The sequence below is a fragment of the Arachis duranensis genome, chromosome 8, assembly GCF_000817695.3.
Source record: "Arachis duranensis cultivar V14167 chromosome 8, aradu.V14167.gnm2.J7QH, whole genome shotgun sequence".
Lineage (NCBI taxonomy): Eukaryota > Viridiplantae > Streptophyta > Magnoliopsida > Fabales > Fabaceae > Arachis > Arachis duranensis.
Window position 1 is genome coordinate 33,266,284 of NC_029779.3, and position 72,089 is coordinate 33,338,372.

A 72,089-nucleotide genomic window follows, 5' to 3' on the forward strand; every position below is an offset into this window, starting at 1 on the left:
TTCGCGGTCAGTGTAAATAAGTCAATTAGTTAAATATAAATAAGATGGAGTTATGTCATAATGGATGCAATAAAAAATTGTTTACGTTCATTTTCGATGTTACAATATTTGTTTTTTAAGTATGTTTTGTATGGCTGTCGTTGTGGCAGAAATTCCTTTTATCGCAGATGGTGAATTTGCCGTTGGGATGGAATTCAGTTCAAGGGAAGGTGTTATTAAGGCGATAAAAGAGTATACCATACGAAGAAGCGTAGACTACCGGGTGTATGAGTCTGAGCCGTTGACATTTTATGCTAAGTGTACACAATATGGGTCAGGGTGTGATTGGCTTATCCGGGTTAGCATAATTAGCCAGAAGTACTGTTGGGTTATAAGGAGGTATAATGGCAGTCACACATGTACCAGAGCAACAATTTATCAGGATCATTCAAAGTTGGATTTGAGTACAATTGCAGAGGCAATAAAGCCGTTGGTTGAGGCTGACCCCGCCTTAAACGTGAAATCAGTTATAGCAGAGGTGCAATCGAAGTTCAACTACACCGTTAGTTATCGGAAAGCATGGTTGGCTAAACAAAAGGCAGTGAAAAAAATATTTGGAGGCTGAGAAGCATCGTACGAAGCCTTGTCTATATGGTTTGAGGCCATGTGTCATAAGGAGCCATCAGCTATTGTTCATTTTGAGACTATGCCTGCATATCAAGGTGATGACTTGGTGACTGATATTCGGGTATTGCATCGGGTCTTTTGGAGTTATTACCCCTGCATTAGGGCATTCAGACATTGTAAGCCCGTTGTCCAGGTGGATGGGACACACTTGTACGGAAAGTACAAAGGTTGTCTACTAGTGGCCGTTTCACAAGATGGCAATAACAATATCGTCCCAATTGCGTTTGCTATTGTGGAGGGAGAGACTTCAGATGCATGGTACTTTTTCCTTAGTAACCTTTGTCAGCATGTTGTAATTCGAGATGGTGTGGGACTGATATCCGACCGTCATGAATCCATAAATGCCACTGTGGAAAGAAGTAATGGAGCTTGGTCACCTCCAAGAACTTTCCATATGTTTTGCATAAGGCATATGTAAAAAAATGAGGTAATATGTATGTGAATATTAATATAGGAAGAATATATACTTACAACTTTAAAATCTTCAAAAATATTCGATTATATTATCCTTCAAGCCAAAAAATTCATCCTTTATTTTCATTAAACATTTTTATTATTTCAATTAGAACATTTTTATTATTTCAATTAGAAGAGTGTTTTAATAAAAGAAAAGATTATTATTATTATTATTATTATTATTATTATTATTATTATTGAATAATAACGATAATTATCGTTATTAATATTAAATTGGTTATTAATATGTATATATTGTTGCTTCTACAATCGTCCAATAATATTTTCTTTCATTTGTTAATTAATTAAACTTGGTTATTTATATTAAATATATTTAATGATTACTAAAAATTAATCATATAATTATCATTATTAATAACCAATTATTAATAATTATATCAATATAATTAAAATAGTTAAAAATATTTTTGATTGATAATTAGATTAATAATGTATTAATTATTAATTTTATATAATTATAATAGAGATATTGTTCTAAATTAGTATAATTATGAATTATTCATTAAATGCTAAGTATAATATTGTTATATAATTATAATTAAGATAATTTTTTGAAATAAATTTAAAAGAGATCAGTATAATTATAATAAAGAGATTATCTTAAATTAGTATAATTATGTATCATTCATTACATACTAATTATAATATAATTATACCAATTAAAGATAATTTTTAAAAATAAATTTAAAAGAAAGAAATAGTGCAATCATTTTGAAAGAAAAATGGGTTCACGAGAAAGTGACACCTTACTTTCATTAGTTGAGGAAAAATCCAGTTTTAGTATATTAAATAGAAGTATATTGGTATAAATTATAATAAATTATATAACATTTAAAAAGAAAATAAAATGAATAAGAAGAAAATAAAAATAAATAGAATAGACAGAAGACTAAAATAAAATAAATTGAATGTGAGAATTTTTTTTGTACATTTCATATCACATCCGTTTCAATAATAATAATAATAAATAAAAATACGTCAACTTGATATCTAAGAAAAAATGATGAGATAAAATCATAATACAGTTCTAAAGTAAAAGCTTAAATTAGAACATAATATCATTATACAACACATATTGAAAGTAATTTCACACTACAATATATCACAAACAGGTAAATGACTTAAATTTAAATACAAAATATTTTTTTATTTATGCATACATGATAACACCATGGTCTATAAATACTTCATAGATAACATATCTTATAGAGCTCCGAATGATGAGCACGAAAGTTGGAGAGTGTGGTAGTTTGTGTCCACGATAGTTGTCTTCTTGCAATGACGCCTCATAGGAAGAAAAAGAATTGTTGTAAAAGCTATCAAATGAAAGAGTAATTGGTAAACGAATGATATTTTCTTCTAGCATACATGGTCTTTTATAATGATAAATTAAAAATGGAAGGAATTAAGTTTTATATTTTTATATTAAGAATAGAATTTGATATTTATCCTAATAAAATTATTATTATTATCAATATAAATGGGTTAACAACTTGCCACTAATAAAATCATTGGATAATGAATAAGAATTAGAAAGATATGAATATAATTAAAATGAATATATAATTAAAATAGTTAAAAATATTTTCGATTGATAATTAGTTTAATGATGCATTAAATATTGATTTTATATAATTATAATAAAGATATTTTCCTAAATTAGTATAATTATGCATTATTCATTAAAATAATTAAAAATATTTTTTATTAATAATTGATAAATAATTTAATAATACATTAAATATTGATTTTATATAATTAAAATAAAGATATTTTCCTAAATTAGTATAATTATGTATCATTCATTAAATGCATTCCTTTTGGAGGAAAAATGGATTCACGAAAAAGTGACACCTCACTTTTATTAATTGGGGAAAACTCAATTTTAATATATTAAGTAGATACAGTGGATGCTACATCTGAAAGAAAAGATTTCACACTTGGAATATATTAAATAATTAAATATCCAATAGCAGAGTTTGAAAATTTTTTTTGAGAGGACAACAAATTTTAACATAAAAAATACATAAAAGTATTATATAAAAACAAAATTTATAAATATCACAATTTTTCAATATTTTGTCATTACCATGACAATAAACGAATTTTTTTAAAGATAAATATTATAAAATATCTTAAAGTGGCATTTTTCAAATTTTAAGTGATTTAAAATTTTTAATAATTAAATTAGAACAAATTTTTTAAATATTTTTTGTAATATAAATAATTAAATTATCCTTGAACAAGTATTTTTTTCATCTTATTCTTTAAAAAGCTAATAAAACATAAAATAATATTAAAAAATAAAGGTTTAATTATTCTCTGTTAGTCGTTATAGTTTCACGAAATTTTTAAATAGGTTTTTATACTTTTTTTCTTTTAATTGAGTCCTTGTACGAAAATTTATTTTTAATTGGGTCTCTATACTTTTTTTTTATTTGGGTTCTTGCATCAATTTTTTTTAATTAGATCCCTATATAATAAAATCAATTACTGTTAAGAGTGACCTAATTGAAAAAAAAATTTAATACAGAGATTCAATTAAAAAAAATATAGAAACCTAATTAAAAATTTCGTAAAACTATAAAAATTAATAGAGTAATTAAACCAAATATAAATCATTTATTGTAATGATTATGATGATGAACCTTTTTATAGTTAGCCCAATAGTCTTTCATGTTGAATTTGAAAAATTATTAAGTAAATGGATGAAGAGTTGAACGTAGATACGTTTAAATTATTACCTAATATTTTTGCCAAATGAGCTTGTTATATTATCTATTGTATTACTACTAAATATTTTTCAAAATATTTTAGGAGATCATGGCCTCCATTGTCCGCAAAAAGCTTTGCCAATGAAAATATCAAACCTAAAATATATTATATAATTGTTCAATTAAAAAATTTAATAACAAATTTTTGTTCAATTAAAAAAATATATACAACTAATATTTTGAAACAGAGTCTATTTATGGGATAAATAAATTTTCTTTTATCCAAACTCAAGGAAATGGCTTGTTTTCTATCAAAGATTACTAGCGATATCCAAACTCAAGGAAATGCCAAGTAATCTTTAATGGGAAAACAAATTACCTACCGATTTTACTGTTAGAAGAGATTATCAGTAAGTAATTATTTCGCATGACGAATTTTACAATAAAATTGTTGTTAAATTTGTGGGTAAAGTCGACACACATGGATGATGCTAAATCTGACTGTAAATCCGACGGTATTTAATGGTTTTTTGTAGTATCCAACAATAAATTCAATGGTAATAGATCGTAAATTTATATTGCGAATCTTCTTCCTACTCATTCGAGATCCACCCTCTCTCACTCAACCATCGATTTCCTCTCCGATCTCCAAAACCACCCTATCTGTCGCTGTCAACCCATCCACCGCTGACACCCCTCCCTTCTTCTTCTTATCCCTCTTCTCTCCTTTCCACTTCACCATTTACATTTTCCGTTCTCAGAACCGCCGTGCTACACCACAGACTCACCACCGCTGCTGTTGGCCTTCACCTCTCTCCCTCCTTACATGTCGTCGTGCCTCCCTCTGCCTCTCATCTGTCTTTGTGGGTGGTTGTTACTGCTCGTCCCTCGTCGTCCGTGCATCCGTGGTTCTGCTGCCTGCACGTTGCCGTGTCATCCACCTTCTAGAAGCTTGTCTGACCCCAGTACTTGAAGACTTAGGGTCAAGTAAAGGTTCTTCATCGTCATCCTCAGGGGTCAGAACGATCTTCCCATCAACCATTATATTGTCCTGGTTGAACAAGGAGAGATCGACCCCACGACAAGACTTGGACTTGAGCCTTCAAGTTGTTAAACATTTCATCCGTCCTCTCGATAACAGACTCTTCTAGTGTGGCATATTTCTTTTTGGGCTTCTCCAACTCTTCTTGAAGGTCAAGTTTCTCCCCATATACTTAGGTGTAGCTCTCCTCCACTCTCTTCTTCACCCTCTCCGCCATAGTCGCGACCGCCTCCGCATTCTTTACCCGAGACCAAGCTTTCTCTAAGTCGGACATCAGTCTGACTTTCTCCTCCTCCAACTCCCTCCTTATTTTTTTAAGTCTCTCCACCTCAGCTTGGGAAGCCACAAGAGAGCTGTAAGTGACACTAAAGGGAGTCTTTTGTAATTCCTTAGTCAAAGACGTACACACTTCCGCTATTCGAATTCTATTCTGGGCAATGAGTTGGAGATGGCTCTGAATAGCCACATCATCCATAATGATACGACTACGAGGGAGAATATTTCTCTCTCTCCAAACAATTCCGTCAAATCTTTTATCGTAAATACTCTTCTCTTTGGCAGTTTTTTGCTTTTTAGGAAGAGGCTCTGAAAATAAAGGAGAAGGGAGCACAACTGCACTCTTTAGAAGAGAGTCAGGAGAAATCACCTAAACTGAAAAAATGGAATAAACTTCTTCTAAGATGAAAGACCCAAATTCGACTTCTTCGGTGAAGATCGGACAGAAGCAACCCTGACTTCTTTTTCCTGAGTACCTCGGGCAATGACAGTCTTCTTGGTTTGGCGTAGTTGTTTCATCACTACGGATTTAGGAGCCATTTTTCTACAAAATAGAACTAAAAGAGCACGTTAAACAATAAATTACAACCGAGAGACATAAAGCTAAAGGTCGGAAAGCTACCTAACTTGAACCGAAACTGACTGGGTCCCCTAAGAATCTTTTATTGTCCAAGTAAGGAGCCTAGCCTCAGCACTCTTTTAACACGTCCACCACACACTTTTCAACATCATCTAAGGTATCTACATTATACTTAGCTATTATAGGTTTTTCCTCCCAGTACAGTAGAAAAGAAGGCTCATCATTTTCATGTGGATAGAAAGGCCAAACACCCTCTACAGCTCGGACATTAAAGAAATAGTTTTTTAAAGTCGTGGAAGGATTTATCAAAAATGAAAAAAACCTTTCTACACTGAACAGCGCAAAAGAAAAATCAAGAAGACTTTTCTTTCGAAGACCCAAGTTTTGTCAAGACAAAAAGGTGAAAGAAAACCTTGAGAGAAGGTCGGATCTCGAGCTCTTAACATAAAAGCTGGTAAATTTTCAATAAAGCCCAAGAATTTGGGTAAAGCTGGAAAGGAGCAACATTACAAGTCTAGAGAATGTTCATTTCAAAATTGGAAAAAGAAGCTTAATTTCTAACTTTGTAAAGAAGCAATCATATGCATAGAAAAATGGGCATTTTGAGTCGTCTAAAGGAGGAAAATACACTCTCTCTCTTCGGGGTCGGGTTCCACTATCTCGTAATTCCTCTCATCCTCTCGATTCTTACATAACCTATGGTGTCTTCAGAATACCTCTGTGTACTCTTTATCGACTATGGGGACAAAGAAAATGACAGGAGTATCTACCCACGTCAAAAGATTAGGAAGGATTTTTGTCGACATATTGAGAATGATAGACCGAGACATAAAAGCTACACCTACAAATACAAATAATCAATTCCTCACTAAAGAGAATAGATATCGGTAAACAAAATCAGGCAAAGAAAAAAAACAAATGCAAAACACAATTTCAAAAACATCTTTTTCAAAATCAGAAAATACAAAAATAGTGTCTCTCCTGCACTAACAACAGCGACACCATTAGGGGCTACACAAACACATTCAATAAGTCACAAAAGGCTACAGTCCCTCAAAACTTTAAAAGCATAATTTAAACACACCACAAATGACAAAAAGCAATTTCAACAAGGAGTTCTTTATTAGTAGACAAAGCGGCAACATCAAACAATTTTTCAAAAAAAATATTTTAAAGACACAAACAAAACGAACAATACGAAGAACCTCTATTACTACCCAAAAGGTCACCTCAATACAAATAGATTCGAAAAGACCAAAAACTAGTTACGAAAAAGGAGCTAAGAGTCGAGGATACCAATCTTGTTGAAGAATTCGAAGAAGGAAAGGGGCACGTCAAGCAGCAAAGACACGGACGATCCTTTTCACTAAATGCTCTTTCGAACGAATCAAGATAAAGAAAATCTTGAAAAAACAAAAAATGGTTGCGAAACAAACAAAGAAAGGAAGTGAGAAAGTTTTTTCAATGGAGGGAGCAAGGAAAGCCTTTTTCAGAAATGGGAAAAGAAAAAGAAGAAGAGCTGAAGCATTTTTATAAGAGAGAAGGGGCAAAATAGTCCTTTCATGCCCTTTTTTAAAGACGTGCGTGGATCTCAAGGAAAATGTCACAAAATGTTCGCCCCTCATTCAAAGAGGCAGCATTCAATTTTTCAAAAACATGTCGAGTACTCGACCTCTTGAAGGTGGCGTACTCGACGTCGAAACTGAAGCCACAAAATGCTTGAAACCGACCTCATGTAAAGCTCAGATTCACACAGGGACACTGTTCATACTTTGGCCCAAATTCATAAAAGTCGGGTCCAATAAGGGTAAAAGGCCTAACCCAAAGAGCTGGCCTCTACCGTATACCCAACCTCTTTGAAGAGGTCGAACACAACAAAGGGAACTCAGCTCTGCTTGTCCATGCAAGTAACTGCCTCTGCAAATCTTTCCAACTATATCTATCTTCCCTGAAAAATAGATTCTAACAAACTTCTAAAATAAAGAAAACAGTTATCCATCAATAAAGGTGGAATTTCTCTAACAAATGTGGTTATTAACTTTACTATAAATGCCCTGACACCCCTCAAGTATATTCATGTTCTAATATATTAAAAACCTGCCTAAAATACTCGCTAATTTAAGCATCGGAGTTTCTTGCAAGTACCACCCCCACCTTCTCACGAGGAACTCGGACAGCAACACCTCAGCACAAGAACAAATCGATTGCTGCCTCATAAAAAGTTTAGACCTTACGTTCAAGTCCAAATCATCGTTTCAAGGTAACTCTCGTAACAATAACTTTAAAGCTTATATTCCCCCTAATACTCTTGTTAATGGGAAATAATGTTTACATATTTTTAAAATATTTTTTATACATTTTTTTAATATAAAAGATACTTTTTTTTTATTTTTATAAATTATTTTTAATATCAAAAGTAAAAAGTGTACAAGAAAATATACATGTAGATTAATGCATAATAATATAGCGTTCCTCCTTGCATTGCTTAATTATTAGGTTATGCACTCTAACAAAATAAAAAAAAAAGGTAAGAATATAATTCTTCTGTTTATTGTCTTGTATAAATAGTAGCCAGGAGAGTGAGCATGATTCTATAGCATGCACTCTCAGACCCTAAATTGAGTGTTTCCCATTTCAAATTCGTATATAACCTCTTGATCACATAACAATATACATATTATCATCATTGTTGCATGCATGGCAAATACGAATAGAGGACGAGTTTTTGAATTATGTGTAATTCTTATGTTGATGATCTCAACCATGTTGATGAGTCTGGAGGCTAGGAATCTGGAAGGGCAGCGCCTCTTGCATAATCTAGGGTTTGATCGAGCAAAGCATATGAAAACTCGGATTTCTTTTGGTGATAGGGTCTCGCCCGGAGGACCAAACCCTAAGCATAATGAGTAGTGATGACCATATGACCATTATCCATACTTGTTTTTGCAGAGTAAATGTCTCCCTTTACTCTTTTTTTTTTCTTTATTTCTTACTCATATTTTCTAATAAAATTGTATGTTCATCAAGAGGATGCATATATTAATGAGGGTGAAGACTTAGATGCAATTATTTATATATGAAGTTGATAATTGAAAATTGTTAAATAATTTGATATATTTAACTAAGTTATTATCTAACCATTTTTAACTATTAATTTCATATAAAAATAATTGTACTAATAAGTGAGTTTTTACTATTAGTTAGGTTTTTAATTTGCTCATTTATAGCTTTTTGCATTGTTTGTGTCTTTTGATATCTTCTGCAGTGAGATATATAATATAAATGTTTTCCGTATCTAATTTAGCCGTTATGCAATTTATTGTATTGTTCATCTGCTTTTATTTAGGTAGTGTTTATTTTTAAATATTAAAATTAAGATATGGGAGAATTGAAATTTAATATTATGTTTGAAAGTCAGAAATTAAAACTAAAATTTAATTTTGAGAGGCAAAATATTATCTTCTCAGTCTTAGTCTTTCTTTCAAACGTTACCTAATATATGTTCGTTGAGATATATAATTGTAACCACATTACCATATTTTCTGATTTTTATAGTTCTTCAATTGTAATACAATAATAAATAAATAATAGAAATTTTACCCTAGATAGATATAAAGATTGCTAGTTTAATTTGTTGTGGTTTTTAATATTATTCGAGTTGCACTCTTTCACATTTATGTATTTTAACACTTTTGTGATAAGTGAAATGGTTTCAATTTTTTATTGTAGGCTAATTAATTATTTTTAAAAAAATTTTACTTCTCCATGGTTTCCATATATATACAAGGGATTGAAGATGCTAAGAAAATAGTAATAGGACATGCGGAGGCTATAATTCTTGAGACTCTATGGGATTGATAAGATGGTATTTTGATCATTTAATCAGAAATTATTTGTGTTTGAGAGACTCCTACTCGCTTAATGAAACATCAATAATCTAATTGAGTTGACCGAGTTAATTCACACACACTTAAAAAAAAAAAAAAAGAAAGAAATACACTTGTATTATTACTCATCTTCTAACCGGCCAGTTCACTTGCTTTCCACCTCAAATAATAAAATGCGACATTTTTTTTTTGATAATTTTGCAAAGATTTCGACACTAAAAAGGAGAATGACGAAGTCTGATAAGTACAACTATAAACAAAACATCACTATACTTACTAATTATCAAATAAACTATTTAATTAATCATCCTAATATTCAAAGCAATATCAAATTTAGAACATCCATTATCTCTTTAACATTGCCATTAAGATAAGCATCGTTCCAATTGATGTACAGCCAAAAGAAAACACCTTAATTAAGTTACACTTACACAGTTAAATCCCTAATAATTACACCAAAAAATAATTAAATGCGACCATTTTTAGACATGTTTCTAATACTCAACTTGCATTCGTGTTGAGTAAATGATAATCTAATTAACATACACAACTAAGCAATTCTAATTAAATGACCGAATCTAAAGTGAGATCTACTTAATTTTCATCGATAGACTTAGTTGGTAGCTAGTGATGACTCAGTTTGATGAAAATTACTTATATTGAATACATTTTCTATAAAAGGGCGGCATTCAAATTTGGTCCGTTGTGCATTTGAGGATCTTGAAATTTTAACTTGATATATTTTTAGGCTTTAGTCGGAAACATATATTTAGGCTTAAATGTTTTTTTAAAGAATTAAAGATAAATTATAGAAGTTTAATATTTAAATTAATCTAATTATATAACTTAAAAGTATTTTATCAATATAATTTGTTTTAAAAATATGGATTACAAATATATTTTGAAATTAAATTGATATACTTCTAAAATTTCAAAATTTTATATATATGCATGCATATACTTTAAAGTAAATATATATTAAATTTTATACACACACACACCCAAATATTAAATTTAACCTAATTAAGTCCTTGTCAAGTTAAGTTTAAATTAAAAGATAAGAGGCAAACACATAATTTTAATTTGAAGTCCTATTGATGATGTCAAAGGCATATAGAGGCAATAGTAGTGATTGTGTTTTTAAATTTAAACCATTTGCGGCGATTTAGTTATGATACCCTTTAATGCAAGCCAAAGTACAAAGTCAAAATGGCGAAGAGATTTAAGGAATGGGCATCAAAGGCCATGTCTTAGCACTAAGATCTTCTTTAAATTAATTAAAGAAAGTTATATATGGTGTTTGTGTGTAGTACAGTGCTTAATAAAGTTTGAAACTGTGAAGCCACATGCATGCATGCTAGTCTCTAGTAATTTTTCATTTCATCACTAATCTAATATAATAGATTCTCGTAATTCTATATATGGTTTATATATATGTTCCCTGTATATACATGTGTCTCGATCTCACAACTTTGTAAAGCAACCTCGTAAATTTTAAATGAACATTATTCGAGGATGGTGGATGTAACAATGTCAATATACTTTGTAATAATAATGCTAAGAAACTATACTATATGTTGTTACTGTTTGATTTGATTGTTTATTAGTATAATAATAATCAATTGTTCAATCTCTGATTCTCTCACTTTCTTAAAACTATGGTAATAAACAAGTGAAAAAGAAATAAAAAAAAAACTGAAATAATAATAAGTTAGGTGATGGGAGAATTCATCATCTGAAAGTCTCCTGTTGCATTGTTATGATTGGAAATCAAAATAAAATTCAACAGTTTGAAAAATTCTGACGACTTATAATCACAAGTTATCACTGTTAAAGTGTAGGTATTAAGAAATTAATTATTAGCATCTACTCAAATGAAGATGCTAAAAACATCTTATAAAGATTTTTATGTTAAAAGTGTATTTTGTTTGTTTAGCCATACTTCAAAAAAAGTATTATTTTTATAACATATCAAAATCAAACTTTACTATTCATCATCTAATAGTAAAAAGAAAGCATTTTCGTATGAATATAATTGTAAAATTTTTATAATAGTATCCACTTTAATTATTAACATCCATTTACAACAATGATCATCCTTTACACTTTGTTTGGTTTAGAAGAATTTGAAAGAAAAAAAAAATAAAAGAGAAAAAAATGGATAAAAAAATTAGTTTTTCATTGTTTGGATGAAGAAAAAAAATAAATAGAAAATATAAAAGTACATGTGGAGTTCATATTAAATTTTTTTTTCTAAAATTAAGAAGAAAACTTAAATTGTAGTGGAAAAATGAGTTAAATTATAAATTTGTCATTATAACATTGGTATATTATAATTTATAAAGGGTATTAATATAATTTCATTTAGATATAATTTTTTCTCTTCTTATTTTTCCTTCCATCCAAATAAAAGAAAATTTTTTTCTACTTTTTTTTCTTTTATTTTCTCTTCATCCAAATAATAAAAATTTTTTTTTTCTCTTTTTTTTTTCACCTATTTTTTTTTATCTATTTTCTATTTTACATCCAAACAAAGCGTTAATGGTAAAAAATGTCTTGCAAGATCCAAAACCACTAAGTGAATTGGGGACAAAGTATTAATGATCATCTTGCTTTTTATTAATAATGTAGATCAATAATCAACTGTGTAAGTGCATATACCACTTGCTAGCTAGAAGCACAGGTACAAGTGTGTGTGTTTACATAGCCTTTTAATTCAGGTCATGAAACTGTTTATACACAATTTTAAACCATTAGACTACAATTGATTTTATATTTTTGTATATTTATATATAAAAATGTGATTCAATGAGTACGGAATGCCAAATAAAATGTTAGTACTGTTTAATTAATACGATGCAAATTGTTATCCAAAATGCTAATAATCATTATATTATTTTACAACAGATAGCATTTTAGTGCTAAAAATATTGATTTAATACATTTTAGTATTAGTATACATAACTCTTTCTTTTTAGTTTATTTTTAAAAAAATATCATTTTTATAATTATATTAAAATAGATATTTAATGCATGATTTATTAATATCAAATAATAATAATAATAATAATAATAATAATAATAATAATAATAATAATAGAAAAAGTCTAAACGACACATATTATATTTTAAAATAGCAAAATATATTTTAAAAAAGATTAAAATATCAATAATAAAAACTAAAAATTAAACATAAATTTTTAATTTTAATTGCTATAAATATAATACTCACGTTGATAGTGGTAAATTGATATTAATATTAATAATTAATTTTTATAATTATTTTTGTATTAATAAAGACTATATATAAATTTTTTTTGGTTGATGAGTTTAGATCTAAGAGGCAAAGTATTTTTTTAATTTGTTATTCTTCATTATTAATTACTTTATAGAATAAGAATGTATTTTTCATTTTTCATTGAAGTTTATCCTTCTAAAGTACAAGTTATAATTTTTTATGGTATTTTTTATACATTCATTCTAGTATATTATTCTTTTGGTAAATTGATGATTATTCTTACTCAAACTTATTCTTTTCGTCTAAAGTTCCAGTGTGATTATCTTTTGTCGCAATCGTTTACAATGCATCACATCCATTAAATATCATCTCGAGTTGTATTCACTTATTCCAGTTTTAATTACATGGATGTAAGCGTTCAACATAGGGGCAGTGACCTCTATTTTACTGAATGATAATTTGATCTACTCATAAATTATGACAAACCTAATTGAATGTGGGTAACATTAGTTTTCTTGGGAGGGGCTCAATTTTTAATTGAACAATTGCTTCCAAGGAGCTTTGTAGGCCAAGTTCAAGTTTCATCTCCTTTATGCTTTCTACGTCTATCCAAAAATTTTCGAAGTGGAGTATATAATGAGATTGAATTTCTTCAATTTAGGTTCAATTTTGGTAAATTCGTGTCAAGTTTGGAGATGTATGCCATTTCAAAGATTGGTATTGTTTTTAAATTTTCTTCTTTTAAACTTTTCATAATAAAAATAATTTTATAACATATTGTGATTTATTTTCAGAAACTACCGGCCTTTTTAGTGCATCAGTGCAATGCCATTAAAGGAAATAAAGGTCAAGTTAGTTTCTCGATGCGGCAATTCTATACCTTGCCGCATTGCATAGATAGTGGATGATGAAGCTTATTTAACAAGAGGATGACTGAATTTGCACGGATTCTAAATGTTCAAGCTTATGATGTTTCGGTTATTAGTTGTCGTTATAAGAATGCCTTTAATCTATATGTGTCTAAGGTCTATAATAACTTAAACATTATTTAAATAATTTATTTATAATATTAGTATTTGATTAAATTAGTTTTTTTAAAAAAATAAAATAATGGAGTTAAAAAATCTAACAATTATTATTATTATTATTATTATTATTCTATAACGGGTAGTATTATAGTGCTAAAAATACTGACATGGCGCGTTCTAATATCAGTATGCATAATTCTCTCTCCTCAACTTATTTTAAGAAAGCATCTTCTTTATAATTATATGAAAATTAGCTTTAATGAATAATTATACTAATTGTCAATCATTTTTATTCTTAATTATACATAATTAACATTTATATGATATTTATATCAATAGCACATTTTTCTTAATTTACTTAGGAAAGTATCTTTTTATAATTATATAAAAATTAACATTTAATAAAAATTGTACTAAGAGTAAATAGTCATTTTTGACCATGAAAATTTCAGACGCTAACAAAACTGACCATGAATAATTTAAATAAGCGTTTTGCCTATGAATGATTATATCCATTTGACCGTTCTAACCAAATGTTAATTTGGGAGTAGCTCCATTAATTTTTAATCCTACGTGATTGTTGGTTAGTAATGTCATCCAAACATTTCTTTCTCTTCAAAGACTGTCATTCTTCCTCTCATCAAAATCTTAAGCCCCAATTTATAAAGGTGAAACTAGATAAATTTGGAGAGAGACCATAAATAGCTTTGAAGAAATAATGTCAAGCATCCAATTATGAATTTACCAGTATCGAATGCGAGTTTCAATGTCGTCGGAAACTCACTTGCGAAGAGAAAAAAGGAGAAGAAGGTCGATAGGAGGTGTTTTTTGCGGGTTGAATGTGGTGTTGCTGGAATATGACACATTGACAAATCCTGAAAGAAGCTTCATTCATTGTCCATTATAGGCAGTAAGTGAAAAAATTATTTGCTAAATATTTGTTAGGAACTGTAATTTTTATTTTTAAAAATTACCCAACAATGATGCATATTATTTGGTTTGTTTACTACAGAATCAGGATTGTAAATATTTTGCTTAGGTAGATGAGATTGATGGTGGATGGAAAGATTTGCTAGAGTTTTAATTGGATTGAAACAATGATTGCACGTTTTCTACTCATGATGCAGTGTAAAATGTAACTAGAATAGAAGATGACTATGTAGCCAAATTGAAATTGATTATAAAGATGGAGAAACTTAAAGGAGAAATTAAAAGTATGAGGGTGTGAAATATGTGTATTGTTGTTTGTCTGTTGTTGTGTTTTATTTGCACTATGTACCCATTCTTAAAGAGTTGAAGTATGTAAAATTGAGTTGAATTGAGTAACAATAATGGTATGATGTTTAAGGGTCATTAATTTAAAACTGAAGATTAAATCTCTTATAACTGTATCTGTATTTGTGTTGGATGTAATGAAATGAAGCTCTTGTTATCTCAATTCTTGTTTTATTGAGTATGAAGTGTTAATTTTACTGCCATGAGAAGGTTTATTTTTTGGTTAAAAATTCTCAAAAAATATAAGAAAGTTTTGGTTCAAGCTTCTCATTTTTATGTCAATGAATGAACTTGAAGATTGATAAGAATATGACACTGGTTGTATATAGTAGACAAAACACAAGTAGAATACTCTTAAATAAAGTTTTAACATTAAGTTAATATTAATACCAAAAAGCCAATGGCCATACATCAGTTTGATAGTTACAACTAAGTTGACTATAACCACACATAAGTATGAATATTAGCATCATGATAGTGGTTCATACATCAAGATCCTAATACTGAAAGATCAAAATAAGTACCAAAATGGTATAACAATATATGGTCTATATATCTATAGTAATTATGAAAATCATAAAAAATCTTAATCTTGTTGCTCTAATCTATGTTCAAAATAGGAGACAATTCTAATTCCAGTATGAGCTAGTCCTAATTAGGGGTGGAATTGCTACTGCCACTTGATGTTTCATTTGTTGGTGTCCTTAATCCTAAGGTTGACATAAATTACATGAACCTTGTAGTAGTTTCAGCACTAACACCCACCATGGTTTTTTGGTTCACACTAGGTCTTATTGATGGGTTGTTCATTGAAGGAGGCCTGATGTTGTTTAGGAGAATTGGTGGCGGCCTCTTTGTAATCTTTTGGGGGCTTCTTGCTGTTATGTGGCCTAATATATGTTGGAGGTCTAATTGGAGCTGGCTTTATTGCTATTGATTGTTTTGGAGGTGGAATAATTGGTGCCATCTGTTCACAAAGAATCTAAATTCAGGCAATAAGAATTGTGTAATTTAAATCACAATAATCCAACCAAGATGCTAAATTGTGTAACTTTGTATTGGGGTGTATTGAAAATACAATACCTGCTTTGCGGGCTACTGTGCCGGTGCTGGGATCTGTTCTGGCTCTGTTGTAGGTGTGTTCTGTCCTGGTGCGGTAGCTGGTGCTGCTTTTTCTGTAGTATAATATGAGTAGTTGCCGTCTACACACAAATTAAACTACATAGTTATTCAAAACAGAAAAAAATAAATAAAAGAATTTTTATATTAAATTCACAAATAGAACAATTAGTAAAAGTCATAAATTTTAAATTTCTTCCATGTACATCATCATCTTATAAAACAAAATAATGTAATCTAAATGTTGACTAATTTTCTAGATTTTCTAACCAATGAGCCAAAGCGAATAAACAATGTTTATAACTTTTTTTTTTTCATGAATACTACTTAATACTAACTACCTAGAACTTAGAATTAACTCAGAATTTCTAATCAACGAGCTAAAGCCAAATCATGAATTTTTTTTCTACTACATTCCCTCCATTTTTCTTGGTTCCCTTCAAACCCTTGTCCACCAATTTAAGAATACAGTTTTTATTTTTGGATATGGCTTAATCCACATTCAACACAAATAGAAAAAAAAAAGAAATAAGAAAATATAAAACAGAATCTCAAAGGAAATTATCAAAAGAAAAAATTAAAAGACAATCACAATATAAAAAAAAATTGGTTTAAGAACCATAAAAAAAAAATTGTAAACAGTGACAATACAAACTCTAATCCTATAATCCCAAAGCAACAATGCACCACTACATTGAAATGCATGAATCATACCATAATATTCAAGCATCCAAGTATTGTAAAAGTGCTTATTTTTCAGAATCGAATCACTAACGTCTATAACTTGGTCTTCCTCCTCTGCGAAGATGCTGCCACAGATCAAGATGAACTTGCGACCGCGAGCGACGTCCAAACGCGTACACGATGAACAATCTTATGACACTGATCAGCGACTGCAAATCGCCACTGTCTTCATCACTTTTTCTTCGCGCAAAACTTACACCGACTCTCACTCTTCTAACTTGTTTTTTGGTGACTTCAGTTTTTTTTGTGACTACTCTTCTAACATTTTGAAAGAAAGAAAGGAGGGTTGGGGATAACTACACGTTATTTGATGGGTATTTTACTTATTAATATTTTAATTTTTAAAATAAAAATAATTATTGCCACGTATTAGAGTAATAACTACATAAGATTAAAAATTAATGGAGTTACTCATAGATAAATATTTGGTTAGAATTGTCAAATAGATATAATCATTTATGGTCACAACACTTATTTAAATTATTCATTGTCAGTTTTGTCATCGCTTAAATCTTTCATGGTTAGAAATGACTATTTATTTTTAAACTAATTGTCAAAATCAGCAGTAAAAAAACTAGAATTTTTTTCAAAGAATGTGGGACATCAAATGAAACATGATATTAGCAATTACTTAAACTTTTCTAGAACTGACGACCTGAAAAAATATTTGGGTATTCCAATCATTCACTCTAGAATGACAAAAGACACATACAAGAAGATTGAAGTTAAGATCAAGAGAAGACTTAACAACTGAAAAACCTCCTCCATCTCCCTAGCAGGTAGAACTACTTTAATTAGAACTGTCCTCTTTGTTACGATTTTTTATACTATGCAAAATGTTCTATTATCTACTGCTACTTGTAATTTTATTGGTTGTAATTGTAGGAACTTTATTTAGGGAGAAACAGAGCAATCTAAAAAAATCCATCTCTTAAACTGATAGGCAGTTACTAAAACAAAGCCGGTTAATGGTCTTGACGTTAGACATGCCAAAGATCAAAACTAAGCCTTAATGATGAAATTGGGCTGGGGTTTGATCGAGAAAAGAGACTCTCTCTAGTCAAAAGTTCTGAGGACAAAGTACAAATGCAGCAATGATATTGTTCCTCCCATTAGGAGGAAGAAAAATGAATCTAATTTGTGGAAGGGTATCTACTCTTCTTGGAAGAATGTCCAGGCCAATTCAATTTGGTGCATAGGCATTGGATCTCAAATAAGGTTTTGGGAGCATAACTGGGTGCCAAATATAGGAAGCTTAAATAAGTTTCACCCTCAGGTAAGTGATATCTCTGATTCAGGAAGCTTACTTACAAATTTCTTCACTGTTTCAGGGGCTGGGATGTGGACAAACCGAAGAGCTTGCTTCCGGAGATGGCGGTTTAGAAAATAGTGGCCGTGTCTCTACCTTCGTTTTGGAAGGAAGGTGACAATATTGCGTAAGAGAACTCCTCTCATGGAACTTTTTTCTTGAAATTTGCTTATAATTCGTTACAAGAGAACTCGAGACTCTATAATCATAACTTCAAGCTCATCTGGAGATGGAAAGGTTCAGAAAGAATCTGCTATTTTTTATGGTTAGTTGCCCATGATGTTATTCTCACCAATGCTGAAAGGTACAAAAGACATTTATCCCATGGTGCTACCTGCCTCCGGTGCCCTCATAGTAATGGAACAGCTTTGTACATGTTTTGGGATTGCCATTTTGCTAAAGATACTTGGCGTTTACTTCAGCTCCAAATTTTCATAAAAAAATTTTCAACTTTATAACCAGATGAAGTGGTTAATTGGCAACCTATTGACTCATGGTGATTGGCCTATTCGGTTTGGAGTCTTTATCATCTTTGTGATATTCTAAAAACAAACATGTGTTCGAAGGAAATAGTTCTTATCCTAGTGGGGTGGCTGGCTCTATTATCAGCAGGTGCTATGATTTTGCTCTAATGATGAAGGCCAACATTACTTCAAAGAAGATCAACACCAATCCGGAGCTAATTCGGTGGTGCCCCCGAACAATCCATTCATGAAGATTAACATGGATGGTTCTTTCTTCAATCAAACAAGTAATGCAAGCTGTGGAAGTATTGTCCGTAATCACTTGGGTAAATTTATCACAGGTTTCTCTTACAATTTAGGGGATGTTCGATCATGCAAGCTGAACTATGAAAAATAATTAAAGGATTACAAATTATTACTGCTAATGAGTTCCATCATGTGATTATTGAGTCAGATTCTGCTATGGCCATTAATTACGTTAAGTATGGATGCCCTGCCCAGCATCCGTGTGTGCAATCCTTCTTGAAGACATTGCAATTCTCATGAAAAGAATCTCCCAGGTGCGTTGGAATAACATTCTTCGGTAAACAAATTCAACGGCAGCCAAAAAAGGACAAGATCTTTTTTGTAGTCTCTATATTTTTATGCTCCCCTTCAAATACTATTCATGCACTCTCCTTTGACGCCATGAGTACCCTCGGATCGAGAGGTTGCAAGTAATGCTTCTTTAGTATTTTGTTTTAGTTTGTGCTTTTCTTGCTGTTGTTGGAGTTTATGACCCCTTCTCTACAAAAAAAAAGTCAATCATACATGATTAGTATTTATATAATATTTATGTTAATGACACCTCTCTTTTTTCAATTTATTTTTAAAAAAAATATCTTTTTTATAATTATATAAAAATCAACAAATACATAATTATACTAATTCTCAATCATTTTAATTATTAATAAATAAAATATAATTAGCAATCATGCATAATTATTATTTATATGATATTTATGTTAATAGTATCTCTCTTCTCAGATTATTTTTTTGAAAATACATTTTTTATAATTATATGAAAATAATATTTAATAAATAATTATACTAATTGTCAATTATTCTAATTATCAATTATTCTAGTTGACAATAATTATAATATAATTATTAATCATACATAATTAATATTTACCTAATATATATACTTAATAGCTTTGTTATGCACGTGTGTATTAATAAAAAATAAATTAATATTGATATCAATTTCAATAATTAATTTTTTGCGACTAAAGGTATATATAATACCACACATAAGGTTTATGAGTCTAAGTTTTGAAGGTAAAATATTTTATTTAATTTTTTAATTTATTATTTTTTGACTACTTTATAAAATAAGAATGCATCCTTCATTTTTCATTGAAATGTTCTTTTTAAGGTACAAGTTATTATTTTTTAATAATATTTTATTGATGTACCTATTCTACTATTCTTTTGATAATTTGATTATTGTTTTTATTCAAGCTTTTTTTTTTTCATCTAACCTTACACCGCAATTTTCTTTTGCCACATCATTTACAATGCTCTGCATCCATCAAATACTAGCTCGAGTTGTATTCACTGATTCGAGTTCTAATTACATGAATGTAAGAGTTTAACGAAAGGGTAATGAATTCTATTTTACTGAAAGATAGTTGGAACTACTTGTATATTATGACCAACCCAATAAAATGTGGTAAAGTTAGTTTTTTTAGGAGAAGCTCGATTTTTTATTGAGCCATTGCTATCAAGAAATTTTATAGGCTAAGTTCAAATTCTATCATCTTCATGCTTTCTATATCTACAAGAAAATCTTTGAAGCGGAGCATATAATGAGATTGAGTTTCTTCAATTTAGGTTCAATTTTTAAAGAATTATGTCAACCTTGAAAATGCAATTTCAAAGATTAGTTTTTGTGTTTAAATATTCTTCTTTTAAATTTTTTGTAATCTAAATATTTTTATAATATATTGTGATTTTTTAGTTTTTTGGTACGTCAATTCAATGTCATTGATGGAAATAAAGGTTAATTTAACTTTTGGACGTGGCTATTTTATATCTTGCCATATTAGATAAATAACAAATGATGAAGTCTATTTAACAAGAGGATGATTTAAATTTGTATAAATTCTAAATATTTAAGGTATAACATTATTTCAATTGATTGTCATTTTGAGATTGATTAATTAAAATCTATTTATTTATGAAAAACACTACTGTAAAAATTTATTTTATACAGATTATGTTTTTGTGGTTGAAAACAACTACACGTATATATCAACAATGTTACTAATATTATTAATAAATAATAATTTGTATGGTTTAAAATGAATATCTGTATTTTCTGTATGAATTTACATCTTTACACTATAATTGACCTTTATTTATTTGTGTCTATAAGGTTTAGGATAGCTAATATATTATTTAAATAGTTTAGATCTAATATTAGCATTTGATTATATTAGTTTTAGAAAATTTTAAATTATTACTTCAATTTATATATTATAATTATTATTTTTGGATATATTATTTTTTTATTTTGTTAATATAAATTTGTTTTCCATTTATAAATTTATTTTTATTGGCTCCCAGTATAACTAAGAAAAAAATTCAATAGTTAAATTAAAAACTATATATTGCTAACAGTAAATTATATTTTTAAATGATTAATATAACAAAAATTAACTCCTAAAAAATACTATTAATTGTACTAAAAAATTTTATTGACGTAATCAAATATCTATACAAAATAATTTAAAATATGACAAATATTTTAATCAATTATGTGAAATTGTAAACAAATAATAAATAATGACTTCATTTATGTATCATATTAAATTATTAATACACAAAAACAATTCTATAAATATTAATAGTTGCACTAAAAATTTTATTACCGTATAAGAAAATATCCATCAAGTTAAAATTTAGTTGTCCACCGAAATATATTTATATATATAAAACAATAATCATAGGTATAAAATATATTAAGTTAATAGCTACCATTAATGATTATAATAAATATATAATTATATTAATTATCAGTCATTTTAAATGTTAATTTAGTATTAATTAATTTTTTTATATTTTAAAACAGATCAAACCTATCATTATTACTATTAAATAAATTTATAATTATAATTGTCAATATTTTACGCAATCATAATACGCACCATAATTATTATTCTTACTATATTATTAGTATAAATGCATTAATATTTAAAAGAAATTAAAATTATTATTATATATTAATTAAATTATTCACAAATCATGCATAATCAAAATTATTCATTTTATTATACATTTCTAAAGTGACAATTAATTTAATTTGTCTTATTTTTTTATTAAACACAATCAATTAACGTACAAGTCCATACGTTTAATAATAATTTATAAAGATTATTGGGATTCAATCATAACTTTTTTTACAGAGTGAAAGATTTTTTAATATTAATAAAAAAATGTATAATAATACAAATATATAGATGTTGTGTTTAATCAATTGGTATTTTTTTATTGTTAATAATAGTATTTTTTATTTTTTTGTAATTGAATAAAAATTTTAATATAAATAATATTTCAATTATATTTGATATAAAATTAAAGATACAATCTATGAATATTGCAGATATAAATTAAAATTTTGAATATTTACAAAAAAAAAATATGTACACGCATTTATCATAAAAATTAAGATATTAATCTATTGTATACTATGCCTTTTTCTTTAATTAATTCAATTATTTTGTGAATTTATTTGTTTTATATTTTTATTTAGTGTTTGCATAAATTAAAAAAATATAAGCTTAAATATATCAAATAATAATAATTTTTTATTAAATAAACTTTAGATATAATTAAAAAATCAATATTTTTCATGCATTGCACACGGATACATACATTAGTTAATAATTAATCATTAAAGTAATTTTAAGAAGTAAATACTAGAAGACCAGTAATAGTTCTTATTTTTGTTTATTAGTTAGCCATTAACGTTTAAAAAGGTGGCCTAAAAATATGTTGTTGAATTAATAAACTAAAAAAATTAGATTGATAATTAAAAATAATAGTAAAAAAATATTAAATTCAACTAAGTTGGGTTAGTCTAATAGTTAACTTACTAATCTATTTTAGCAAGTGTCGGGAATTTGAATTCCATTTTGTAATTCATTGGCAAGCAAACAAACCCTTAAATAGAGTTTCGATCTGCGACGAATTGATTCTTTTCTTATTTTAAGAATTTGGTTCTTGGACACGTTCCAAACATTAAATTAAAAGTCGATTTATAATTACATTTTATACGGTATAACCAGATATCCTTTAAATATTATCCTTTATTTAGTCGTAAAAAAAAAGAGAGAATAAAAATAAATAACTTTCCTGATTTTTTGAACTGATATATAAAAATAGATTTTTAAATTAATTAAATAATAATAAATCTTTAAAAAAGCTGAATAAATGTTAAAAATTAAAGGAGAAGTAGCATTTCTCCATTTTATAAACTAGATTGAACTAATTTAAATGTTCTTTTTCTTTTTTTTTTTGTTTTAGTGGTGAGGGCACCGTATAATAAAATAACAAAAAAGGTACGGACCTGAAACGAAAGAAAAAGAAAAGAACACATTGGGCTTTGATTGAAGATCATTTAGTGGCCCAAAAGAAACCGTCCAATAGGAGTGATAGTAGTTGGTTATGACAGTTTGAGAGGAAAGGAAGTTGGTTAATGTGATGAATGATGCGTCTGAGAATCCTCCAAGGGATGCAGGTCTCAGCCCCACACTATTGTCACTGTTTCCTTCTCTCTCATTTCCAACGCACTTCCTTTTCTTCGTGCAAGGTTACACCTTGGACTGGTCTCCAAGCATGGAGGGAAAGCCCTCTCAATCACCACCGTGCCTGGGGCCCACGCGGCCCGATACCCGACCCCGACCCCGACCGCGACCCTCTCTTCCACACCGCATTTCGGGAAGCGACTACCTTGGCTGAGCTTGGTTCCATTGTTCTCTCAACCACCGATCCTGTGGCCAAGTCTCAACTCTCTCACTTGGCTTACTCCACGTGGCGCCTCCACAACCTCCCCCTTGGCCGTTCCCAACCACCACCTAAACCCGCCAGACCCCGAAATCCTAAATTGGTTCGCTTCCCATCTTTCTCTCTATATTGCATGCTACCTGTTTGTTTTAATTCCCCTGTTAGCTTTCTCGGTGCAAATTTACTTTCATTATTAGGCCATGTTAAGTGTTAGCTGCTTTCATTATTGTTCAACAGTATAGCGAATTACTACAAGCATTTGTGCTCCTTTGTGACGATGTGTGGATTATGAAGTTCTTCTTCCTTTGATTTAAGGTTTCCCCTAAGGAAATTCCTGCTCCCAAGGATTCAGGCTTGCCTCTGAATGCTTACATGCTTCATAATCTTGCCCATGTGGAGCTCAATGCTATTGATTTGGCTTGGGATACTGTAGTTCGGTTTTCTCCCTATAGTGATATTCTAGGGGAGGGGTTCTTTGCTGACTTTGCTCATGTTGCTGATGATGAGAGTCGTCATTTCGCATGGTGTTCACAGAGGCTTGCCGAGCTGGGTTTTAAGTAAGGGCTTGTGGTTGTTTGTTGTTACTTCATTTTGTTGTCTAGGACTCTATTCTCATTGATTATGCTGATTTTCTGCTCTCATTTTTTACATTTAAACTAGATATGGAGATATGCCAGCTCACAATTTGCTTTGGAGAGAATGTGAGAAATCATCTGACAATGTCGCTGCACGTTTGGCAGTGATCCCACTAGTCCAGGTACCTTTTTTGCCACCTCAATCTTCCTCTAACGTGAAATATTTCTGGCTTTTTGTTGGTACTATTTGATGAAAAACTACTTAATAAATTTCATAATGCAGCCTTTTTCACAAATCTATCCTCTTTGTTAATGTGTATCATGCCTCTATTATAAAATATGTGACGAGAAGTCTGCCACGAGCCGGTTTAAAATTAAATTCCATGGTACACTGCATTTTTTTTACTGGCCACTACTTTCATGTGCAAGTTGCTTAAACATCATTAATACAAACATTTGTTTTTGGCTCATATATTGATTCAAATTGTAGAAGCGCAAATGACTTATGAAGTTATGAGCTTCATAAATATTTGTCTTAGTCTAGAGGATTTGTGCTATTCAAACTATGATAGTAACCACAGATTACATAGACAATATAAATCAAGATATACGTGTATTGATAGCACTCAGAAGACTGATATCAATGCAATATCAGTTTAAGAAGGAGAAAGCAGTATGAGTATGATGATTGACATGAGTTGACCATCATTCTTTTGCACTAGTGGTTTGCATTTTGCTTATTGAATTTTATAAGTAACTTTTCACTAGCGTTTCTTAGAAAGGCTTCAGGTTTCATAAGTTGCCTTGAAGTGATCTCTCTGTGTCACATAATACAGGGATAGAAGAAAAGCTATGCATTATGATTCTGATTTTATAAATCATAAATCTATGTTTATTGAATCGTAGGAGGCCAGAGGACTTGATGCCGGGCCACGCCTAGTGCAAAAACTGGTTGGCTTTGGAGATAACAGGACTTCTAAAATTGTAGCAAGAATTGCTGATGAGGAAGTTGCACATGTAGCAGTTGGTGTTTACTGGTTTGTTTCTGTCTGTGAAAAATTGGGCTGTGCCCCAGACTCCACATTTAAAGGTTGGGAAGCCTGTCTAATTTCACCGTGTGTGCTTACTTGGATAGATATTAACAACACACAAGCTTCAACATCATCTTTTTCTGTAACCATGCAGACTTGCTAAAGGAATACAATGTGGAACTAAAGGGTCCCTTCAACTATAAAGCTCGTGCGGAAGCTGGCATTCCCCGTGATTTTTTGGTCAGCTGATTGGCTTTCTGTTTGAATCTTGAAACCCATGGTTTGGGCCAAAGCTGTAAAGCTGAAACCATGGTTTAGAAATATCCAATCAAAAAACCAAACATACTATTTGAGTTATGTTAGTCTAACTAGACTCTAAAAACTAGCTTTAAGAGGTGTGAATTTCCTAGTACTTATAAATACTATATCTATTGTGAATTACGATTTATGACCTATCCTTAAACAATATAACACCTCTAATACACACTGTATGCTTTCAATGTTCATGGCTTAAGCGGGCATAGAATATAGCTTAAATTCTCCTGTCTAGGTATGATGCATCTACAACTACAAGCGATCAGGACAAAAACGATGATGGCAAGAAAAAGCAGCTGTCAGCTGTAAGTAACATCCATCTTTGGCTATTCCTATCCTCTTGGCTTAATGTTGATGCAGCAGGACTTATTGTCACAGGTTTATGAGAGGCTGGCTTCCATCATTGCTATGGAAAGTGAGAATTCAAGTTTGAATAGGCCACCTCAATAGTAATCTTGGCACAATATAAAATGAACTATTTCTTTCTTCAGCCGCCAAGATGTGTTGGAACTAGCTACTAAGCCGCCAACAGTGTCATATAATTTATGCACTTTAACTGATGAACTTCCATGATGCAATTCTTTCATCAGCAAACATTGTTTGACTGATATTCCACGTGTCCATCCATGATCGTTGAGAATTGAGAAAGCATAAGCAAATGGGGGAACAGGATTATGATTTCACTTTGTTTATGTTCCGTTACACCAGTTAGATTATGATGTAAATAACAATTTTATAAAGGTCTTGGTTGTTGGAGCAACATCTTAGTGGAGAATGAAGTCAATGACTAACACTAAGTCCGTATTATTTGTTTTCTGAGTGCCGTGTGCATCCAAAGGTCCTTATTCTTTTGTTAAAGCTTTGGTTAATTTTAGATGTGAGGAGGCAAAGACTATATAAACTCCCATAATCTTAAAAAAACACAATTTAATAATGGACTTTAGGAAAAGGGTTTATACTTATATGCTTGTATAATTGGCAGGTAATAGAACAAGCCCTGGGTGGCTATTCTAATTGCAAAAAGATTTGTACACACAAATTATTGAGAAAAGGACCAAAAGAGAATCTCTTAAAAGCCAATATGAGCTGCACAAGATTCTTGTAGCTATCAAGTGAAACGTGTCAAATACGCGACAAAAAGAAAAAACAATTATGAATGAATTGTTAACAATTTATCAAAAAATAAATATAAAATGTACGCTATAAAATTCAGGGACCCGAATAGGTTTCCAGAGACAGGGAAATATTGTACTCGAGGGTAACAGATTTCCGGAAAATTTATCACTTTCCTTTCCTGGCAAATTTGCTGTACTAGCCACATCATTTGACTCCAATTTGCTTTTACTTGAAGCCAGAAATAAACGTGTCTCTCTTTTCTTCCCAAGCATAACATAAATTGTCTAGCTACACCTACACCTACACCTACTTATTTTCTCAGACATACGAGAAAAGAAAAGAACATCATAGTAGAGAACAAATAAAAAAAATGTGCAACAGCGATGGCGAGTGCAGGCCCTTGGGGTTTCTATTGGGTCTCCCCTTTGCCTTTCTCTGCCTCCTCATCTCAATCGTTGGTCTTGTTATTTGGATCGTTGGGTAAGATATTCCTCTTTCTGTCTCTGTAAAATTCTTCACTTTCATCAATTTCAATTATCATACAATTTTTGTTTTTCTTAAAATAGAAAATTGATGACATGGGTTTGTGTGATTTCTTTACATGTGAAATGGGTTTGGATCTAATTGCATGATTATGCTATAAGAAACGAAACTTCAATTGATGCTGAATAGCTGATATGTATTTGTATATATGTACATGTGTGTGGTGCAGATTGTTGTTGACATGCATATGTCCGTGCTGCTTGTGTGTGACGATTATAGTGGAGCTTGCTTTGGAATTGATCAAGGCTCCACTGCATGTTATGGAGTGGTTCACCTCTCAGATTCCCTGTTAAGTGAACAAAGTTTTAGATTTGTTTTTTGATTCTGTGTTGGTTTCACTTTCCCCCTTTATCTTCTTTTCTGTATTTTGGGTATGAGAGTTTGAAACTCCATGTTACTACTGATTTATTGTTAATCTGCGTGGTATCTTGTTCCTGTAAATTGACCAGTTCGTTCTTGGTAGATTTTTTTCCTGCATATTTATATTAATGAATTGAGATTATTGTTTTGGAAGAACTTGATCACTATTGCCTAGATATTTACTGTACTATATTAGGAATTTGAATTAGATTTGTAATTTGGAACTGAAACCAAAGTTGTGAAAGTTGAAGAACCTCTAATGGATTTGATTGTGTCAACAATTATAAAAGATAAAGATGACTGGAAAGATTGCCATTTTTTCTACATCATGAGTCCATTGTCAACAACTCAACTATGTTGTGCCGAGTGGTGCCATCACAGAACTTTGTCTCATGACTAAGAACTTTACACAAAAGAGTCTCGTTGTTGTTTTGGCACTTTTATTTTAGTACATGGCACTTTGTCTTTTACCTTTTCTCTTTTAACAAATGATAAATAAACAAAAGGATAAGCTGGAACCATTGACCTTTCCATAATTTAAATGTAAATAGATCCTTCCTGCTTCCTTCCCTGCCAGTAAGGCAACTAGATTAGTTAAAATTGGCTTGGGAAAATTTGTATGAGGTTGGTTTATTTTTTTTTTTGGGTAAACTACCAAAAGTACCCGTAAAGTTTACGAAGACTAATAAAAGTACCTATAAACTAAGAAAATTAAGGTTTAATTACTCTGTTAGTCCCTGTAATTTCACCAAATTTTTAATTAGGTCACTATACTTTTTTCCCTTTCAATTAGATTCCTATACTATTTTTAATTTTGTAATTATGTCCTTTTCATGTTAAAAATATTAAAATTAACATAATATTTTTACCAAAATATATGCGGTCAAAGATTTAATTAAGTTTTTAATTATAAATACATTCAATTTGCGAATAAATATTCAGTTAACTCTAATGTTTTTACACTAAGAAGGACTTAATTACAAAATTAAAGCAATGTAGGGATCTAATTGAAAGGGAAAAAAGTATAGGGATCTAATTAAAAATTTGGTAAAACTATAGGGACCAACAGAATAATTAAACCGAAAATTAATGTTGTACCTATGGAAGATGGGTTTCATACGACAAAAGTATCCAAATCCTAATTATTTTTATTTTTTAATAAAATTTTCAAACTATCTCCACCCTCAACCTCAACTCACTTTTCCAACCTTTCATAACCCAACCTGCATCTTTAAAACCCTTGTCATGGAGTCCAAAACTACTCCTACAATAGACCAGGCCGAAATCAATAGTGGTGGTGGAGGACCTCGACCAGTTCCTAGCAGAGAAATCTAATATAACGAGTTCTTTCCCATTTCTTTTACCACCTTCACACAAAAAAAGCTTCCCAAATTAAGGGAAAAAAAGGAGAAAATAACTCTCAAATTAAGGAAAAAAAGGAGAAAATAACTGAAACAATTCAAAACTGTTCCTTTATGGTTCTTTCTCTTATTCTTCGTTAGTATTGGTTGATTCTGTTGTTAATCTTAGCACTGTAATTTTCTGTTGCGTTACTATTCAGAGTTCCCACCATAAAGATTCATTTCGTCTATCTCTGAAAGCGCAACATCACCATTCAATTTGGTGTCGGCGCCACAGCTGTCGCCGGAAAGAAGCTCCGTCTCCTGCCGCACGTCTTCGGCCGCGTCCTGGAACTCTTGTTCGGTCCGACGTTGATGTTGCCATCGAGGAGGTCTCCGATTGTTTTCGCTTTGTCACTGAAACAAAAGAGGTTTGAGGCGGCGGAGGCGGCGGCAGCGATGACACCAGCAACACCAAAGTGCAAGAGGGTGCCAACGAGGGAGGCTTGCGTGAGAGAGTGGGTGATGCTCTACGGCGAGCTAAAGGTCTTTGAGATGGCCGAGGAAGAGCATGGAGACAATGAAGAGGGAGTAAAAAATGAAGGCTGTGAATGTGATGGGGAAGGCCATGAGAAGGAGGAATTTGTAAGTATAATACCCACTTATATTGGCCCTAGGATCACTCACTCATATAAATGACGCTATCATGTTTTTCATCTCTTAAACTCACTAACGCTCATAATACTAAGGAGAGAATTTCTAATATTTCAAAACATATTAAATTTCATTTATGGAACACACATACAATACACAAGGCATATGTGCCTTTATATAGGCAATGCTTCCTACTAAAATAATAATTTATGAATCACAAATCAATTTTGTAATGACTACCATGCTATGAGTTGTCTTCATGAATCTTCCTTCAACTTATATTTATGTAGTTTCTATAATCTTCTAATTTAGGTTGTTTGGTCTTCAATTTCAATTCAATTTGATTTTGAATTTCTTCAATGTTGTAGAATGTTATAATTGTACTATTCTCTTCAATGTTCTTAAAAAATCTTCAAACTTCCAATATGTTAGTTTTTAGCAATATCTAGCAAATTGATGATTATTGTATTCAACTAAAACTTTGCTTCTTCTTTGACCATTTTGACTTCAAAAACTCTTCATGAAAATTCTAGTGATGCAAGTTGATTTATAATGAATTAACATTGCCTCCCTTAAACCAAGCTTGCAGAATTAATCATTCCAAGCATCTTCTTCAATTTGTAAAATAACTCTGTCTTCAATGGCTTTGTAAAGATATCTGCAACTTGTTCTTCAGTTGGACAGTACTCGATCACAACTTCTTTTTCATTCACCAACTCTCTGATTTTGTGAAATCGAATATCAATATGCTTTGATCTTCCATGGAATACTGGATTTTTGCAAAGTGCAATAGCTGACTTGTTATCGCAAAATATTGTTGTTGGAGTATTTTGTTTCTTCGTACAATTCCTCAAGAATTCTTCTTAGCCAAACTGCTTGTGTTGCACAACTTGCTACTACTATATATTCTGCTTCTGCTGTAGATAGTGCTACTACTGGTTGTTTCTTTGACGACCATGAAATTGCACCAGAACCAAGATGAAATACAAACCCTGAAGTACTTTTTTCTTGTTTCTATATCTCCGGCCCAATCACTATCAGTGTAGCCAACAAGGTTTACTTCATTAGTATTTTCATAATAAATTCCATCATTTAAAGTACCTTTGATATATCGAAGAATTCTCTTTGCCGTTTGCAAATAGTTAGTACAAGACTCCTCCATAAATCTGCTAAGCAAACCAACTCCAAACACAATATCTGGTCTAGTTGCAGTCAAGTACCTTAGACTTCCAATCAAACTTTTGTAATATGTAGGATTTACTGCTCCTCCTTTATCTTCTCTCAGCAATTTGAACTTCTCTTCGACTAGAGTAGAAACTGGCTTTGAATGTTCCATTTAAAATTTCTTCAAAATATCATTTGCATATTTCTTCTGAGAAATGAAAATTCTATCATCTCTTTGAACTACTTCAATGCCAAGAAAGTAAGACATCAAACCCATATCTGTCATTTCAAAGTGCTTTATCATAGCCTTTCTGAATTATGCAATTATCTTCAAATTGTTGCCAGTAAAGATTAAATCATCAACATAAAGGCACACGATCAAGATATCTCTAGGTTCAACGAACTTGATATAAAGAGTATGTTCAAATGGACATCTTTTGAAACTATTCTGAGTAAAATAAGAATCAATCTTCTTGTACCACGCTCTTGGTGCTTGCTTTAACCCGTACAAAGCTTTATTCAATTTGTAAACTTTATTTTCTTTTCCAAAAACTTCATATCCTGTAGGTTGCTCAACATACACTTCTTCTTCTAAAGTGCCATTTAGAAATGCAGACTTAACATCCATTTGATGTATCTTCCACTTATTTTGAGCCAAGAGTGAAATAATCATACGAATAGTGTCTAATCTAGCAACAGGAGCAAATACTTCAAAGTAGTCGATACCTGGTTTTTTTTTGTATCCTTTTGCAACTAATCTTGCTTTGAAACGATCAACTTCACCACTGGGTTTGTACTTAGTCTTGTAAACCCACTTTACTCCAATCGACTTCTTATCTGCTGGTAAATCTATCAGCTCCCATGTGTCATTCTTTTCAATGGCATGAATCTCCTCATCCATTGCTTTCTTCCAATTGTTATCTCTAGAGGCTTCTTCAAAGTTTAACGGCTCACAATCTGAAAATAGAGAAAAATTTATGATTTTTTCATCGGACAGATCGTTGTCATTGCCAACTTCATAATCTGCTAATCTAGCAGGTAGTCACTTCTCTCTTTGAGGTCTTCTAGATGATTCTGGTTGCTTGGTTGCATCAGGTTGTCTTTCTTCTTCATCATCACATGTATTTGAAATTATAATCGGATGCTTTTCTGTCTTTGTGTTCTAGTCCCATATGTCTTTCTTGTCGAACGTCATGTCTCTGCTGATGATCACTTTCTTTGATACTGGATTGTATAACTTGTATGCTTTTGAGTCTGTGCTATAGCCAATAAAGATACACTTCTCGCCTTTGTCATCTAACTTCTTCCTTAATTGATCTGGTACGTGGGCATAAGCAATACACCCAAAGACTCTGAAATGATGAATGGAAGGCCGCTTTCCACTCCAAGCTTCCTCTGGTGTTTTATCACGAACACTCTCTGTTGGACATCTGTTTAAAATATGAACTGCTGTTGCAACTGCTTCTGCCCAAAACTCTTTAGGCATTTATTTTGACTTGAGCATGCATCTGACCATATCCATGATGGTTCTGTTCTTTCTTTCAGCAACTCCATTTTGTTGAGGAGTGTATCTAGTTGTTAGTTGGTGTTGAATTCCGTGTTGCTTAAAGTATTCTGAATACGCAAGATATTTTGTTCCTTTGTCTGTTCTGAGAATTTTGATTTTATAGCCACTTTGTTTTTCGACAAACGCCTTGAATGTCTTAAAGGCATCACATGCTTCTGATTTCTGCTTCAGAAAGTATACCCATGTATATCTACTAAAATCATCAATAAAAGTGATAAAGTATCTGCTACCACCATTACTTGGAACTTCTACAGAACAGAGATCTGAATGCACAATTTCAAGTAATCTTCTAGCTCTCCATGACTTTCATGTAGTAAATGGATATCTGTGCTTCTTTCCCAGTTGACAAATCTCACAAACACAATTGGGAATATGAATCCGTGGTAGACCAGAAACAAGTCCTTTTCTTGATAGGTAGTTTAGGCCAGAAAAATAAAAGTGCCCAAACTGCATATGCCACAACCAGTTATCATCAAGTATCACATAACTCATGCAAGAGGGATTAACATGTTGAATTTTTAACGGAAACATTCTGTCTGAAGTCATCTTTGCTTTATCAATGAACCTTCCATTGTTGTCAAATACAGTGCAATATCCATGATAAGTTATCATCTTATATCCCTTCTCAGATAATTGCTCCATACTCAGTAAATTGTAATCAAGTTCAGGAGCATAAAAAACATCAGAAATATAACTCAGAGAACCATCTTTCAATCTAATTGGTATGTTCCATTTTTCTTCAATAGGGATCTTTGTACTATTACCAAATTTCAATAATAGTTTAACTGAATCATCTAATGAAGAAAATAACTCCTTTCTACCAGATATATGATTACTGCAAGCATTATCCAAGTACTATATATTTTCATCTTCAGCACACGAATTACTTGTAAAAAATAAAGTCTGAGTACCCGGATTGTCATTAGTATTTTGATGCTGATTTTCTGCAACGTGTGCTTGATTGTTATTCACCATTTTGAATTTGCAATCTGCTGCTTTGTGTCCATACTTTCCACAATGAAAGCAATTGAAATTGGTTCTTTCTTGATAAAAATTACCTCATCTTCTTCCTCGGTTGACAGACTTCAAATTCGTTCCACCTCTTCCTTGATTAGGTGGTGTAAAATTATTGTAACTTCCTTGGTTGTAATTGCCACGACCTCTACCTCTGAAACTTCCTCTGCCTCTACTTTGAAAATTAAAACCACGACCTCGTCCTTCTTGTGTACGGCTTGATTCTGCAACGTTGTTAAAATTCACTCGGCTTTTCAAGGCTTCCTCGGTTGATTTTTCCGATTTCTCCAGTATTCTACTGATGTGGCTTTCCATGGTTCCTTGCAACTCTGCAATCGTCATGGTATCCATATCATGGGACTCCAGTATCGTAGTCACCACATGGTCATACTTCATCGGCATGGTGCGAAGAATTTTCTCCACTAATTTGCTATCGGGCATATCTTCTCCATAGACTCTCATCTTATTGACAAGGTCTATAACACGAGTAAAATATTGCTCAACAGTTTCTGAGCTAGACATCTCATACCTTTCATATTCTCTTCTCAAAGACTGTAGCTTTGCTTTCTGAGCTTTATCTACGCCTTTGTATGACAGCTTCAACGTGTTCCATGCTTCTTTTGCACTTTTGGCATTTACTATTTTGCCAAACACCGTATAATCTACTCCTTAATGAATTTGAGATAGCGCCAATTGATCTCTCCTTTGTTGGGCAGCATCTGCTCCTTCTTGCAAACCCGGTTCAATGAAGTTCCATAAGTTCTGGGCCTTCAAATGGGTAGACATCAAAGTCTTCCAATAACTGTAATCAAGTTTCCCATCTAACTTGGGACCGGACCACACAATGTTAAAAGTGTTTGCCATACCAACTCTATGAATAAACAACTATGTGAGAACTCTCTCACACCTCACAAAGTCTCAAACACCAGACGCTGGATTAACCAGCTCTGATACCAACTGTAAGTATAATACCCACTTATATTGGCCCTAGGATCACTCATTCATATAAATGACGCTATCATATTTTTCATCTCTCAAACTCATTAACGCTCATAATACTAAGGAGAGAATTTCTAATATTTCAAAACATATTCAATTTCATTTATGGAACACACATACAATACACAAGGCATATGTGCCTTTATATAGGCAATGCTTCCTACTAAAATAATAATTTATGAATCACAAATCAATTTTGTAATGACTACCATGCTATGAGTTGTCTTCATGAATCTTCCTTCAACTTATATTTATGTAGTTTCTATAATCTTCTATTTAGGTTGCTTGGTCTTCAATTTCAATTCAATTTGATTTTGAATTTCTTCAATGTTGTAGAATGTTGTAATTGTACCATTCTCTTCAATGTTCTTCAAAAATCTTCAAACTTCCAATATGTTAGTTTCTAGCAATATCTAGCAAATTGATGATTATTGTATTCAACTAAAACTTTGCTTCTTCTTTGACCATTTTGACTTCAAAAACTCTTCACGAAAATTCTAGTGATGCAAGTTGATTTATAATGAATTAACAGAATTTGAGTGCAGTGGAAAAGGAGTGATTTGAGTGCGATGAAAAAGGTCAGGGAAAGGCCAATGGAGCTATGAGAAGAAAATAAGGGATTTGTAGCGGTGGGAGTTGAGGTCGAAGATGAGAGTAGTTTGAGAATTTTATAAAAAAAATCAATAAAAAATTAGGGTTTGGATACTTTTGTCGTATGAAACCCATCTTTCATTGATACAACGTTAATTTCTTTAGTTTATGGATACTTTTGTCGGTGTTCGTAAATTTCATGAGTACTTTTGGTATTTTTTTTGGGACCGATTAAATACTCCTTATAACTCTTGGAGCATCGAAACTCCACAAACAGAATAGTAAAAAAGTTGTATTTTATTTGTTTTTATCATTATTATTTTCATTTATTTTTGTGTTGGGCTAGTATACTAAAAACAAATGTTTTTGTGCGGCAAAAAAATTCTGAACCATTGTCAAATCAGATTACATTACTTTATTTTGAATTGATATTAGATTAGGATTTTTTATTTTAATAAATAAAATAATTATAATAATTACTGAAATAGATAAATTAAAAGATTATTATCAAAATAAATAATCTTCTCTTATTTTGTTTATACTGTAAATGGAATAATTTTGCATGTATCTCATTTACACTGTAAACGAGATAAGGTTGGGAGACGTCTGTACCACCAAAATTGCTCAATATTAAACTCTTCAACTCCGACAACGTATTTACACGCTGAGTCCGTAACAGTATCGAATTCTCACACTCAAATATCACCATGTTATCGTCATTTCTCATACGACAATTGGGGTAAACACACAACTATGTACACGCTGTTGATTACTGGCCATTGTTACCTTGTTTTTGTGAGAAAAACGGAAAAAACTAAAAAATAAAAAAATAAAAATATTCTTTTAGAATTAATATTAAAAAATTAAAATATTTTTTAAAAGTAACTGAAAATTTAATTTAATTTCAAAAAGAGTAAAATAAATTTGTAATAAAATTTAAAAAGACAAAAATACTCTTTTAAAATTAGAGTTATTGAATTATTTTTAAAGATTAAAAATTTATATTAAATTTAAAAAGATAAAAAGTACTCTTTTTAAAGAGTAACGTTAAAACTTAAAAGTTTACAATATCTATTTAGTATTTATCGTCTTTAAATGTTTTAAAAATTAAAAATTTGTCCTAAATATTAAAAAATTAAAATATACTATTTAAGATTAATTTTGAAATGACCAAAATATATTTTTAAGATTATTATTGTTTAATTAAATTATAATGTTAAAATTAAAATTTGATTTTTAAAAGATGACAATACACTTTTAGATAATTTTAAAATGACAAAAATATTAGTTATTCAATCAAAGCTATTTTATTAATTTAAAAGAAGAAATTTGTATTTGGCTTTAATAGATCCAAATACATTATTTAGTATTCATTGTAAGGTTAAATTATTTTGTCAGTTTTTATAATTTCACTAAATTTATAATTAAGTATAAAAGTTTTCAATTAAATTCTTACACTATTTTAAATCTATCTTGTAATTAGATCTTTTCTGTGCCAAACTCAATAAAGTTAAATCCAATCGATCTGATTTAATTATATTAAATTTTGTACCCGAATATATAAATATTTTTTTTCTAACCCTAATCTTATTTCAACCATCATTCATTTTTTTTTGTTGTAGAATTTTTTTCTAATTCACTAATTAAGAGTATTTACAGGTATGGATAACCCAATTACTCGTCCAAAATTAATCCAATCCGATTATACTGATTTTTGACCCAAAAGATAATCGAGTCAGACCACCCTAAACTTCACCTTAATTGGTTCGGATATTAGTTCTGGGATAATAGAATTTGAACCAACCCAATTATCCAATTAGTTTAATATTAATTAGAATAATTAAATAAAATATTTTTAAATAATATATACACAATTTTATCTCCCAATCTTAGGGTATTTCAAATAATAATAGTTATTTAAATTTGAATTATTACTTTCTTTCATTATTATATTACATATTTATGGTATTTAGACATTTTTTAAATTTTTTTAATTTCAGTTTTAGTCGGATACTACCCAATTACCAAAAACCAATCTAATCTGAGTTTAATGGATTTGGATTGATTTAAGTCCACTTAAAAAAAAGTTTAAATATAAACCAATTAAATTTAATTGGTATGATTTTTTTTTTTTTTGAAATCTGAACCAATATGATTTGTGAATACTGTTGTCGCTAATGATAAATGTAGAGGTTGATTGAGCAATCTACATAAAAACTTGGGTAAAATTCTTGAGATATTAATTTAAAATATTATTCTATAACTACAAGAATATGATAATTTTGTTTGTGATATATCTCAATTAAAAAGTATGTTATTTAATGTAACTAATTTCTAAATTCTAAATATATAATCCCATAGTGATTTATGGGACTTGATTTGGAATCAGATTCAAGTTAACTTACAACACTTAAATTTATGATGAGTATGATGTAATAATGTGTAGTATTTATGAGGTAATTAAAAATTCTGTTTTTTTCTTTAATAATTTGATCCTAATTCTAGAAATTTTTATTCTATTTTTTTGAATTTCTACTTAATTCTCTATTTATTGATACAAATTCATATCAAATACTTAAATACTATTTATATTTTTTAAGGACCAAAATATCTTTTGTCAAAGTTAATGACTGATTTATATAGATGAACAACGTAACTAGTCAAACAAATAATATCATAATTAGTAATAAAATTTAATATCTAGATAATTTTACTGAATTAAACCCTAAACTTAATAGTTCTTTGGATTAATGTCAAATTAACAAACTTCATCTCAAATTCTTTGTTAATTGAAAAAAAAAATCAAAATTGTTAATTCCTACTAACTATTTGATATCTCATAATATGCTAAATTAGTAAAGAGCACCTTAAATCAAAATTAATATAATGAATAGACAAAATAAAAATGTTAGCAATAATATATCAACAAAAAATATAATTATTTATGTAATTAAATTTATTTATTATAATTTATCAAGTTAATCAAAATATAATTTTAGTTATTATCACTAACGTTATTATAGACATTTTGTTGGATAACTTTCTATTTTACATTTTAGATATTCATATATTAAAATTAAATTATAAAGTAAAGTTAGGAAAATCAAAATAAAGCGTGATCCATAAATTATATGTGTACAATTATACAAATATAAATTTTATGTTGATTAGGAGTGACAAAAGGTCAGATAATTTGCCAAAAGTCTGTAGCTTGACTTGTGTTTGGCCTGACCTAACTTGACCTATTATAAAATAGGCATAAACTCAGATTCTTATAAAAGTCTTATTATGTTAATAGGTCAGGTCTAGGTTCACTAATTAGTCTTATTGGCATGTCAGGCCTGTTTGGGTCTATTAATACATAATTATATATATAAATAATTTTTTTTATTATTAATAAAATTATGAGATAAATAGTTTTGTATATTTTAAATATTTTAAAATTTAAATTTTTTTATAAATATTAAATATGACATATTACATATAAATATGTTTATTAATTTTTTTTAAAATAATATTTTTAATTTTATATAAAAAAATTATCAGGTCTTTTAACAAGTTTTAAGTCAGACAAGACTAAATAACAGGCCAGACTTAGTACTTTAAAAAAAGTTTATAACAGGTTGCAGGTCAGACTCAAATCAATTAACTACATAACAGGTCAGACCTGTTAAGAGCAAAGTTAGCCTGACCTAACCTATTTTTACCTCTAATGTTGATGCATAAATTATTAAAAGTAAATGCACCATATATATAGAGCTTAATTTGTATGTGCTGCAGAGAAGATAAAATATGAAAATAAATTAATTTTCTTAGTATGTATTAATTGGTTAACTTATATTTTATCTAATAATAGAACATATTAAATTTTTAATAGTAATCATAATTGTCATTTATTAAAAATATAGAGTATAAATTATAATTAATATGTTTGTAATTTTTCAAAAAGAATTCATTTTTTTAATATATATTAATTGTTTAATGATCCTACCAATACATATATGTTTAACCAAATTAATATAGGATTAAAATAATTTTTTAATAAAATTTTAAAACTCCAGTATTGTAACAACTACCGTTTTTTTATATTGAGCCACTCATAAGAATTTCTTATTTTTCAACCCCTTAGAAGTGGCTTTACTTACAAGAATTCAGGTGGTATGCATAAGTTCTTAAGTTTAAATTTTATTATTAAAAATTTACTAAACACAAAAGAGATGCATAGTTATTAATTCGAGAAAATTATGCTATTTGAATTATAACTAGTCGGTAATTTCAATACAAGTTTACATCAATAATTTTATTAAGTTCACGTCATTAGACTATGTTGATGCATTTAGATTTAAGTATTCTACCTTTCTAAGTCACCAAATAATCATTCCTTTTAAGTGAATTTGACATAACCAGTTTATTTCAAAGGATCAAAATTTATGCACCATCCTTTACAAAATAAGCTTAGAAATATTTGGTGTGTGGAAAAAAATGACATACATGGAAAAGCTGGACTCTTTAATTTATCTTTTGGTTGTCATGTGTTTTTAATTTACCTTTTTATATCTCTTTTCTTGCTGCTCATTCTGTGGGTATCTCATTTTCAAAAACTTTGTGTTTTAGTTTGTTTTTCTTTTGAGTTTTAAGTCTTATTGTTAATAATAAAAAAAAGCTGGACTCTTTTGTTATGTTGTTCCATGATCATGAATCATGACTGAGACTGTGGCCTATATGAAGAATGGAACCAAACTTTACTTTTTCAGGTCATTCTCACCTTATGAACAGTGCAGAACCACAATGTTTATGTGATATAGAATTCAACAACATTGCATATCACATGGCAAGAAATTAATTACATATAAAAAGGGTATAAATGTGAGTGTGTGTGGTGTCTAAATACCATGCACAATGATTGAATTTCTTGTTCAAACTTGGTTACATTACATTACATGTGCAGATAGTTGTATCAATTAACAACATTATCTGTGTTGGAGATTACAAACTTGAATTTATTAATCCAAATCTGTATTTCTGTCCTAAAGTTTATTAAACTCCGGCAAATTCTTCAATGTGTCTTCCACAAATTCATACCCTTTAAGTTATTATAAACTATTTAACACAATTTCCAACCAAGATGTTTTTGGCAAGAAATCCCTCTCTTTGTTAAACAGGAGCATCAGATAAAAGAAAATTGTAGTTAAACCAAATCAAATACTTACCCAATTTAAGATGATTCAGTTATATTTGTTAAAATTTTAAGTATAAATAATTTAGTAATGAATAATGTTAGGTAACCAAAATATTATACATAATAAATAAAAATATATGATCAATAATATTTGTATCGACAAGAGAGTATAAATCACTCTCTTAATTTAATTGACACAATTAATTTCTTTTTATAATTATCTTCTCTCATTAATTACACCAAAAATCAATTCCAAATTTAATATTAACCAAATCTCAAAAAAAAAAAAGTGACAATAAAGCTATCTAATTGAACCTTTACAAAATTTGAAGACCACTAAAGAAACTTTTTTGTATCAAGATAAGGAGCTCTTTCCTAAACTTCTCGGAAGAACTCCACAACAGCCTCCTCCACTTCATCTAAGTCATTCAAGCCATATTTCTCTATAGGAGAGGCCTCTAATCAGTAAAGGAAAAAACGGAGAAAAGAATTTTGATTCAAGAAAAAGGGGTGTGACCTTCAACGGCCTAAACTTTGAAGAAAAAGTTTTTAAAATCATGAAAAGATTTATCAAAAAGGTTGAAAACTTTCCGACCTTGGATGGCCCGGAAAGAGATCCACTGTTGTTTGTTATTTTGCCCACTAAAGGGCTTTGTCATGTGGAAAAGATAAAAGAAAATTCTCAAAGAGGTCGGAAAATCCAGTTCTCGATTGACAAATTGGTAGATTTTTATAAAATCCCAAGAATTGGGGTGAAGCAGAGTTGGAGCAATTCGGCAATGGTTCAGAACTTCTATTTCAAAGTCAGAGAAAGGAAGAGAAACTCCCAGGCGGGTTAAAAGACTCTCATACATGAAAAAGAAAGGGGAGTCAGCATCAGTGACTTTCCTAAAGCAAACCCGGTCTTCAGGACCTGGGGCGACCAACTCATACTTAGGTTTATCCTCCTCTAAAAAGTAAATACTATGATGAATGCAAAGTTCGGAGAGATAGTTGGAATCCACTAAAGGTTTTTCTCCGAGGATTGTAACATCCACCTATTGTGAAAGAAACTCGAGAGAAGACATATTGGCAGTAAAAAGTAGGTAAAAAGACACAGTGAGACCTACAAAGAAAAATGGAAAAAGATAAAAAATAGGGTCTCTAAAAAGTCCAAAGCAGAATCACTAGACCTATCAGTAAACTCACTACGGATACGCAAAAAACTCCTCTAAATACGCAAAGATAAAGTATTTAGATAAAAAGGAGAAAGAAAAGGCTAACCTTTGTTAATAAGCGCGGAAGAAAGCAGAAACAACGACATCAAGGCACTCCAAGAAGGAAGAAGCTTTCTTTCAGAACAGTGTGTAGGCGAAAAAGTTTTTAAGAAAGTAAACAAAGAAAGAAAGGGAAAAGCATTTATAAACGCGCTAGGGACATAGTGGTAAAACGATGCAATCATTAAAGAAACGCACATTTACCAATGAAACTGCCACCCCCACGTGTAAATGCGAAAAACCGTAATGGACGCGACGTTTGATTAGACGCGACTGTTGAAAATTTTAAAACATGTCGGCTCTAAAAATCACGTCGGTTTCCATTTCACGTCGGCTACAAACCCAAGTTAAAATGCTCGAATCCAACTCTTAAGGAAAAGAGATTATACTCGAGTAGGGGCACTATTCATACTCTGATCCAACACTAAGGCCCAGGTTTAAATAAAAGGCCCAATCCAAAGATTGACCCTCACTCAACACCGACATTCTCTCAAGAAGTCGGATATATTGACGACTTGCTCTAAAGAAGTCGGGATCGAATGATAGCAGGCAGATAATACTTATTCAAATAAGTAACTGCCTCTAAAATCTCTCAACACACTTCCAAAAGCCATATCTCAACTTCCCTAAGATAAATGGACGGTTATCCTCCTAAAAAGGTAGAACTACTTCAACGGTGGTTATTGGTTCACTACTATAAATACACTGACACCCTCAGGTATCTCTAAGTTCCAATACTCTTAAAACTTGCTTAGACCCTTGCTGATTTAGGCATCGGAGTGTCTTTGCAGGTACCATCCCCCATTCTTTCACACACACAAGTCGGACGGAGACTCCCAAACTTAAACCTGGACAGAGGCTTCCTCCATCACACGATTGGGCCAACCCAACGATTAGTTATAGTTGAAATATTTTGGTTCGAAACTTTTCTCAATAATTTAGTAATTTCATTTACTTTACCCACACTATATCATCCATGTTCCACAAAGTTGTGCTGAAACTAAGATACTAAATTGATGTAATTAAAATAAGAGAAACCAGAGAAAAGAAGAGAACAGAATCAGAGAAAGTAGCTTCTGTGATGATAAAATGCATTAACTCGGATAATTCATTCACGAAAAATGTAAAAGAGTGAATGAAAGACATTTCAGCAAGCATAAAGGTACGGTTTATCCCAAATAAGTACAACATCCCCCTCCACATCATCAAAACATGGATTACCATCTCTTTCTCCCTACCTCACACCAACAAAGTTGGTTTACATTTCAAACCAACTTAAAATCACTATTCAATATAACTAACAAAGTCAAACATAAATATTTTAGAGTAACCACATTTTGGAATCTTACATATTAGAGGCCTCCTTAAATGGTTAACTTCTTAAATGCTTGTTCTGATGACAACGGACTAAAATGGAATTTTCTTATTAAAGAGGCCTAACTATGTAGAATGTGACACTCTTTATTGCAGTGTGAATAGTTGACAATTTGACATTCCCTCCTAATTAAATGGTTTTGCTTTGTAAACTTCTACTTATTATAGCATAAATAATTGATGTTTGATATTGAGACTAAAAAGTGCAAATTCTCCTTCTGTCTCTGTATTTATATCCTATCTCAATAACCAAATGCCACTAAAGAATTTGGAACTAAAAACATAATTTTGATACACTGAAAATGTTTTACACACTCATTCAGTTATATCCTATTATGTTGAAGACTATTCAAGTAGTAAATATACAAAGTAGTTATTTTTGCTGATATAAAGTTAAGTAAATAAATGCATATGTAAAACTACTTTATGGAGCTCAACTACTCTATCTAACTGTTCTATGAGATTGCAGCTATAAAAGAAAGGCTGTGTTGTGAGATCAATTTAACTATAACTGTCTCATATTCAAGCAAAAAGATTTATCAGTTCACACCATGGGTGGCACAGAGATGAAGATAGCCAGGTTCTCAAGCTGTAGAGGGGTGCCATTTGAGATCAATGCTAATAGAAGCAACCCTTTTGCAATAGAGCCACCACCAACACCAATTCCAAAGCCAGAACCAACAACACATGGATCATGGCGTTGGCTTCCATGGACAAGAACCAGTTCTTTCAAGCTTCTTCCTCGGATGTATGCCGTTAGTCCAGGTCGAAGCCGTTCCAGCAGTCACTTCTGTGACATTGACATTGATGCTGACAAAGATGACCATGATGATGATGATGATGATGTTGAGGTAGAGTTCATAGCAGAAGGTACTCAAGATGCAGAGAAACAACAACAGAAGAAAGCTAATAGTTCAAGGCTTTCAATTATTCTTCTAGATCAAGGTTTCACAGTGTATAAATGGATATTCCTTGTTTGTTTGGCCTTGAATATGGTTGCATTATCTCTTGCAGCTTCAGGGCATTTTCCATATGCAAAGGAAAAGGCTTCACTTTTCTCCATTGCTAACATTCTAGCTCTTACACTCTGCAGAAGTGAAGCAACACTCAGAATTCTTTTCTATTTGGTTGTGAAGACTATTGGGAAGCCTTTTGTTCCTCTCAGGATCAAAACTTCCACAACTTCATTCCTTCAAAGCCTTGGAGGAATCCACAGTAGTTGTGGTGTTTCTTCCATATCATGGCTTCTCTTTTCTTTAGTCCTTACTATGAAAAACAAAAACAAAACTTCCACTGAGATCATTGTTGTTGCATTTGTCATCCTCTTACTCCTTTTTCTCTCTTCCCTTGCCGCCTTCCCTCTTGTCCGCCACCTCCACCACAATGTCTTCGAGCGCACGCACCGGTTCGCCGGCTGGACAGCTCTCATCCTTCTCTGGCTGTTCATTCTTCTGTCTATAAGCTATGATCCTAATTCACAATCCTATCACTTCACCATCTCTAAGATGATCAAGAACCAAGAATCATGGTTCACTCTAGCCATCACAATCCTTATAGTCCTTCCTTGGTTAACCGTTAGAAAGGTAGCGGTTCGTGTTTCTACGGCATCAAGCCATGCCACAATCATAAAATTTGAAGGTGGTGTTGAAGCAGGGTTGTTTGGTAGAATTAGTCCATCACCTTTATCTGAATGGCATGCATTTGGGATCATATCTGATGGAAAGAAAGAACACATGATGCTAGCTGGTGCGGTTGGTGACTTCACACGATCATTAGTTTCAACAAAACCAAACCATCTTTGGGTAAGGAAATTGCACTTTGCAGGGCTAACTTACCTAGTGAAACTGTACAAAAGGGTGTTGTTGGTGGCAACAGGATCAGGAATCTGTGTTTTCTTGTCATTCCTATTGCAGAAAAGGCAACATCATGTTGATGTGTACCTGATTTGGGTGGCTAAGGATATTGAAACAAACTTTGGAAAGGAGATAGTTGAGTTGGTAAGAAATTATCCAAAGGAGAAAGTGATTGTTCATGACACTGGAGTTTGTGGTAGGCCTAATGTGGGTGAGATGAGTGTGGAAGGTGCTACTACGTGGAATTGTGAAGTAGTTATTGTTACTAGCAACCCTCAAGGTAGCAAAGATGTTGTTAGAGCATGCAAGAAGGCCAAGATTCCTGCTTTTGGTCCAATTTGGGACTCTTGAAACACTAACTTCTCAAGGGGAATGGTATTCATTTCTTTTACTCTTGTTTTTTTTGGATCAAGCAGATAGCATTAGAGTGAAAATAGTTTTTGTTCATTGAACATAAAACTTGTAAAATACAGCAAGACTATGTTTCTCAATTCGCACTTTTCATCAACATAAATTGGAAAACTAGTTTGTTCAGAATATTAGTTGCATGTCAAAGTGATCGGGCACAAATTTTTTCTTTCTTGTGTTCTTGAAAATACTCACGAGACTAGTTCGAAACAAAAAATCAACAATAGAAGGCTAGTACCGAGTACTATAATAAGACTAGTTACATTTATTTATACTTTGCATATTATAACAGTAGGTAACAGAGGTACAAAGTTGACTGTCTTACAAGAAAGAGACATTTTGACACTTGTATCTTCACAACCTCAATCACACAATGAGATTCTTATTTTCCACAAACTCCACAGAACAAAACAGAACCCCAAAAACACTCGAGTCCACATCTGAACACATGGAACAGAGACATCAACAAAACATGTACCAAAAGCAAGAAAACAGGATCAGTTTTCAGTGATCACACAAATCAAGGGTTCTTCCTCCTCCCTTCAACATTCTTGTGCATCGTCTCACTTTCTTCCTCACCACCAACCATGAGCTTAGTTGTGTGTGCAATCTCGGAAATGGTTTCACCAACGGCACCAAGCACACCACCACCTTGTTGTCCCTCTTTACCTTGATGCTGTTCTTGAGCTGTCTCAGCAGGTTTGATCATTGATTCACCAATCTCGCCCACAGTTTCACCAACAGCTCCCAAAACCTCACCACCTCCCTCAGTGATGTTACCAGTGATGGTGTCCAATGGCTTCTTCACCCTTTGTGCCACATCACCAACTCTTGTCATTGCTTCACCACCCTCGTGCTGAATCTGTTGCTGCCCTTGTTGAATTCTGTTGCTCTCTTCAGTTTGTCCACTTCCAGTGATGTTTTGAAATGGTTTCTTTATCTGCTGACCAACATTTCCCACAGTTTCTCCAATGGACGATAACACGCTGCTTCCTGTTCCCTCTAGACTCACAGTTTCGCCGACCCCTTGTGTTGTCCTCCCTTCCTAAATGCCACTTTGTGTCAATTCTCATTTCAATGTAAAGTTATAATGCTAAGTTGTTCAACAAGCTTCATAATGGCAAGGACTTTACTCAAATTTCGAGTTAAATCCCAAACTGATACTTCTAGATTGATCAAAAGTACAAAATAGTCTCTGAAATTTCAATACACTACTCTGAATATAAAATGGCTTATTTTTGAAGATGGTAATTTGGTTTAAGAAGATACCAAACCTGAAATTGAGAGGCTTTCTTGAGGTCCAAGTCCCTCTGAGCTTCGTCCTTCTTCCTCGCAGTGTACTCCTTAGCAGTCTCACCAGCAGAAGCAGCCAATCCTTTCACAGCACCCACCGACTTCACTGCCAGCTCAGCCGCCTTCTGACCAGCATACCCGGCAGCCCCCTCCACCACATGTACTGCAGTCTTAGTCCCCTCCACGGTCACCTCCGTGCCGAAATTCGCCGCCTTCCACGCTGCCACGGCCGCCTTGTCCTTCAAGTCCACTGCAGTCTTGCCAGCGTACTCTGCGGCAGTCTTGCCGCTCTCCACCGTGACATCCTTGGCCTTCTCAGCAGCTTGCAGGGTGTAGTCTTTGGCTTTCTCCGCAACCGGCGCAGTGTATTCTGCTGCAGCTTTTGCTCCACCTGAGAGTGTTTCTTTGGTTGCATCAACATAGCCTTGTTGCGGTGCAGTTTGTTCTTTGCTTCTAAGTGTCTCACTTTCATTCTTCGTTTGAGCTTCTTCTGGTTCTTGATTCCTCTCTGCTTTTGCACCTTCGGTTTCAGCAGCACCACCGCCAACTCTTCCTCCCTGAAAAATCTCTTGCTCTTGGTTCCTCTTTGCTTTGGCAGCTTCTGTTTCAGCACCACCACCTATAGCCTCTTGCAACCTCTGTCCTTCACTAACACCCTCCTCTCTTCCTCTGTCTCCCCCTCTTGCTTCCTCAGCAGTAACTTGTCCCACACTCTCCTTGTTTTCACCACTCCTCTCTGGCACACTGCCAGTGACCTCTCTTGTTCTTCCTTCAAATTCTTCTCCGCTCTCGAACTTCCCCACATTATGATGTTGAGCTTGAGCATCACTCGCCGCTACATTCTCGCTTTTTCTACCTCCATGTTCACCGCCACCTTTCACTTTGTCAGCAAGGGACTCAAACTGTGTACCTTGAGGAGTGTCCTTGCTGCTATCATCAGATTCCTTAACTTCCTCAGCAAGATGCTCAAAATGCGTTGTCATCTTCGTCACCCTGTCCTTCTCAATGTGCACCTCTCTCTCAACACTCGCGTTCTCTCTCCTTTGCAACTGGTCAGACGCCATGCTTTCTGTTCTCGTCAAAACAACAAAAGCACTTTATTGTGTTTGTGTTTGCAAACTTGGAAGGTGATGTTTGGGGAGAGTGAGATTAAAAAGGAGGGAGTGGCGGTTGAAAAGTGGATATGTTTGCATGGGGGATGGACAAGTGGAAGCGCATGTAATTGGTTGTGGCAACGTGTGAGGGTCCTAGCAATATTTAACCTCATGACTCAGCAACAATTCAAACAGGATTCAAAGATTAGGATCATGTATATCTTTGGGCTTCTCCTCTTCTCTGCTTTCTCACACGTGGCACCTTCCAAGCTTCTATTTCTGTGACTCTCGTTCTGTGACTGACACGTGGTCTCAGGATTTATATTTCCTGATAAATTGATTAGCTCAGAACAAGTGTTGGACCTCTTGCAGTAGTCGGCATATCACTCTGCTTGCTTCGACTGCAAGAAACTTCTAATTCTTATTATGGGAATATGGGTCTAATCAGTGCTGAGGTATAGATTTAAATATACTAACTAATTGTAGTTAGATATAGTTAAACTGATAATTAAATTAGTTTCTGCAATAATTAGATTGAATTGGTTTAGTATTTAGTTTATTAATTTGTTTAAATAAATATTGAGAGTTAAAAATTTTAAATTTCATGCAGTAATAAATACAAAACTTTAAATGAAATTCGAATATGAACGAATTAATCTTTGATCGGGCTTGATCTTGAGAGAAACCCAAAAAAAATATGTTTGCATTTCTGTTTTCAACCAACTCTTTCTGGTTCTGGTCATATTTAAACTTGTTTAGTTCTTTGGGTTCCAGAAATGGAATAAAGAAAATACTCGGTTTAATCCAATTGCAGCCCTCTTTTTTTTTTGGTCATCAATTGTAGCCCTCTTGAATCTTGACTCACTGAAAACATTTTGGGCTTTTTTAATTCTCTCTTTGGGAAATGGTGTGATCTGTTTAATTCTATCACATATAGAAATTCTATTGGGTTTACTGTTTCTGTTTTCTTAGACTTAATTATTCAATTAAGTTATCATATTATGTGTGTATAGGCATTAGAATTATCGAAGTCTTTCTACTTCTCAGCATAATTTGCAAGATCTACACATACATAATTACATAGCATAATTCTCACTATTAAAGTCTTTCTACCTCATAGTTATTGGCAAATGCTTTTCAATAACACAATAAAAGGGAGGTATATATACTTAGCACAAATCAAGGCAAGATTCTTGCCAAAATAATAATCCCAAACATTTACAATTTGAAGCATATAATATCAAACCAACCAACCAACCCTCTTATTATTTTTCAAATTACAAGAACCACAATAATGCAAAATAAAACTAAATTATCTCCTAAAGTAGAAACTAGAAACCAATTTGGTTATCCTTTTGGCCCCTAACACTAACAAAACAAACTTGTAAAGTGACTATATTTGTGATGAGTGATTGAAAGAATGAAATTGTGGTCAAGCAAAAAGAGCAGCATGAAGAAGCACATTCCAAGTATCAGGAAGCCCTGGGAGGCACCAATGGCTGCAATCAGTGGCCATAACACCACTGTAACCCTCAGGGTGTGCATCTTTTCTGTACTGTGAGAGAGTAGTTACATCAAGAAAGAACACTGGCTTCTTGATCCTACTTAGAACTTTGTTGACCACAACCCAAGCCATTGGTGTTCCTGCTGGGTACTTTAACCCAAAGAATGGTTCTGTTTGGCTCATGCATGATTTTGCAGGCTGGTTCCAATCTCTCCCCCTGTATATATCTTGTGTTCTTAGTTACAAATAACACACTATATCACATCATTCTTTTTACTCTCATGCATATTTAGAATGCAGAGATATAAAAATAAAATAAATATCATATTTATGAGGGTTTTTTTTATTATTCTGTATGCTATGTACGCTGTCAATATTTGAATGTAAATCTATTTTTTATATGTAAATTATTAAAATGATATACAAAAGTTTATACTCTGACAAAAATAAATTCAAAAAATTTAAAAATGTGATAAAAATAATAAATATTAAATATTTTTTAAATAATTTAAAAATTAGATTTTGATGTAACTTTTTATAAGTATTATTAGAATTTTAGTAATTTTATGTTATGTAATTTTTTTAATTTTCTTAATAAATGACCGTTTTTTTTAAATCAAAAAGAAAATATAGAGATTGAATTTTACTCAACATTTTTTTATACAGCTTCTAAATAATTATTCAAATTTCTATAAAAATTTAGATAATATTTATAAATTATTTGCTAAACACAAAAATTATTTATCATTTATAAAAATATTATATTTTTTATTTTTTTTGTCACAATATTTATAAATCTATTTGTCATTTGTATTTTTTAAAATTATTTTTTTCAGTAATATGAATTTTGAAATACCATTTTTGGTAGTTTACTAAATATTGTTGATAAAAAAAAATGATTTTCCAATAAATGAATAAAATAACTTACTCGTAATGGACAGGGGAAATTCCCAAGAAGAAGACCTTGGTCTGGGCTGGGTTGACATTAAGGTTAACCCATCTGGCCCAAGTTGTTAGGCCCTTGTAATATGCAATAAATCGGTTCATGTCTTTGTACAACTTGCCACGGTCTTGAATATAATCCCACCTGAAATCAAAATAACACAAATTTAGTAGCTGTTGTGGCCAATAGAGTACTAACTACTAACAACAACAAAGTTTAAGGGTTGATTAATGGTACGGCTGTGCATTGCCAGTGTGGGTCCACCAGTGCCACGTGTTGAAAACAAGGACGTCCATTCCTCTCCAAGCATCACCGCTCTTTATCGAGTCAAGCTTCAAAACCCTCCCAACCCTCTCACGGTCAAGGTCTACCAAGTATGGTGTACGGTACAGAAACAATTGCAGCCCATAATCCTATAATAAAATAATAATAAACCATTTGTGAGTATAAAATATGTAATCATCCGAGCCAATTTATCTTTATATATTTTAGACAAAAAAATTTAAATATTTTACGCTTTAAAAAATTAAAAATATTTTTATATTTTTAATTAATAAAAAATTTATATATCTTTAAATTAAAAAATTAAAAATTTATTTACCTTTTTTCCTGAATTGATTGACCTATTAACTACTATGAAACAACTTATGTTTTATTATATAAAAGACATTTAAAATTTGAAGCCATATCTTTTATGTATACAATATATTATTCAAACTACTATTTACTAACTCTTAATCACTTATAATAGATGAAATTTTGATTTCTTAAGAACATAAATATTTTAAGAAATACTTTCAAATTCATTCTTTTTCTAACATATTTTATTTTTTTTAGTATCTTTCTTGTAAAGTCTTCATTTATTTGCAAAGTGTCCTATCAAAGCAAGTTTACACCTTAAATTGAGTTTCCCTTGTGGTGATGTCTTTTCTTGTCTATAGGGCCCTTAAAAAGGAAAAACTAGCATAGAATAAAAATAAGAAAAAGAAAAAGAAGATACCGTCGAAAAAGTAAAAATAAAAAACCCTTTCCTTATCTTAAACAAGTGGCCCAATTTTTGACACTTTAGTAGTTTACCAAATTTGTCTTAAAAAAAATTAAAAAATAAAAAAAAAAGACGTACAAGCAGAGAACTGCGTCTAAATGAAGCCCCCAGTTTCAAGTGGTCCATTTTAGAAAATGATTAAAGACTTAACTCACTAATTAATGTTGGTTAATCTTCTGAAGTTAAATCCACAAAGTTAAAGAGGATTGAATGCAGCTATAGCTTACAAGTTCACAATTTATAGTAATATATTGCTTTGGAAAAATTTCAAGTGTACCGTTATACGGTGTTTCAGTTATTTTTAATCGTTAATTTTAATTATAAAAAATACATATAATATATATAATTAAGATCAACGGTTAAAAATAACTAATACACCAATACTACGATATACTTCAAAATCTTCCTATTGCTTTATACAACTGTATATACTCCATAAAGTATAAAATAAATGACCGACTTTAACTTTTGATGATCCCATGTGCAATCATGTGTAATTATAGTAGTAATCTTATCTTATGTAAATAACTTGATTGAAGGTTATATGATGCTCAAGCATAGTATAAAAGCATGTAATCAATAATAATTTTCTGGAACTATGGAAATAGCATATACTATTATCAAATTATCAATCATTATAATTGTAGAAATGAAGGAAATAGCATATACTACTATGATGATTTTAATTTCTCCATTGATGTCTAATACTAAGGTGATTCATGTTCTTAGCAATTGGAGGAAAATCTATTATCATTGCTAAGTGGGGACATTTGCTTTTGACAATTGGCCCAATTTACCCCAAAATTTATGTACTCCTACATGCAAGAATTTAAATAACAACAAAAAGAAGAAACAGAGAAATAATTTTTTAAAAAAATATATTGACAGTAATGTTTTTTTTTTTTTCTTTTCCACCGCAAGGAGTCAAGGACATGATCACATGAGCATATGACAAATCACACTTCACCTATGTACAAATAATTTGTGGTTGAAAAAAAGTGCTGGTAAAAAGTAAAAATCATTCACCATAAAAAATTACTTAAAAAAGAATCAAACAATATTTTTTTAATGTATTTAATATATGAGTTTAATTTTAATTTATTTTTTATATACAAATATCTGATTACGTGATTACTACTTTTTATATTGACAGAGTGAATAATTATCTAAAAAAACTAATATAATTGGACGAATATATATAATGTTTTATAACTTTCATCAAAATTACATTTATAATATATTAAAAATTTAAAATTCGTCTAAAAGCTTCTTTTTTTTAATCATTACTTTCTTATATGTTGAAGACAAACAAATTATGGTGCTACTAGTGCTACTCTTTCTTTGGATCTGATGTACAGCTAAAGAAAATTATGTGCACGTTCGAATTTGGTAAAAGAATAAGAGTTCATTGAAAGAATTATTAATTATAACAATTAAGACAACTAAGATTATATAGAATATTGATTACTACTACAACAATGAAGACAAGAACATTAATTGTGCCTTGAATTAAACAATTAGAAAAAAGTGTCCCCTACAAAAGGAAAATCCCCCCACCAATCACGTAGCAAACTTTATTGCCCTTACTCCAGTGTTTCACGACACCACCAAAAGAAGATCCATTGAACAATAAAACAAAATAAATACAAATTTATGCAAAGAAAAACAAGTTAAAAGAAGATCATAAAAATTGGAGTTCAAATACGGCAAAACAAAGTTCAAGTGTTGAAAAGAGTTCAACATTGATGTGCAAATTAGTGAGAAAACGACAGCACTTGCATGAAAACAATCATGATATCCAGCACTACCCATTAAATGCTTATAAAAATAAAAGAAAATAGAGAGTGACCTGGAATGTGATTGTGGAGAGAGCACTGTTCTTTGTGAAAGATGTTCTTGTGTTTGGAACCCAAGAGTGAATCATACATGCCAGTGAATTGAACTGGTTCAAGCTCAATGAATCTCCCACAAACATTATCTTCTTCCCTCTGTATCTTGTTAGAAAATCCATTGCATTAAACCTGCAAAAACAAAAACACATCATCTATCATTCAAGATGGTCCATAAACTAGTATTAAAATTTTATTTTATTTTTTTAAAGAAAGAGCTCAGTACAATAAGATGGAACATATATGTCTAAGTAACTAACTAAGAAAGTGGTTAAGATGAGAAACGAACCTGGGTAAGGAACAAGAGAAGGGTTGCCATCTATATCTCTGGTACTGTTTATCAGGTCGACCATACTTCTGGCAATTGAATTGAGGATCTATGAAGGGACACGTGGAAGGATTGTAGAGAGGATATGAAGCGTCGTAGACCCATTTCCCACGGAACCAGTTACACCTTCCACCAAGCTTCTTTGCAATAATGGTTGCATTGCCAGCATCCTCTGCTCTTGCTTTGTGGCGGTTGCAAAACAGAGCGATGAACAGAGAGAGTAGTAAGAGGAAGAAGCCCTGCTGTGACATGGGTTTCTGTGGAAGGGGGAAGAGTGATGAATATACTAATAGTGTGTCTCTCAAACAGGGGATTATATAATGTGTAAGGGAAAGGCACACACAGATGTGAAAAACAGGACATCTTTTTTTTATTCTTTAATTCTCAATAGGCTTCTAAATTTTTTATTCAAATTCTTTTTTGTTAATTTCTCCCACAAAATAAAATATTGGATATTAAAGAGAAGGTTAAAAATAGTGAATATACAAGATTGCAATCAATCGTCATCTCGGAGCTAGATAAAAATGTATTAGCAAGAATTTTGACGATCAATTCAGTCTGAAATCTAAAAAATACAAAAATTAAAGTTCTATTTCAATATTTATAATTTTGGTGTCTTAAAGTTTAAAAAGAATGTTTTTTTTATCTATCCTATTTTATAATATATGATCTTAATTTAGACAAATACAGTCTCTAAAATAGATCGGCTAAATATCTTTCAATATAGTTAATAATTAGACTATAATATTTTTTTAATCAATAATATAGAAATTTCTCATCTCTCTTTTTCTTTGATTGTACAACTATGTCTTCTTCTTTTTGTTTTTTTCATGGATCTTGAATTTTTAACAAAATATTTTAAAATATGTGAATTACAATTTAATTAAATACACATACAATATATTATTATTTAGGAGTTTAATTTCTATTATATTTACATACTTCTGACTAAGTGTTATAGACAAAAGCCACTTTACTCAATATAAATATATTTTAAAGTCAATGCTGAACAGCAACAAGGGTTTATATCTATTAGTTAACAATGTGTTAAATCCTTAAACAGCTAAAATCCATACTCATGTGAACTGTAATTCACAATTTTAAAACTATTAGAATTGAGATTGAATAAATGACTTAATTCAATTTCAAAATTTAGTTTAAGAGTTAAAAAAAATGCTTAACACATAAATTGACTATCTTCATAAATATTTATACTTCAAATGATTATTTATGGACATGAGAAAAGGTATATATAATTTTTAAATGCGTATTTAGTTATGTAACGTCACATAGTAAAAATAACTATCTTTTATATTGACGACGTGAATAATCATGCAAAAAAACCGATATAATTGTACGACTGTATAAAATATTTTACAATGTTAGTACATCAAAATTAAAGTCTTTATAAATATATATAAGATATTCTTTAATCCTCACTCTTTGAACTAATTTTTGAGATTGAAGTAGGGTATTGAATCTTAATTCTAATTGAAACTACCCAAATGTATTAATTCACTATGTAAAACAAGATGTCTCATTTTTAAACGTGTGTTGTTTGTTTATGTTTATTTATTTCCGGAGTCAGAAACAGTGGGAACTTTATATGGATTCTTTTTAAACAGTTGCATGTGGGGTTGGATCCAATCCTAATCTTTTCATTGCTCAGAAAATTCTTCGGAATCATCCATCGTCCTTCTATAAAATAAATAAATACTCTTTTCACAAAAATAATAATGGCAACAATCTCTGATCCATAAATAGCCAAGAAAGACAGAATAGAAATTGGCTTGTGAAAAATTAAACATATAATTTCATTTTGGGATATAAATGGTGAGAAAATTCCATAATTGTTCTGAGAAACATAAAAAAGATCAAAACAACATACCCCTGAGAAGTTATTTTGCATGCGTGTTGGTTGAATCTTTGTATGTAGTTTGAAAAATGGTTGCAGGCCTCAGAAGAATGCATCAAAAACTAATGCTCCTTGCTTGAAGCAACTCTTGTGCCACTATGATGTCAGAATTTGGATTTGTGTGACAACAAAAAGAGATGAGTATGGAAGTGTTGACCAATGAAAATCACTTTAATGCCCCGTGCCTTTCTGATTTTCATTGCTACTAATTCGGAGAACATTGTTTGTTGTCATTATTGGTATAGGAATGTAACAAGAAAACAATTAATACATGTGATTAGGTTAATATTATTAGTGGTAGTTAGTTCTTTTTTTTTTACTCAAGTTTAATTAGTCGTGAGAAATGGCTATTGTTAATAGTAAATTGAGGATCGATCTTAGAAGATGCATGGCATGCAAAGATTTAGGTTAAATGGTGTTAGTTATTGACTGGGAGTTTGGGACACTTGGCACAGCAACATAATTAAAACATATATCTTAGAATCACAAGCTATAATTATGCTTTATGTGACTTAGCTACGTTTCTTTCCATCTATTTCATCATAATTGTCCATCTAACATTTCCATATTGCTAGAAAATTGGTTATATACTTGTTTTATGAAATATTAAAAGAATAAGTATAAGAAATTAAATTTTAATTAGTTAACATCAATTTTTTTATTGTAAAATTATTTTTTTAACTCATGTTTTTTTTTTAGGATTTACAATTTAGGATTAGAATTTAGAATTTAAATTTTAGAAATTAGAATTTATGATTTAAAATTTGAGATTTAAGATTTAAAATTAAAGTATATTGTTAAATTACTAAACTAAATAAATTGAATTAATAATTAAAAATAATAATAAAAAATAATAAATTTTATTGATCCTCAAAAATTTCTCTTATTTATTTTTTTCTTACTTATAATCTACTCCAATATTTTATATATGGTTGTGAAATTTATCAAGCTGAAGTATATTAAGATTTAAAGAAAGGATACCACAATAAAGAGTGCAATTTCAGTGTTATGAAAAATATATATTTTTTTAAGTTCAAATTAATAAAAAAAAGACAGATGAATAATTATATTTTTAATACACTTTTTAAATTAGAGTTTTTTTTAATTTACTTAACTTTTTATATATTTTTTTTCTTTGACGTATGCTAATTTTTTTTTGGTTTGGAGGATAATAATTAATAAGAACAAACTCTGATATCTTATTATAAAATTATTTTTTTTAAAAGTTTAAACTAATAAGAAAAGATATATAAATTATTATATTTTTAATAAATAAAAAATATTTTTTTAATAAAAAACATCAAAAAAATATTATGTATAATATACCTACTTTTTATAAATAATAAAATTTTTGTAGTTTTCACTCAATTATATTGTTCACCAAATAAAGAAAACGTATACCTAAATGTTTTGCCTAAGTTAGTTAAGCACAATATTTACATGTAACTTTAAAACTACAATAATAATAATCATAGCCAGCCATGATTCAATTTGAATATGCGTATAAAATGTATATGGCAATGCCACCATTGAAGACCAAACACGAAGCGTTTGTGTCGCAAAGTTCCTAGCTTATTCATCCTTTTTGTCCTTTCATAATGACGTGTTTGAAAATTCGGATAACAACTTATAAATTGGGTTAAAAGTAGATAAACCAGAATTAAATTAAATATTGACTAAAGACAAAAGATGATAGCAATAATTGCACAAACCAGGTCGGAACTGGACTCTCCCAAAGTCATATTATTAGTACCCATCAAATTCAAATTGATGAACAATTTATAATCATTCTTTATAGCACACTTTATTATTATTATTATTATTATTATTATTATTATTGAAATATATGTTATAGTTTTATTTGATTAATTTAGGTGAAATTTATATGTAGTGTTCAGACAAAAGCGAGGCTTCGGATCTGATTGGAACTGCATGGTGATCCACTAATTTCGCAATTCCTGTATGTGTCAAATAATTGAAAATTATATTATGATATATCAATTTTATCCATACTACATGGAAAGTATTATATTGTATTATTATATAATATAGTTTTGTACGTATTATTGAAGTACATAAGATTGTAGACATCTCTTCACATGCCAACTTTACATACACTGTTTCCAATTAAATAAATTTCATGATGCGCGTTCATATATCATATATATAGATTCCGATGCTATTATTGATTGGTAAGAATAAATGGAAAATTATTTAAAATACAAATAATTAATTATGTATAAACTTTTCTGGGGTGCTTCAATCTTCGCTTAGCTTGCTTGATTGAGAAGTAGCCACATGGAATGTAAGCCAGCGAATAAGACATGTCAATTGTCAACGACCAATAGTCCATGATTTGAAGTTTTATGTTCCGTTTTTAATTATTAAATTATGAATATAATTGTCCATAGCAATTTTTTATTTAAGTTAATATTTATATTTTAATTTAATAATTATATATTCTAAAAGTGATGTAAATAATGTTGTATTGCCACTTTTTTTCAAAAGTTTAATTTTAACTCCTTTTCTTATGCAAGAATATAATTTCTTTGAGTTTGCATGAATTTTTTTGTATTATTTTTTTTATTTGAATTATATATATATATATATATTTTTTTTTGAGATTCAATGAGAATCGAATTTTAATATATCTCTAATAAATAATAATTAACTTATTATTTTATAAAAATATATTAGGCACATATTCATCAATTAAAATTTAATTTTTTTTATGATACATTATTAAAATTGTAATAATACATAAAAGATAAAACAAGATGCAAACTCTTTTCTTCTCGAATAAATATGCTGTATAGTTTAGCTACTATTTAACTATTGAGATAATATTAGGAAACAAATTATAATTTGTTTTATATAACATTCATTAATTTTAATAATAATTAATGAATACTAAATAAAATAAATTATGCTAACAGTATGTTTTTAACTTATTTTTTATTATCAAACATTTTCGATGATACAAATGTACGCATATTCTTGAAAGCAAATTTATTAGTGCACATTTTGAGAATTATATTTTTAATATTCTTTCTTAGAAAAACCCATCCAACTCAAGTAAAATTTTGTATTTGGCTATAATAACCCTATATATATAGTTTATAACTTAACTCATTATAGTGCAAGTTATTGGAGTAGTTTTAGGATTGTATGATGGTATATAAGTTATAACACAATAATTTGTTGGCACAATTAATGCAAGGTTTGGCATGAAGTTGGGGCCGGATTCGAAATGCTCCATGTGATAGCCTCTTCTTCCTCGCACTAACAAAGCAATGTTAAAAGCAAAAAGAAATTAAAGGGTCACGATTCCAAACTTTGTGTGGAACAAATTGGAACCTAGCTAGTGACTATTGTGTGTGGTACGTGTAATTTGTGACAATGACTTCACTTACATAATTCATCAATTCAAGAACCCACCCCTTTCTATCTTTTTTCATGTTATTGTATGCATTTCGATATATGATGTTCTACACGAGGTTAAGTTTTCTTTTTTAAAAGAGAATATATATTAGCTATTAAGAAAATATTATATTGTCCACTAACAAAAATATAGGCATAGCGAAATTGTATAAAAGAAATTGCTGGAAAATCAAATCCACGAGCATTCTTATCTAGAAAGTTTTTCTAAACACACTACACATGGTTTGATTTGCCTTTTATTTATTTATTTATTTATTTGAACCCTTTGGGCATATATATAAATGAAGATCATTTTGCAAGCGAGATCGATTGATCTAATAAAAGTTGAAAGCATCAACCAACATCTTTTGCATAAGGTAACTAACTGGTAGTGTTTTGTTTAAAAAGGAAAGTGCAAAGAATCAAACATAAAGAGGGTGTCTTAAATAGTTATTAGATAAATTAAAGATCACACCTTACTTATCAAGTGAAAGAGGACTTATTCTTAAGTGTGCTTAAAGTTACCTATTCCACAATCCACAAAAATCATTAAAAAGAAAAAAGTCATTATTATTCTTATTCAGTATATGTGTACTGACTTTAAATTTTGAGTTTAATTAAGAAGTCAATTTTTTCAGATAATATTAAATAAATTTTTATTTTAAAACCTCTAAATTTTATTCTAAATTTTAAATTATTTTTATAATAAAAAATTAATATTGACTAATTTAAAATTAATTTTTATATTTATTCAATACTACATATATGTGTTTTGAAGCGAGAGAGACACGAATAATTTAAAAAAGTGTTATAAAAAAATATATATTTAAATATAAATAAATATAATTGTAGACATATTTTTTTAGGATAGAATATAATGATATATGGATCATTTGATCAATATTAGCTTACTGCCTTCTCTAAATGGAATATTGTTGTAGTGGAATTATTAGTAGTAGATATTTCTAATTTTTGAGTAATAATTATTCTCATCATTTATTTTTTGAAAAATACAAGCTTGATTGATGTGTATGTCAATATCCAACGTATACAAATAGAGTGTGAATAATGTAGGGACGTGGCAATGGATGACATTGAGAGGTATGCAAAAGCAATAATTTAATTTATAATTATAGTTTCTTTTCTTGTGATAAGAGTTTCTATATTATATATGTATGTATGTATATGTATATATAATTAATTAATTATAATGTATGATCGCAATCAGAGAAGTCATAATCAAACAACACGAGAAGTAAGTGGGAAGAAAGAAACAGTACTTGTTGGCGGCTTTTAGGTTCCAACAAGGCCCTTCCCCTTATCCCTTGTTCCTTCACTCTTCCAATTAATTAATCTTCCTTCTATCATATCCAAATATCCAATAATTAAACCCCTTAATAATTTAATTTGTGAATGAGAGGTTATTCATATATTCATTCATGCATGTATAATATATAGATTAGGGATGGCAAATGCATCGAAATTTTATCAGTTTCATCTGTATAATTTGTTAAAAAAGGTGGATTAGGTTAAAAATTTAAAACTGTTAAATTTAAAAAATTTACCTAATTCGTACCGTTTAATTTGTGAGTTTTTGCGAATTTCGACGGAGTGGAGCAGACTTTTCCGGTCAGTTAGACTATTTTTTTTTTAGAGTCAATTTTTTATAAATTTCTATGATATTATTGATCTATAAGAGGATGAAAATGATTATTGAAGATATTCTAAGTTATATTTTGGATTATGTTTTATGTTTGATTGATTATAAATTCAAAAATATTTAATTATATATTTTAGACAATGTTTGTTTTGGTTTGACAATGTTGATTTTATTATTTTGTTTTAAAAAAATTTAGTTTATGATTATATTTATGACATATTTATAATTATAAAGATTTTAGTGTTTGTGAATTTAGAAATTATAATTTTTTTATATTTTTAAAAATTATAAACTTATTGAAATAGTTGTGAAATTATATATATTGTATAATATTTAATGGTTTATAAAAAATAGAAATTTGGCGGGCTTAATCCACCGTTAGATGGAACAAAGAAAGAATTCAAGATTGCCTCATTAGACGGGACGGGATGGACCAGCCCACCAGATGGCGGACTTTTGATGAGACGGAATAAGACGAGACAGAGTAGACTTTTCTATTTGATACTTCTAATATAAATGCAGTGTAACTAAATATCTTTTAAATATTATTCTTTATCCAATTTTTAAAAAAGAAAGAAAACAAAAAATAAATAATTTTTTTAATTTTTTAAACAACTAATACATAAAAGTAAATACTTAAATTAATTAAATGATAATAAATTCTTAAAAAAGCTTACCAAAAGGTGACTTTTAAAAGACACTTAACATTTTTCATATAGATAATGTATTAGAGATGCAAACTCACTATACCACTAACATATTAATATTTTTTATAGTATATTTTAATTTGATAATTTAATAATTAATTTATTATAAATTTAAATTTTATTTAAGAGTTTGTTATTGATAATAGAATATTATATATATAATATAGAATTTAAATTTTCAACACTTATTTAAGTAAACTAGTAAACTAATTACTTGATAATTTAAATTAGTTAAATTTTAATATTTTATTAATACATATTCACATATACATATGCATGCATGTGTGTGCATGATACAATGTCTTGTGCTGAGTACTGAATATAAATTTGTTAGAAGAATGCCAAATTAATGCTCTCTAGAGTTGGTTCTGTGTATGCCTAATTATTTAAGTAATTAATACACGTCATAAACGGAATGATTTGATTGAGAAGAAAGTCTTTGTCAGTTTTCAGACTAGCAATCATATATTAATCAAAATTTGTCTAACCTTACATTTATTTTTTTAATATTTAATAACAAAATAAAACTAATAAAAAATAGTCAAAATTTATCTTATTTATTAATATTAATTAATTATAATTAATATATATTTAATAAATAATTAATAAATTAAATAAAATAAGTTTTAGTTTTTTTTTTATAATATTACCATAATTTTTCCATATATATAGAATCCTTTGAAATGATGCCAAACTAAGATCAATTGATCCTATTATCCTAAATTGATTACAAGTTAAGTTAGACGGATAAGAACGTGCCACTTATTTTCAGCAATTGAATTAACCCTCATCCACTTTATGCACTAACAAGTGGTATTAATTGTTTGAATTATTTAAATATCATATATAAATCAGATTCTTACGAGCAATAATGTGTATATATACAATAGAATTTGTGACTAATCCTTACCCGCTAAGAAATAGTCTAAGACAAAACTAAAAATTAGTGGTTAATTTTCAACCGAAAGATACTCAAGATTAACGCCTAGCTAATTATCTAAAAAAATGTAGTTACAGAAACTAATAGGCAAAGTAATTAAATGAATATATTTCATTAAAAAAATTCAAAATCAATTCGCTACTCAAAAACAAAGTACATTATTGAATTCTTGAGGTTTTGTCCTCAAATACATATAATCAGTTAATCACCAATAGCTGTTGTAGCTTTTGATTCTTTTATCCACTTGCAATAATATATATCTCAAATGAATTAAACCAATAAAAGTAAACTACATAAGCTATACTCCATGATGAAAATCCTTCTTATAATATTTGTAGCTTTTGGAAGCCCACCATTATCTTGCACCACCTTCTTGTAGGTCCTTTTACTTTATGCATTGTCATATTCTTTTGAGCAAAGTAGCATAGCAAACCATTCCAAAACCAAAGTTGTTAATGTGGTCATAATAATCCAAAGAAATAGTTTAATTGATTGCACTCTTTATTTGTTCTCTCCTTCTCAAACTCTATTGGCTTAAGGTGGAATAAGAGAATGTGAGGATTTATATTTGAAAAATATAAAGAATTAATTTTTAGTTTATTAATGTTAGTCAATTTTTGAGTTTAGATTTATAATTTTAAATTTTGTGTTAAGAAATTTATAATTTAAAATTTAACATAAATAAAATAATTTTTTTAAAAATAGTTGATATTAGCTTAAATAAATTATTTTTTTAACATTTTTTTAGTTGTTCACGATATCTCTCCACCCGACAGGTTAACGATTAATATGTCGTAAATCGGAGCTTCATTTAAGGGTCTGTTGTTGGCCAATGAATTGATGTATGCATAAGACGAAATTCGAACCCCAACACTTATTTAAGCGGATGAGTGAGTTGATTACTCATCTAACTAAGCAGGTTATTTCTTTAACATTATTCTTTGTATTTTGCTCAAGAAAAATGTTATTTCAACTATAGGGCTATGTGGGCCATGTCCAGCAACTATAGATGCCTGGCCCATTTTGGTACAATATATATTTCATATGCAAGTTGCTTGCTATGGGAGAAAGTTTTAAAAAAAAAAAAAGAAATTAATATACTTGCCTTAGTGCCTTAAACTTTTCAATTTCATATAGGTCAATAATGGCAGGCATTACCCATGGGATACAAATTAAAATATACATTCATGAACCTTAACTTTATTTGTACTTGAGAAAAACGTAATGTGCTTTGTGACGGCTACCAATTAAGTACTATATATGTGGTGAATTATTAGTTAGTTAAGTAATTAATTCTCACGTTACAATTATTGTTATTATACAAACACAAACACTAGAATTGGATGATTATATATAATGGCCCTTCTTTCTTTGATCTAACCACTACCTCTTAACCTCTATATATTCTTCTCTCACTCACTACTAAAAATGGCACGAGATATTCTTCAATACACAAAAAAGAAAGTAGCAATATAAAATTAATATAATTTTATTAAATTTTTAGTACATTCGGAAGAGTCATAAAGGTTACAATTTTTTTTTTAAAGAAATTATAATTTATTGGATTTGGCTGTTGCAACTTGATAAAATATTAATATGCCTATCTGTCAGTTTGTCATAATTTTTTTTTGGTGACTTATACAACATTAAAAAAGAAAAGAAAATAAAATTTATTAATGATTTTCTTTCAGTTATTATTAATATTTTGGGTCATTTTTTTGTTTGAGCATCGTGTGTTTTATGCAACTTTTTTGTAAGAGCTCCCAACTTAGTAAAGGATCTTGCGCACTATGCAAATAACCTTATCATAATATCATTGAGGAAATATTGCCTTCTCTTAACGGTTATTAGCTCCAAACTCACCTGTAAACATCTATCTTTTTAAACCAAACTACACTTAGACTCCGTTTTAATTGGCTTTTAAATTTTTTTTCCTTTTTAAGGATTGGTTTGAAATTTTGAGTGTTATTAAATCGATAAAAAATATATTTTTAATAAAAAAATAATTTTTTTTATTTTTTAATATATTTGACAAATTTTTAATAATAAAAATAAAAGTACTAAAAAAATAAAAAAATTTAAAAGTTACAATTTTTATTTTTTTTCTTAAAAAAATATTTTTTACATAATAAATAAATAAATAAATATTTTTATCTTATTTTACTCAAACATAATTTATAAATAAATTTTTTTACATGAGATATTCAAATATAAAATTATTTTTATTTTTATAAAATTTTTTTTAAAAAAGTATCATTTAAAATATTTTTTTTTTGAGAATGACATCCAAACAAGTTCTAAAAAAATATTTTTTTTACATATAAAATATTTTATATTTAGATAGACTTTTTAAAAAGAATTTTTAAGTATTATAAACATCTTTTGTTTCTGTTTTTTTCTTTAAGTAATGTATTGTTAGATTTAAAAAAAAATAAATAATTTATTTTTTTTAATAAAAATACTTTTTTTAAAAGACGTATCCAAATAAGTTTTAAATTGAATAAAAGTACTTTATTTTTTAAGAAAAACACTTTTTTCACTCAAAAAAGCCAATCCAAACTAACACTTACTCTACTTGCAGGTATCAGATTTTTTTACAAATACCTTCCACCACCATATGATCATCGTTTGGAAGCTTTTTTTTAGGGACTTGAATATGGGTGGGTAAAAACCCAACCCACGCCCAAAGAACCAATAAGAGAAGAGGGACTTAATTCAATTGAATGGGTTTCCCACCCATCAACTAATACACTAAATCCTTCTTCCATTAACACCATATGTAACATAGGATGGAGAAAGCACATATGCTCTACCCTTCTTCTCAAATGAGCACTCTTCTATGTCGCATCTCGTCACCTTCCTATATTGGTATTCTCTCTCTCGATTGATGAAGCTTTTCTGTTCTGAACGATCAATATCCCTACTTCTCTCAGAATTTCCATCGCTTTTAGGCAACGCGCTGTTGAGTCTCTTTTTCTCTTAGGTTACCGCCTTTTCTTCTTCGCACCTCTGGTTCATGGATGCTGAAATTTCGTGCAACTTCCACAGTTTGTAAGATGCTTTAACTCACTTTACGTGATTTGTGTTTCTACCGGAGTCAGAGATTCCTCCTCAATGACAATTCTTCTAACTGCATCTCGAGGACACACACCCCCCACATGGGATTGAGGCTGCTCGAGCTTGTCAAATTCGCTATCGCGTGAGCCAGTTGATTGCCTTCTCTTGGTACCCAGATAAATCCGTAATTAACGTTCTTTTGTTGAAGCTCCCATATATCTTTAAGTATTGGCAAAAAATTTTCAATTTATGTTTTTGACTTTATTGCTTGAATAACTAATTGGTTGTCTGACTCAATCAAAACTTTCTCCAATTACACATTTTTTATTAAAACCATTGCATTTCTTATTGCCAGAGCTTCTGCTACCAAACTTGATGCTACTTTTAGTTTATTTATGGCTCCTATGAGTACCTTACCATGATGATCTCTGATCATTGCTGTGGTAGCTCCACTTCTTTAATTTCCAGAAAAAGATGCATCAATATTTACCTTTAAGCAATCATACGGAGGAGGTCTCCAAATAATGTTGTAAACTCTGCTTCTTTTGGCTGTTTGATTATTGTGATGATTTTTTTCTGTATTTTCATAGAACTCTTTCTCTAATATCTTAGCTCTAGCTATTGTAATTCTTAGATTTGGTTTAATGTTCTGGTGGACCTTTTTAGATTCCTATTTTTTTCAAATCTCCCAAATTAAGAAAGCTACCTTACTAATGATCCTGTTATGGTGCTCTGCTCCTGTATCTTTAATTCTCTTTATAATGTTTAGTAGTCAATTTTTAAAAGTTGTAACTGTCTATTTAGTTGGACAGTATTGGACTTGTGAACTAAACCATGCTACTCTTATCTATTGGCATAGAAGTAATGCATGTTCTGTAATCTCCATCTCTTGCACATAAATTAGACAGTAAAAATTGTTAGTAACTCATTTTTTCTCAAATTATCATAAACTGGAATAATATTGTGCGATGCTTTTCAAAGAAATATTTTAATTTTCTGTGGAACTCAAAATCTCCAAATTTTTTTATAGCTCTTTTCCGTTCTCGCTTATTGATGGTTGATCTGAATCTTATTGTTGACTATCCATTTTAGCTACATGATATCCGGACTTCACTTAGTACTTGCCATCTCTACAATATGGCCAAATTAAGGTGTCTTCTCTTCTTAATATGCTTACAGGAGTTTTTACTATTCTCTCAAAGCTCTCTTGATCAAACATGGCTTTTATTTTTCGAAAATTCCAGCCTTTTCCTCTTTTAACAACTGTTTAATTTTGTTAATCTCTAAATTTTGCTGTTTTATCTATAGCTCAATTATTCTCTCGAATTCTTATTTTTTTTCTATTTTCAATGCTCCACTTTCCTTTCTTTAGAATTAAATTTCTTTCTTGCAATATATTCTTCTATGTGCAAGATGCTCCTTTTTTTTATCTTTGGCCTCTCAAAATTCACAATTCGAAAAATATAAAGTCTTTAGCATTCTAACCCAAATAGTCTCAGGATTCTCTAATAATCTCCATGCTTGTTTAGTTAGGTGTGCTATATTTTGAATATGAAAATCTTTGAACCTAATACCTCTATTTTTTTTTTACTTCCACTGATGTTTTTCTAACTCTTCCAATGAATTCTTTTTTGTTTTCCACTCGAAGCCTACCAAAATCTTGCCACTTTACCACTTAGCCTATGACAAAAATATTTTAGAAACTTCTCTATGTTCATAGCATACATTAGTATGGCTTAAACTACTACTTTAATGATTACATCTTTCCTTGTTTGATTGAGCAACTTCTCCTTTTATCCCTCAAGTTTTTCAATAATTCTCTCTTCCATCTATGTAATAGCTATATTTTTTTATCTCCTCCAATGTGCAAGGCGGCCAAGATATTTTTTCGGATTGTTCCATGATGCCATATTTAAAATTTCTTCAATATTAACTCTTTTTTAATAGGATCTGATTATTGAAGTTCTGCCTGACTTTTTTAAATTGATCATTTGTCCTGAGATCTCTATATACATGCTTAAAATAGATATAATCTGATACACCTCTTTCTCATTTTCTTCTGAAAAGATAATACACTCATCAGCAAAAAGAATGTGAGATATGACCGGAACTGTTGGGGCAATTCTTAACCTAGAGATTCTCTTTTCTCTTGACGTCTTTTCCATTAATATAGTAAAGACCTTAGCTGCTATGATAAATAAGTATGGGGAGAGAAAATTTTCCTACCTAAGACTTCTTTGTAGCTTGATTTTTCTGAATAAATTGTCATTTATCTTAATTCTATAATTTGCACTCTTAACACATTCCATGATCAACTTGACCCAGCTTTCTTAAAAATCAAATGCTTTAAGAGTAGCTTCCAACAAATTTTACTCTAATATATCGTAGGCTTTATTCATGTCAATCTTTATTATTAAGTTCTGAGAACCCCCTTCCTTTCTTGTTTAGCTCATGAAAGACTTCTTATACAATCACAATATTATTCTAAATTTGTCTACCTCTAACAAAAGTACTATGAATCAAAGATATGATTTTGTCAATCAAATTTCGTAATCTAAGTACCATAATCCTAAGAATGATCTTGTACAAAAAATTACATAAACTTATAGGTCTAAGGTGGTTAAGACTCTCAGGTTGCTTCACTTTCGGGATGAGAACCAGAGTTGTCTCACTAATTTCCTCTGAAATGGTTCTTTACTGGAAGAAATTCTTCACAACATACCTCTTTATTAATAATATCCCAAATCTTTTGATAGAACAACCTATTAAAGCAATTCGGTTCTAGTGCCTTCAAACTTTCCATGCTAAAGACGACATATTTAATCTTTTTATCTGTTACTCTTTCATTCAGCATGTCATTCGTGTCCTGAGTAACCCTCTTCAGTATATACCTGATACAATCCTTCATGTTTAATCTTCTCTTAGTTGTGAACAACTTTTTATAATGATTAAGAGTGAAATTCATCATCTCTTTTTCACCACTAAATCATTCATCCCTTGATTCTCTCATATTTTCAATACAATTTCTATTTCTCCTTTGGATAGTGGAAGCATGAAAAAAGGTGGTATTCATATCTATAAACCTCAATCACTTCACTCTAGCTCTTTGTCCCCAAAATATCTCTTCTTGTTTCCAAAGTTGAGTTAGTCTTTCTTTAGTTAAGAGTATTTTCTTTTGTTGCTCTTCTGTAAATACTAAATCCTGTAACTTAATCTTTAGCTTTTTAATTTTTTTTGTCTGCTCCAGAGGGTCCGACGTCCCCGTCGTTGCTTCACGGGATTTCATCTATTCAGATGACCTGTCTGTTATTATGACTCTTATTTATCCTCAGTGTTGTATCTTGTGATGCTGTATTTATTTATGTTATGTATGTTTATCCCCTACTGTAATTTGTGTTACTTCGGTTATGTAACATATAACTATATTTTGTATCACTTCTGTTGAAACTCGCTATGTGTTATTTGTTTCACGTATATTAAATTATGGTTTCTTGAGTAGATTATATCAAGATACGTTTCAACATAACATAAGCTTATACATGAGAAATGAAACACATCGAGCTAATAAGAACGCACGTTAAATACATCACAATACACTACTGAAACATTGATAATCAACAACTTCAAGTACCAAATTAAAACAAGGGAGTCTGAATATTAAAATACAAATAAGATATTAATACATCTAACATGACATCTACTCATCTCCCCCAGTGCGCCTTGCTCCTCCGCCCTATGGACAACTTCGACGTGTGTGTCCTGATTGCCTACAAAGACCGCATCTCTTTGGCCTGTTCGGGTCAGTCTCGTCCATGGTAGTCCGTATATCCGGGTGGACCTAGGACATTCCTCATTCGCATGCCTCTTGGTGGGGTTCGATATCACTGTCGGACCATCGTACGGTGGCCAAAAGCCCTCATGAATGGGTGGTGTGAACCCCATCTGGTACACACTGAACACCGAGCTAAGATGATACACCTGGTGGAGATACGACTGCCAAGTAAGCAGTGAATAGGCACAGCATGCCAAAGCGTGAGGACACGGGTAATGAAGTGCCAGAAAATATCCGCAGTCACATGTCTGACTCCCTAGTGACACTCTGTAGCTACCAAGTGAGAACGAACTAGTAGGAGTGATCTCCAAAACGGTGAACTCCGAGTTATATTTGTCCTACAAAGTCACCGTGAAGCACCTCGCCATCTTCGGATTGGCCTCTATACACTTCACTAGATGTTGACTGAATTGTTGTCCGGTTCTTAGCTGGGCATCTGCCTCTCTCCCCTTACGAATGAATAGCTCTACCAACCTCCCATAAGTCGCCTTCATGAGCGAGCACACCGGAAGATTCCTGACCCCCTTCAGGATTGAATTAACACACTCGGATATATTTGTCATCATGTGCCCGAATTTCCTACCCTCATCCCGATGCTGAGTCCACAATGAATACTCAATCCTGTTCGCCCACTCACACATGGCAAGGTCTTCAGACCGCAGTATATCAAACAAGTAATCGAATTCCACCTCAGTCTTCGCATAAGCTGCATTCACAAGAAGCCTCCTTGCGTCCTTTCCCTTGAATGTGAGGGCGAAATTTGCTGTCATATGTCGAATACAGAATGCACGGTATGCAGCAGGAGGTAGCCATCCTCCGTCGGGAGCCTCAAGTGCAGCCTTTATCACATTGTGCCTATTTGATAAAACCAGGAGACCCGATTGCAGGGTCACGTGCTGACGAAGATGGAAAAGAAAGAACGCCCAGGACTCCGCATTCTCACCCTCCACGAGTGCAAATGCAACAGGCAGGATGTTGGAATTCCCGTCCTGTGCAATCGCGACGAGCAACGTTCTCCCATACTTACCATACAAGTTGGTGCCGTCAATACTCACCAACGGTTTACAATGCCGGAATGCCTTAATACATGGTGGAAACGTCCAGAAAAGTTGGTGAAAATATGCTTGCGAGCCATCGACCTGGCCCCCAACTCGAACAGGACTCGTCCTAAGGACTGCAACACTACCATGCATCGTCAACTGAACTCCTAACACCCACCGCGGCAGCTCGTTGTATGACTCATCCCAATCACCATAGATATGGGCGATAACCTTCTGCTTCACCAACCAAACCCTCATATAAGTCGGCCTGAACCCAATCCTGTAGTCGCTAGAGATGGACGTCGCAAGACACGTATGAGGTCCGTTGTACCGTTTTACCTCCCAAATACTCTTGCGCTGCCAGAGACTTAGCCTAATCAACCATGTGCACCCATTCCCAAACTCATAACACTTTTCTACATACTGGCGATAGTCAGACTCCACCACTTTGTACTATATCCCGCATCGGATGCTATACGTCTTCACACTTAACACGACCTCATCTTTATCCTGAAACTGCTAACCAACCTGAAACTCTGTGAGACCACCAGACCCCTGGAAATCTCTAGCACCAAATCCAGTAGGCTCCCCAAGAACTCCCTCCTGTCTCATGGCATCCAAGTCCAAGATGAAAAGTGCGGAGGGTACTACTGTGTCCCAAAGCTAGAACCACCTCCAGCCCCAGCTGGATTACTCGCTGCAATCTCATCGCCACCGTCATCACCAATGATATCTGGCTCTATATCATCATCGTCAACATCATCCAGCAATGCATCGTCCAGACCAGCCGGTGCCGCACACTGTAAAAAAGTCGACACCCTATCTACGATACCAACCTCTCCGCCTCTACTACAGTTGAGATGAACAGCGAACGTCGACGAGGCAATAGGTTCGTCCGGAGGTTCATTCATTGGGACGGATGAAGATGCACCAACAGGTCTGGAGCTAGAACCGGCTACCGTGCCTAAAGTGTGGGTATTTCGGTTCGAACCCCCCGAGCTAGATACCGCATCAACCAACTTCGCCAAAAACTCAGGTGTTCTAACCTCGGAAAGCTGCCGACGATAATGAAATAGGACCTGCAAGTCCTCATCACTCCCTATCGTGAAACAATCATACTTCACGATTTCTTACAGCACTGAGATTGGGATGCGATAGAATAACTTCTGAACCTGTTTCACGCCTTGCACTCCAAGTTTCTGTAGTATAGAATTCACAAAGTCATCATAGCTCGTCATAAGCCTCATAAAAATACTGAGAGGATCCTTATCAGTGAACTTTACACCAGATCGTGTTTTCCTCTAAATCGATCCTCTATGATGAACCAACACTACAAAACTCTCCTCACTAGCCATTTTCTTACTCTAATAAGATCAATTCATGTTCACATCATATTTATACGCGTCTGGCCCTGTATAATTCGAAACAGTATATTTCGAATTATACCTTGAGTAATTCGAATTACCCTGATTCGAATTAGTATGTGTGTGTAATTCGAATCAGGTTGATTCGAATTAGTGGATGTGTGCGTGTGTGTAATTCGAATCAGACTTATTCGAATTACATTAAGGAAGGAGTTCGAATTACCCTAATTTGAACTACATAAAAATATCACTCTGATTGATTCATGAACTAATTTTACATTTAGTTGATTGGTATACTTTTATTCACTCATTGACTTATCAGGGTGAATTACCCTATATATATATATGAAATAACGGTCACATAACCGTATAACTAATAATTTATTATAATTTTTAGTTGGGTTGGTTATTTTATTTTTATAAAATTTAAAATGTTAACTACATTATAAAACTAGTTGTTAAAAAATTATTAGTTAAAAATTAGCCGTTATTATGTTAATAAATTAATATTTTATTACTCTATATATATTACTTCTATACACTTTTATTCTCACACTTTCTTCTACTCTTTTTCATCTTCTTTCCAATTTACGAAATTAAAGTTCTTCTGATATTATTTTTTGTTCGAAAAAATGGATCCAAATCAACTCAACTCTTTTTTCAATTACTTACAAAACTTTTCTCAAACTCCAAATACCCAACAATCTCAAACTTCAAACTCTCAAATTCCAAATCAAAATTTCACACTACTAAATAAATTTCAAAATCCAAATCAACAAAATATTCCTAATTTCAATTTTCAAACTCCTTATAATAATCAATTTCCCATATTCTAATCACATAATCAAAAT

At 30.9% G+C, this 72,089-nt stretch overlaps 6 protein-coding genes across 7 annotated transcripts; 3 read left to right on the top strand and 3 right to left on the bottom strand.

Annotated features, from left to right (window-relative positions):
- Positions 1 to 23,554: 23,554 nt before the first annotated feature.
- LOC107462451 (uncharacterized) lies at positions 23,555 to 26,603 on the top strand. 2 transcript variants are annotated; one of them, XR_008001994.1, is made up of 7 exons: positions 23,555 to 23,971; positions 24,184 to 24,425; positions 24,529 to 24,625; positions 25,350 to 25,533; positions 25,629 to 25,709; positions 25,989 to 26,094; positions 26,168 to 26,229. XR_008001994.1 is itself a non-coding variant. In XM_016081046.3 (7 exons), the coding sequence occupies exons 1-7, from the start codon at positions 23,570 to 23,572 to the stop codon at positions 26,237 to 26,239; spliced, it is 1,149 nt and encodes a 382-aa protein (XP_015936532.1). In that variant the 5' UTR covers positions 23,555 to 23,569; the 3' UTR covers positions 26,240 to 26,603. The 2 variants fall into 2 exon arrangements, 1 of the variants encoding a protein (XP_015936532.1); XM_016081046.3 differs by having other exon boundaries at positions 26,024 to 26,094; positions 26,168 to 26,603.
- Positions 26,604 to 27,001: 398 nt separating this feature from the next.
- Positions 27,002 to 27,910, top strand: LOC107462452 (signaling peptide TAXIMIN 1). The gene is made up of 2 exons (XM_016081047.3): positions 27,002 to 27,385; positions 27,618 to 27,910. Exons 1-2 carry the CDS (start codon positions 27,276 to 27,278, stop codon positions 27,739 to 27,741), a joined length of 234 nt encoding a protein of 77 aa, XP_015936533.1. The 5' UTR covers positions 27,002 to 27,275; the 3' UTR covers positions 27,742 to 27,910.
- A 15,559-nt stretch (positions 27,911 to 43,469) lies between these two features.
- Positions 43,470 to 45,339, top strand: LOC107462415 (adenylate-forming reductase 06235-like). The gene has a single exon (XM_016080993.3). It carries the CDS (start codon positions 43,498 to 43,500, stop codon positions 45,148 to 45,150), a length of 1,653 nt encoding a protein of 550 aa, XP_015936479.1. The 5' UTR covers positions 43,470 to 43,497; the 3' UTR covers positions 45,151 to 45,339.
- Positions 45,340 to 45,449: 110 nt separating this feature from the next.
- Positions 45,450 to 47,633, bottom strand: LOC107462416 (seed biotin-containing protein SBP65). Its single transcript, XM_016080994.3, has 2 exons — positions 46,482 to 47,633; positions 45,450 to 46,252 (listed from the first exon to the last, which is right to left on the bottom strand). Exons 1-2 carry the CDS (start codon positions 47,562 to 47,564, stop codon positions 45,728 to 45,730), a joined length of 1,608 nt encoding a protein of 535 aa, XP_015936480.1. The 5' UTR covers positions 47,565 to 47,633; the 3' UTR covers positions 45,450 to 45,727.
- Positions 47,634 to 48,829: 1,196 nt separating this feature from the next.
- LOC107462417 (protein trichome birefringence-like 39) lies at positions 48,830 to 53,596 on the bottom strand. Its single transcript, XM_016080995.3, has 5 exons — positions 53,265 to 53,596; positions 52,936 to 53,107; positions 50,279 to 50,454; positions 50,027 to 50,185; positions 48,830 to 49,315 (listed from the first exon to the last, which is right to left on the bottom strand). The coding sequence occupies exons 1-5, from the start codon at positions 53,552 to 53,554 to the stop codon at positions 49,027 to 49,029; spliced, it is 1,086 nt and encodes a 361-aa protein (XP_015936481.1). The 5' UTR covers positions 53,555 to 53,596; the 3' UTR covers positions 48,830 to 49,026.
- Positions 53,597 to 69,172: 15,576 nt separating this feature from the next.
- LOC107462258 (uncharacterized) lies at positions 69,173 to 70,486 on the bottom strand. The gene is made up of 2 exons (XM_016080840.1): positions 70,403 to 70,486; positions 69,173 to 70,327 (listed from the first exon to the last, which is right to left on the bottom strand). The coding sequence occupies exons 1-2, from the start codon at positions 70,484 to 70,486 to the stop codon at positions 69,173 to 69,175; spliced, it is 1,239 nt and encodes a 412-aa protein (XP_015936326.1).
- Positions 70,487 to 72,089: the final 1,603 nt, after the last annotated feature.

Bases quoted from the DNA above. Each gene is read 5' to 3' on its own strand.
- LOC107462415 (XM_016080993.3), top strand. From the start codon at position 43,498: ATGGGTGGCACAGAGATGAAGATAGCCAGGTTCTCAAGCTGTAGAGGG.
- LOC107462417 (XM_016080995.3), bottom strand. From the start codon at position 53,554: ATGTCACAGCAGGGCTTCTTCCTCTTACTACTCTCTCTGTTCATCGCT. The intron at 53,108-53,264 runs GTTCGTTTCTCA...TTGTTTTTGCAG, and splicing joins TTCTCTTGTTCCTTACCCAG to GTTTAATGCAATGGATTTTC. The intron at 49,316-50,026 runs GTAAGTTATTTT...AGATATATACAG, and splicing joins ATTTCCCCTGTCCATTACGA to GGGGAGAGATTGGAACCAGC.
- LOC107462416 (XM_016080994.3), bottom strand. From the start codon at position 47,564: ATGGCGTCTGACCAGTTGCAAAGGAGAGAGAACGCGAGTGTTGAGAGA. The intron at 46,253-46,481 runs GTTTGGTATCTT...AGTGGCATTTAG, and splicing joins AGAAAGCCTCTCAATTTCAG to GAAGGGAGGACAACACAAGG.
- LOC107462258 (XM_016080840.1), bottom strand. From the start codon at position 70,486: ATGAGACAGGAGGGAGTTCTTGGGGAGCCTACTGGATTTGGTGCTAGA. The intron at 70,328-70,402 runs GTTGGTTAGCAG...TGCGGGATATAG, and splicing joins GTGGTCTCACAGAGTTTCAG to TACAAAGTGGTGGAGTCTGA.
- LOC107462451 (XM_016081046.3), top strand. From the start codon at position 23,570: ATGATGCGTCTGAGAATCCTCCAAGGGATGCAGGTCTCAGCCCCACAC. The intron at 23,972-24,183 runs GTTCGCTTCCCA...CTTTGATTTAAG, and splicing joins GACCCCGAAATCCTAAATTG to GTTTCCCCTAAGGAAATTCC. The intron at 25,534-25,628 runs GTTGGGAAGCCT...GTAACCATGCAG, and splicing joins CCCAGACTCCACATTTAAAG to ACTTGCTAAAGGAATACAAT.
- LOC107462452 (XM_016081047.3), top strand. From the start codon at position 27,276: ATGTGCAACAGCGATGGCGAGTGCAGGCCCTTGGGGTTTCTATTGGGT. The intron at 27,386-27,617 runs GTAAGATATTCC...TGTGTGGTGCAG, and splicing joins CTTGTTATTTGGATCGTTGG to ATTGTTGTTGACATGCATAT.